This window comes from Nycticebus coucang, chromosome 13 (genome assembly GCF_027406575.1).
Source record: "Nycticebus coucang isolate mNycCou1 chromosome 13, mNycCou1.pri, whole genome shotgun sequence".
NCBI classification, from domain to species: Eukaryota; Metazoa; Chordata; class Mammalia; order Primates; family Lorisidae; genus Nycticebus; species Nycticebus coucang.
In genome coordinates this window covers 10,253,007-10,325,095 of record NC_069792.1, presented here as the reverse complement: position 1 = coordinate 10,325,095, position 72,089 = coordinate 10,253,007, and positions in this window count along the sequence as shown.

Below are 72,089 nucleotides of genomic sequence, written 5' to 3'. Positions count from 1 at the left end.
CACCTTAATCTTGGATTCTGAACTCCAGAACCATGAGAAAATAAATTTCCATTGTTGAAGCCAACTAGTTTGTTGTATTTTTTTATGGCAGCCCTAGAAAACTACTGTACTATCCATTGTAAAAATAACATACAGTAGAACCTCCATTGTTGACCACCTCCTTACATTGACCATCTATTTATGTCGACCTAATTTTTAGAGACTGGACATGCATCACATATACATGTCAATACAGTAGGCCTAGTTCTTTATGTTGACCACTTCCATATGCTGACTAGTTTTTTATAGTCCCTGGGTGGTCAATTTATAGAGGTTTTACTATATATGTATGTACGTAAGTATTTGCTTCTATTAATACAGAAAATCTCTTGTAAGAGAGATACACTAGTTGCAATGCTTTCTCTGGAAAAAACTACATTATTGATGAAATGGAGAAAGAGAGATACTTCTGGGAAGAGAAATATCCCAGGAATCAGAAGAAGGGTTTTGGTAGTAGCTCCTGACCATTTATGAACATGTTACATGAAAGGAAGTCCTGCAGTCATACACTTCCCTCAGCTAGAGACCTATGGGAGAGTAGGACCACTGAATGACTTCCCAGTGTCTATAAACAAATATCAATTGATGTTACATTGTTGGAGAACTTTATTTCTGCTCAGGAAAAAATATGACAACCAAGGAATTATAAATATGTAAAAATTTATTATCTAACCAAAGGATTTTGTCATGAAGACTAAAGTTCAGAAGAAGCCAAGGACAAGAAGAATGTTTTTAGTTCTGCCCTGAGAAGAAAAACAGCTGAGAAGTAATCCTCCTGATTATGGGCAGATGGCATGAAGTTAGCAAACAAGAAAAAGAGAAAATAGGAATCTCCTGTTTTATTTCTGTCCTCCCTGTCAAAGAGAATGATCTTCAGATCAGAAAGAGTGGAAAATATATTGGGTATGGGAAATTGAAACTGAAAGATAAGTGAAGAGATTGTAAGAAAGCACCTAGCTACTCAAAATGAATCCAATTTTCTGGACCCAGATGAATTGTTGTAAGGTACCGAAAGAACTTGTAGCTGAGAGCCCTTGGCTGCCTTCAGTAATCATTAAGGAAATGTTCAAGAAGAATAAATGTTAACCTGGTTTCAAAAAGTTTCAGAAGGTGCCTTTCAAAAACCAGAGATGTGTGATCTTATTCCTTTTATTCTTTCATTTCTCAGAGTTTTTTCATTGTTAGAGAATCAAGGCAATGCTCTAGACTCAGAGCAAATGGTTAATCCCCTGAGATGTGAGCTTATAGAAAGGAAACTAGTAATCACTGGGAACCATGCTGGGTTCACAGGGAATAGATCATGGTGGACCAACTACAGAATTGGCGTGTGGCTTTTCTTTGTTCTTGAGGATCCTTTCCCACCTTTTCTCTATTATGGCCCTTGTGGTGCTATGAGGGGGGTATTTGCTTACATACATTTTTCCCTAAATGGACTGTGAACTCCTTGGGACTTGGAGGATGTTCTATTTTAGGTTCTGAGCTTTTAACTCTCTATTTGTTTTTAAAGCACTGGGAGACTGCAGCTTTTGGATTAATCTCTGCCACAGGCGGAGTACAAAGTACAGGTGTAACATTTGACAACATTTCCAATAACAGGCATGCGGGCACAATGGAGAAAACCTCCACAGTTAGGATTTGTAGCTTGTTAAAATGCATTCCCCGAGGAGCATAGGTTAATGAATGTCAACTAGAGGGGTAAATCTATTCACCCTATATAAAGTTTTATGTTCAGCCCAGCCTTGTTTGAAATTGTGAAGGTCCCAGATACACAAGAAAGTTTATGAATCACATAATATTGATTGAGCACTATGGCAGGCTTGTGTTAGGGATAAAACAGTGAAAAAGAAAGGACTCAGTCCTTGTTATTGGAGTATTTTTAGCCTGACAGATAAGTACATTTAAATAAATCAGAGGAAACAATCAGTGACCACTCTAAAATTTCCCTGTGGGATGAATTTAGTGTCAGTATCTTGGTTGAAGCTGTGCCTGTGAGTTATTTCTTGAAGCATCCTTTACACATCAACACAATTGATTTTTACATAACTACATGTTTATTTGGGGACCTTTGGTGCAAGGGATATTCTGGAAGATTATGGGAACACGGGTTGATGTGAAGCTTCTTAATAGTAAGTGCTGTGTCAAGGAAAGTTCTGAGAGCACTGGGTTTACCTCATGGAGGTATCAGCCATCAGGCATATGACCCAATTTAGTGGAATTGATGTACTACTTAAGCCATGATGATACGTAAGATGAATATGTGAAGAAAAAACAAGTGCTGCATGTGGAAGAAAAAGTAACTTCCAAGTTCTAGAGACGAGATCATGGCCCCTTAGAAAGTATAGAAATGGAGTCTGACTAGAACATAGATTGAGAATGAGGGAGTGTAACATGATCAGCCTACAGAGCACAACCATTAAAAGTCTTGTCATGGCAAAGGTGTGGTTTCTAGTTTATTTCTGGAATAACAGAAGCAAGTGCATGTTTTTCATGCTAGCATGTAATATATGTTTCTGGTTTTAGTAAAAATTCTTAGAACAAAGAACAGATTGGAGGGGCTACATCTGGAAGCAGGGCACCCTCTTAGAAAACTGTTGCAGTGCCAAGAGATGTTGAGTAGGACTAGAGTAATGGAGGGATCTGTGAAATATTTGCACAGTCACATTGAGAGAAAACTGGGATCGATTGCATGGGAAGAATGAAAAAGGGGATTCACGTGGAATTTCTAGGCTTCCAGCACAGACCCCTGTGGGGCATCATGGACAATGATGCCACTCACTGAGCTGGAACACGGGAAAGAAAGCAGATGTGGATTTTGAATGGAGGTGAGCAATTCACTGTGGTAGATCAGTGGTCTCCAACATTTTTGGCACCAGGGACAAGGTTCATGTCAGAAAATTTTTCCACAGACCCAGGATGTAGGGATGGTTTCAGGGTGATTCAAACACATTACATTTATTATGCACTTTATTTCTATTATTATCACATTGTGATAATATAATGAAATAATTATTCAATTCACCATAAGGCAGAGTCAGGGGGAAACCTGAGCTTGTTTTCCTGCAACTAGATGGTCCCAGCACCAGCGTCATCATCTCAGCTCTACTTCAGATCATCAGACATTAGATTCTCATAAGGCGGGTACAACCTAAATGCCACATGCAGTTTTCAGTAGGGTACAAACTCCCATGTGAGGTGGAACTCAGGTTTTGATGCAAGCAACAATGAGAAGTGGCTATAAATACAGATGAAGCTTTGCTCACTCTGTTGCTCACCTTCTGCTGTGTGGCCCAGTTCCTAACAGGCCACAGACAGTTACTTGTCTGCAGCTCAGGGGTTGGAGATAGCAGTGGTTAACAGAGAGGCTGAAATGAAGCAGGGTACATAGGAATTGACAATATAGTTTAAACATTTTTTCTTTTTTCTCATGCTTGCCTTTAAGGACCTAATGGGTGTTATGGCACAAAATGAGCACATACACATCAATAGTTGTGAACCCTCTGGCACTCCTCCTTAGATTCCAGATTAACAAGCCCTGTAGGCAAATTAATAGAATAAGCTAGAGAGTATGTATAGAGAATTGAAAAAAGCTCAGAATGAGACCATGAGGATTAATAGTAATGGACAGAAAATAATGACCCTACAAGATGACTAAGAAAGAGAAATCAGAGAGTTCAAGGGAAAGAAAAGGAGGATGTGTCATGAAGACCAAGTGAAAAAGTGTTTTAAGCATGTGGAACATGTTAACAGTGTGAGATATGATAGGAATAGCTAATCCACTGAACAAGTCAGTACATAAGAATATTTCAAGCAGCTAGAGGAAAATAACAAAAACATTAAGAAGAAATTGAATATTATTAACTACAAAATCTTATGCTTGGTTACAAATAGGTAATTGGAAAATGATAGAACAGGAACTTTTATTTTTTATTTTTTCATTTCAGGTTAATATGCAGGTACAGAGGGTGGGAGGAGCAAGACGACATATGAGAAGGATCATAAGGCTGAGCTCTGCTAGTATGACTGGGGACAGAAAGAGAATCCAGCCATGCCTGGTGCAGGGACCTTACCCCAAGTTGTAGCTTATGGTGTGTAGGGAGGTGATGATAGGAGTTAGCATCTGACCTGGAACAGTGGAGATCTGATATACTAGGCAAGTGATTGGGAGCTGCCAGGAATGGTACTACCTCCCCCACACACACAGAGATTTGGGGACAGGAGGAAGACTTTCTACAGTTTTAGAAATTTGGGGGAAGCTGCACATTGAGTGGAAAGCTTGGAAGAGTAGACAGACAGGAACAATATACAGCTCAAGATCTGAGTGCCAGTGGGAGTGGATTTGCCCTTGGTTTGGTGGCAGGCAAGACAGCCATACTGGGAAGGTCCCAGCTGCCAATGGCCTGCCACTGTGGAAAGGTCATGAGAAGGCCCTTACCAGGGGCCTAAAGCATGACCATCTTTGTTCTGCTTTCTGGGATCAGAATTCCATTCTTGGCACAGACTCAGTGGCTCCTGCACTCCATGGGAACTGTTGTCAGGAAGGCACTGTGAGACCTGCCTCTGGAAGGATTCTGGAGAGCTTCATGATTCCAATCCAGCCAGGTCTGAAAACCAGGAAACATTCAGATTATCATCAAGGGCAACTAATTTGGGAACCAGGACCGTGCCTGGGAACTAGAGAGAGGTTGCCGTCTTATTTTCTCTGTCCCCTAAAAAACCACAGTGCCACTTAGTGTCCGTGAAACATATTGCAACATATATATTCCTATTAAAGTTGGTCCCTTCTAATATTTCTTTTTTCTTCTTCTCTTTCTTGCTGACGTTGCTGCTGGTTTTGGCAATTAGTGCATTTTTTGTTTTGTTTTTTGCTAATTTGTGTGGTTGGTTCTATTCTTAACTTCCATTATTACATTCATCAAGAGTAAGGGCTTCTGCATATTTTGCTTAGGTATTTTAGCCTCATTCATTCTATTTCACTCCTCTTTATTCTTTATTTTGATAGAAACTCTTTTCTACTCTTCCCCACATAAATCACTGATGCAATGGCTAAGATAGCCCCTCTTTTTTCTTTGTTAATTTTCCTTCTTTCTTTCCTTTTTCATCTTTCCTCCCTCTCCTTTATTTGATACAACTGTATTTTTAATTTCCCTTATCTATTCTATTTATTCATTTTTTTCTTTTGTTGCTGAGAGCTGGGGTGGCACAACCATTTTATGGCAAGGCAGTAGTCTGGCTCAAGAAGGCCAAGAGATCATAGTCTAGGGAGCCCTTCTACCTTTGACCCTGGGAAGAATGTATTGGCAAGTCCACATTGCAGAATTTTTATATTTCTTTTTATTCTTATTTTTCCTTCCTGTTTTTTGTTTTTGCTCTTTTCTTTTTCTTCTTATTATTGGCACAGGAACAGTCTGAATTTTCTCAGACTGGTAAGGAGTTCCTGTGTTTTGAGGAACCGGCTCAGCCCAATCCCTCAAAATCCTTGAGTTAGAGGAATGGCCTTAGCAACATGCCAATCAATACCATTTCTTCTATCAATCTCATTCCCTTTTTCTGTCTTCCTTCTCTCTAATTCTTCAATTTCTTTCTTTCATCCCCCTTCCTTTTTCTTTTTCTCTTTTCTTCTTTTTTCTTCTTTCTTTTTCTTTTGTTTCTCCCTCCTCACTCTTTACACTTTCCTTTCCATTTGGCCTTATACCAAGGGGCCACTTCAACACCTAAGTTCTGAGACAAGGTAGTTTGAAACAAAGGAGGAAGTGAGAAGGAAAAAGGAGGACAAGGAGATGAACAATAAGAAAGCACACATGAAGAGCAAGCAATGGGAAAAGTCAGGCACCAAACAGAGCAACACCTCCAAGTGACCATGAGGCAGATAGTACAGAAGACTCCACCCATAGAGAATTAATGGATTTGATATAAAGGGAATTTAAAATATGGACGACAAAGACAATAAAGGAAATGGACGAGAAAATGGAAAGACAGAACCAAAAGTTTGATGAGAGATATGTAGAATACAGAAAGGATATGGCAAAGCTTAAGCAAATGAAGAAGATAATCAGGAAAGATAAAGATGCAGTAGAAAGTATCAAAAATGGATTAGACCATGTAGAAGAAAGAACCTCAGAGTTAGAAGATTATGTTTTTTACTTAAGTCAGGCAGTTAAAGAGGCAGAAAAGAAGACAGAAAGCAGAACAGTCAATTAGATAAAAACAACACTTCATGAAGCATTCAAACATACAAATAATAGGGATCTCTGAAGATTATCCCAAAGAAATGGAAGCCCTACTGGAGACTATAATAAATGAAAACTTCCCAAGTTTTATTAAAGATCTCAACACACTCCTTTTAAGTAGATATCAAACGCTGGGTAATCTCAACTCAAACAGAGCTTCTCCAAGACATTCTTTAATGTAATTAACTTGTCAAAGTCAAGATGAAAAAGAATATTCTGCAAGCAGCCAAGAATAAGCACCAACTGACCTACAGGGGTAGAGCCATTGGGATGACAGCAGACTTTTCAATTGAAACTTTCAAAGCCAAAAGAGAATGATCATCCACCTTCAACATTTTTAAACAAACAATTTTCTGCCCAGAATTCTGTGTCCTGCTAAACTAAGCTTCAAATGTGGAGAAATAAAATCTTTGGCAGACATACAAACACTGAGGAAATTTGCCACAACAAGACCAGCTCTACAAGAAATACTTAGACCTATTCTCAACACTGACCATCACAATGGACTGCCACATGTCAACACCCAAAAACTAAAGGTCAAAAATTAGCCTCCACAATGACACAAAGGATAAAACTACGCAACTGATTTTTCACAAAATAAGATGAATAAAATTCCACCACACTTATCAATTCTCTTAATAAATGTTATTAGTTTGAATTCTCCACTGAAGAGGCAAGAGCTGGCTGATTAGATAAAAAAGCTCAAACCATCCTTATCCTATTTCTTTGGATAAAAAGCACAAACCATCCATATGATGTCTCTAAGAAACACACCTATCTTTGAAAGACAAATCAAGACTCAGGGTTAAGGAATGGAAAACAATATTTCAAGCAAATGGAAATCAGAAGGGAGGAAGGGTTGCAAATATATTTTCAGATACAAGTGGATTTAAAGCAACTAAAGATAAGAAAGACAAAGATGTACACTTCATACTGGTCAAAGGAGCAATCAGCAAGAAGACATTTCAATTTTAAATGTGTATGCTCCCATCTTAAATGCTCCCAAATTTATGAAACAGACCTTGATGGATCTGAGCAAGGAAATTTAACACCCCTCTGAAGATCTGGAAATATCCTCTAAACAGAAACTAAACAAAGATAAAAAGGAATTAAATGTGACCCTAGAATAAACGGGATTAATAGACATACATAGAACACATCATCCCAAAGCTAGGGAATATACATTTTTCTCATCAGCCCATGGAACATACTCCAAAACAGATCACATCCCAGAATATAAAATTCAAACAATAGAAATTATACCTTGTCTATTCTCAGACCACAAGGCAATAAAGGTGGAACTCAACTCCAACAAAAATGTTCATCCCCACACAAAGGCATAGAAATTAAACAACCTTATGCTGAATGATAATTGGGTTCAGGAAAAGATAAAAGAGTAAATTATCAAATTTCTCAAATATAACAACAATGAAGATACAAATTACCAAAACCCGTGGGATACAGCAAAAGCAGTCTTATGAGGGAAATTTATCACATTAGATGCCTACATTCGAAAAACAGAAAAAGAGTGCATCAAGAAACTCATGAATTATCTTAAGGTATTGGAAAATGAGAAAAATCTAGTCCCAAACTCAGCAGAAGAAAAAAAATAACCAAAATTAAATCAGAGGTTAATGAAATTGAAAACAAAAGAATCATTCAGAAAATTAACAAAACAAAAAGTTGGTTTTTGGAAAATGTAAATAAAATTGATAAACCTTTGCCCAGATTAACCAGAAACAGAAAAGTATGATCTCTAATAACCTCAATCAGAAATAATAAATGGTAAATAGCAACAGATGCCACAGAGAAACAAGAGATCATCTCTGAATACTGTAAAAAACTCTATGCCCAGAAATTTGACAATGTGGAGGAAATGAATCAATATATGGAATCATACCCTCTCTCTAGACTTGACCAAGAGGAAATAGATCTCCTGAACAGACCAATGGCAAGCACTGAGATAGAAGAAATAATAAAAAGTCTCTGATGTGGAACACATTATTCTTAGTAAAGCATCACAAGAATGGAGAAGCAAGAATCCTATGTACTCAATTCCAAAAGGAGAAAAATTAATGATCTAGTACATGGTGAGGGGTAGCGGAAGGGGAGAACACAAAGAGGGAAGCGGGGGTTGGGTTCATGGTGTGTGACACACCTTTTGGGAGCAGGACACAGTTGTGAGAGGGAATCAGTGTAACCACCTGGTTCTTTGTATCCTTGATGAATCTGCAACAATTTTAAAAAATAAATAAATAAACCCCTCCAAACAAACAAAATTTGTCCAGATGGCTTCACACCAGAATTCTATAAAACCTTCAAAGAATAGCCGGGCGTTGTGGCGGGCGCCTGTAGTCCCAGCTACTCGGGAGGCTGAGGCAAGAGAATCACGTAAGCCCAAGAGTTAGAGGTTGCTGTGAGCTGTGTGAGGCCACGGCACTCTACCCGAGGGCAGTACAGTGAGACTCTGTCTCTACAAAAAAAAAAAAAAAAAAAAAAAAAAACCTTCAAAGAAGAGCTAATACCTATACTTCAGAAATTATCCAAAAAAATTGAGAAGGAAACAATCTTCCCCAACACATTCTATGAAGCAAACATCACCCTGATACCAAAACCAGAAAAAAAAACAACTAAAAAGGAGAACTTCAGACAAAGTTCACTAATGAGTACAAATGCAAAAATTCTCAGTAAAATCCTAGCCAATAGATTAAAAAACAATTTAAAATAGATTAAAAAACAGCTTCACATTAAATAATTCATAGATCATGATCAAGTAGGTTTCATTCCAGGAATGCAAGGCTGGTTTAACATATGCAAGACCATAAACATAATTCATCATATCAACAGAAGTAAAAACAAAGACTGTATGATCCTCTCAATAGACACAGAAAAAGTATTCAATAAAGTTCAGTACACTTTTCTAATTAGAATACTTAAGCATGTAGGCATAGGTGGCACATTTCTGAATGTAATCAAAGCCATCTACAACAAATCCACAGCTAATATTATGCTGAATGAAGTAAAACTGAAAGCTTTTCCACTTAGAACTGGAACCAGAATCCCTATTCAATAAATGGTGCTGGGAGAACTGATAACCACATGAAACTGGACCCACACCTTTCACCTCTTACAAGGTTGTCCTATCACCACTACTATTCAACATAGTGCTGGAAGTTCTGGCCAATAATCAGGCAAGAGAATGAAATAAAAGGCATCCAAATGGGGGCAGAGGAGGTTAAACTCTCATTCTTTGCCAATTATATGATCTTATTAGTGCATTCCAAAGACTCAATCACAAGACTCCTGGAAGTGATCAAAAAATACAATAATTTCTCAGGATATAAAATCAACATCTACAAATTAGTAGCCTTTGTATATGCCAATAAACAGGCAAATTGAGAAGCTAATCAAGGACACAATTCCCTTCACAGTAGCTTCAAAAGAAAGAAGGAAGGAAGGAAGGAAGGGAGGGAGGGGGAGGGAGGGAAGAAGAAAGGGAAGGAAGGAGAAAGCAAAGACAGAGGAATATATCTAACAAAAGAGGTTAAGGATCTCTATAAAGAAAATAACAAAACCTTAAGGAAATAAATAGCAGAAGATATTAACACATGGAAGAACATACCATGCTCATGGCTGAGAAAAATCAACATTGTTAAAATGTCTATAATTCACAAAGCAATCTACAGATTCAGTGCAATCCTCATTAAAATACCATCATGATACTTCCAAATATGGAAAAAATAATTCTTCATTTTGTATGGAACCAGAAAAAAATTCCATATAGTGAAGGCAATTCTTAGTAATAAAAGCAAAGCTGGGGGCATCACCCTATCAGACTTTAGGCAATACTATAAGACCATAGTCATCAAAACAACATGGTATTGATGCAAAAGTAGAGACATTGACATTTGGAACTGAATAGAAAACCATGAGATGAAACTAACAATTTACAACCACCTAATCTTGTATAAACCAAACAAGAACATACAATGGGGAAAGGAATCCCTGTTCAATAAATGGTGCTGGGAGAACTGGATAACCACATGAAACTGGTCCTGCACCTTTGTCCACTTACAAAAATTGATTCAAGATGGATGACAGATTTAAATCTAAGTCATGAAACAATAAAAATTCTCAAAGAAAGTGTGGGGAAAAACACTTAAGGATATAGACCTAGAGAAAGATTTTATGAAGACTTTTGTGGCAATTGCAACAATAACAAAAATAAACAAACGGGACTTAATGAAACTGAAAAGCTTCTGTACAGCTAAGGAGACAAGAACCAGGGCAAATAGACAACCTCAGAATAGGAAAAGATATTTGCATATTATGAATCGGACAAGAGCTTGCTAACTAGGATCTACAGAGAACTCAAATTAATCAACAAAAGAGCCAACAATACCATGTATTCCTGGGCAAGAGACATGAACACAACCTTCTCTAAACAAGACAGACAAATGGTTTAAACGTATTTGAAAAACTACTCATTGTCCCTAAGCACCAGAAAAATGCAAATCAAAACTACCCTGAGATATCACCTTACCCCAGTAAGAATGGCCAACGTCACAAAGTCTCAAAGCTGCAGATGCTGGCACGGATATGGATAGAAGGGAATACTTTTACATTGCTGGTTGGACAGCAAAATTATACAACCATTTTGGAAGTAAGTAAGGAGAACCCTCAAAGAATTCAAATTAGACCTCTCATTTGATCCTGCGATCCCATTACTGGTCCCCTACCCAGAGGGAAAAAAAAAATCAGTTTATCATAAGGACATTTGCACTAGACTGTTTATCACAGTTCAATTTACAATCACCAAAATGTGGAAACAAACTAAATGTCCACCAACCCAGGACTGGATTAACAAACTGTGGTATATTTATATCATGGGATACTATTCAGCAGTTAAAAGAGATGGAGACTTTATACCTTTTGTATTAACCTGGTTTGAATGCATTCTTCTTAGTAAAGCTTCACAAGCAAGGAGAAGCAAGAATCCAATGTACCGGGCAGCGCCTGTGGCTCAGGGAGTAGGGCACCGGTCCCATATGCCGGAGGTGGCGGGTTCAAACCTAGCCCCGGCCAAAAACCAAAAAAAAAAAAAAAAAAAAAAAAGAATCCAATGTACTCAATTCTAACGTGAAGGCAGTAGATGATCTAATACGTGGTGGGAGACAACGTAATGAGGGAGCCGGGTGAAGGCAGGAGGGAGGGCCTGGGGGGGGTCACAGTATGGTGCAACCTTGAGGGCAGAACATAGTTGTAACAGGGACTTTACCTAACAAATGCAATCGGTGTAACCTAATTCTTTTTACCGTCAATGAATCCCAAACAATAAAAAATATATATATATATATGTATTTACAAATGTTTAGGTTACATTGTTTTCATTTCTGAGGTGAATGTCAGCTAGGGGCATGCTGCACACCCTCACACTGCGCACACTGGGTGGGATCCTGCCAATCACCCTCCCTCCTTCCTCCCCCTTTGTTCTCGCCACTCCTCCCTGCTAAACTATACTTGTGTTTTTCTTTCATGCGGATTTGTACCTGTTTACGTATTGGTTTCATTTTTATTTATCTAAAATACAAGACAGACCTTAGGGTCAATATGGGTCAACAGAGCAAATTTTTGGTATGACAATCGACATAAAATGGGAAGAAAACCTAATAATTCTATTCCTAGGCCTGGGTAGCGTTCAATAGTTTAAGATCTGCCCTTGTAAACAGGCAGTTTAGAAAATATTGGTGTCTTTGAAAAAGAGGTGAACCAATTTTGATTAAATAATAATAACAGTAATAATAAGTTGATTCAGTAATTGAGAGAATTCCTAGATGACCTGTGTCTAGGAATGACTGCTTCTGAAAATGGCATATTCCCCAGGGATGCAGACGTTCAAGCAATAGTCAGATCAGGGGCATCTGAAATATTGAAACACTAATTATGCTGTGATTTTAGATTGGAGCTTGGTGATCTTTACGTTTTATACAAAGTTTACGATTCTATGATAGGAACATTTCTACAAAAGTTCAACATACAAGCGTTAGTAAATCTAGAGAAAAGTATAGGTGTTCTCTCAGTCACTTTATGGTTCTCTAGATTATATAATCTAGTTTTAGTCTTTATATACTGTAAAGACTATATATATATACACACACACACGTGTGTATATGCATACATGAATAGCATATATGTATATATGTGTGTATGTATATATATGAAGAATATATATATATATATATACTCTATATATATTGCATTCTTCTTAATAAAGCTTCACAAGCATGGAGAAGAGATTTGAAGTTAGAGATTTTAACTACTTGGATACTATAAAATAAAATGAAACATAATTGCTAAAGCAACTGGTAAGGACACAAAAAGTAAATAATGAAAATGCAAACTTGTTACCAAAATATATGGCATCAGAATGTGATTATCAGAGTAATACTTAAAAATAAAAACCTTCCTAGTTCCAGAACTATATCATGCACGCGACTTTCATCGAATTTTCAATACTTTAACTTGATCACTGTCTTGAAAATCTTAAGGCAAATAGAGACTCAACTGTTTTCATGAATAAGGAGAAAAGAAAGTTTATATAAAAGCCTAGGCAAACAATTAATTGTAAGTAACAATAAAACCAAGAACTTTTTCCTGTGTTTCACTTTGTAACATCATTGAGAAAGAAGACCTTAAAAATGGAAAGAGACAAACATTTAATCAAAAGACAAAATTTACAAAAAGCGATCTTTATTATGTTATGTGTGGTGCAGAAAAAAAATATTCCAGTCTTCTCTCTTTTCCCTGGCTGCTGGAGAAAGGAATGTTCTACCTATATTAGGACTTGCCTTTGAATATATTCCCACAGCATTTGATTCCAGCCAGACTCTTAGTACCTTATGACTTAGCCAAGAGACAGGCAAAAAAAGATGCTAATATCACTGATTCAATGTGGCAAAGAGAAAGAAAGGCTGTATATTTCTATGGCCCTGTGTAATTGAGGTCCAAAATGACTCATTCCTCTTAAGCAAGGATACACTTAAAATTATTGTCCATTTTCCTCTACTTCAGTTTTCAGTGTCCACATCAGCCAAACCAAGCACAAAGCTCACATTGAAAGGAACCCTACAGCAGGAAGCAAAGCCTGGCCACAAAAGACTTATTTGTGAAGAGATTATCACCAAGGCAGTTTGCAGTTAGAGATCTTATGATCTGGAACAAAATGGATCCACAGGGGGTGATGGGTCTTTAAAAGACATTTTTTAACTTTGGTCATATGACAATTGGTATTCAATCTCATACTGCCCCCCCAAAAAATGTCTATAGAACATGTTACTCATGTAAGAGTAACATGTAAGAAGATGGTTAAATATAAATATCACTAACCATCATTAACATCATTATTGCCAAAAACATTGATGATGTATTGTATATACAAAAGCATTGGCTATATGCAGAACACAGAACATCGTCCCCAATACCATGCCCACTAAGAGAACAATGGGTCCACAGAACAATGGGAGCTTCCTGGGCTTGGACATAGAACACCTTTTGGTATCAGAAAGTAAAGAGATGCTTAAAAAATGATAAGGACATGTCACAAAGTCATAGAGCCAGGTTGAAGGGGCCCCCACTGGCCAAACCCAGGAAAATGTGAGTGCCTAAATGATTAAGAGGAGAATGTGAATTTTAAACCATTGGGAGAAATGCATTCTATTAGTCTATACCAATTATAAACAGGTAGATTATTGATAGATGATAAATACATAGGTGATACATAATATAGAGATAAGTGAAATATAAACAAGTAGATATATACATATGTACATACATAAGATTGAGGGTCAAATGTTGAACACAAAGGTTATGGTGGAGTTGAAGAATTGTGATTTTTGTGAGCATCATAGTAAAAATTGGATCAAACAAGAATCACTGATGGATCATCAATCAAGGAGGAAATTTACATAAGGAGCCAGGTATTTATATGATCATCAAGATTATTGCCACTGACTGCTGATTGGTAACAAAACAGGCTGATATTGGATAAGACATTGACTGGGCAATCAAATCGGCATCACTAGGGAAGGGCAGATGGACGACATGTGTGTCCAGGTGTGTCCCATGGAGAAGAGCACATCCCTTATATCTTAGCCATGTCATCGGGAAACATCAGACCAAAAACATGAGAATTACTCTATTTCAAAGGAAAGAGATTTATTCTTCAAAAATGCTAATGTCAAAAAAGATAATGGAAATGTTTATAATTAAAGGGAAATAAAGAGACATAATAACTAAATACAATCATTGATCCTGAAGTGGATTCTGCAAGGAGGGGAAAATAATGCCATTAATACTTTATTGCATGAATAGGCAAAATTGGAATACAAACAGTAGATTATATTAAAAAACTTCTATCAAATGGATTAACCACAGTGGTCAGTAACAGAATATCTCTAGTCTTAAGAAATACTCATACCATCTTACCTTCAAATGATTCAGAAAATAAAACTCAGGTGAGCATGTACATAACCACAATAAAGCAAATGGGGCAAATTGTTTAAAATATTTTAAGTAAAAGTTTAACTTGAGTAAAAGGCATGTGGGCATTCTTTGTACTGTTGATATTTTTTCATCTTCGTACTACTCTTTCTAAAAATGTTTTGTAAGTATAAAACTATTTCTAAATGAAAAGTGTTTTCTAAATCCCTATGCTAGATCTTTGAGCTTAAAGATAGATGGTATGTAGTTGTGTCATCCGGGAGTACAAATTCTAATTGGAATTGGGGGAACCAACACAGGTATATAAAAAAATAATGTTGGGATCATGGGATGACAAAATAATGCCAATAAAATACTTAGTTTTTTTTTTTTTTTTCTATTTTGAGTGCAGATTGCTTTTGGTGCTGTAAGCCTTCAAAATAAAATAGAGATAACTTACCATGGCAGCTTAAATTAATGTCTTCCCAGTAAATGGATTTACAGTTAATTTGATTGATCCTGATGTTAAAAGTGCTTTAAAAAATAGAAATCAAAGAAATGTCTCCTTTCTCAATTATGATCTCAAGTGTTCCTAATGTGTGTTTATTTTTAACGATTTACCTAAGAGCATAAATGTGGAGAATTCTGAAACCATTTTCTCACTGGAACCAACCAGATGTGAAGGGCAGAGGATGTAGAGAGCAGAAATTAACCCATGTATTCAGTTGCAAGATGAACTTTAGCAATCACTCCACAGCCATGTTTTATCGCTGAAAAATTTCATGTTGCTACAGAACATAAAATGACAGGAGCCCTCAGGTCCACGACAGGAATAAGGAATCCTTGGACCAGAAGAAGAGTGTGATGAAAACACTGACACAAAATTGTACCTCTTCAGCTGAAGCAAAAAAGGAGCCACTTGAAAGTAGCACACAGTCCTACAGACTAATATCTCAGGCACGAAATATTCGTGATGATCAAAGAACTGATATACCCTGAGAGCTGCAGGTGGTCACCTGGCTGATAGCTGGGAAGAGGCCTATGCCGGCATTGGCGTGTGGTGCTAAGCAAGACAGAAAAATGCTGAAGGCGATGATTTGTCCCTCGAGGGTCCCACCCACTCTTGTCATGTCCTGAAGCATGTGGGTCTCCTCTCTCTCAGGTGGGGTGTTTCCAGGCATCCTGGAGCTTAGGAGCCTATGTCCATTGGCCTAGTTAGGCCCATGAAGCAGACGTTTGTTTGGCCTTCCCTTTCTCCCTCCCTCACGTCAACTCAGTTTCCTTTCGAATGATTACTTCTCCATCACATTGTGTCATCTGGGTGGAATGGTAAAGCTATTCCAGTGGAAAGCTCAAGGTGCAACCATAACATTTTTCTGGAAGATTCTTTCCTCGTACTATCCCATATAATTAGCTGCAGGTTTTGCCCCAATGTGGGCCAACCACATGCTCTTCCTGAAGACTTTGAACCTTAAGTAAACTATATAAGACTGCAAGAAATGAGGAGATAAAAATAGGGCAGGTTGGGTTCAAACGTCTGGCTGGCATTGGCTATACCAGGCAGAGTTATACACCCAAGCGTCTCACCACCAAAGTCTTTCAACAGCAGCTGACTCATAGCTCTAGTTACCCAGACTTGGTTTTGTTGTTCAAATACAATTAAAGAAAACTATACCACAAATGTGGCCACAAACCTTCCTGAATGTACCTTTTAAGAAAAAAAAAAAAGCTCTAAAATGTGTGGGAAAGGATATACACACAGACAGAGATTTTATACAAGTGCATATGTGTGTATATATATATGTATACATATATGATTGATATGTGTATATATATGGTATACACGTACAGTAGGTGTATATACACACACTTTCATGTATATATATTCATTCTTACTGCTCTAGAGCTTTACCTTGATCAATATATAATGTACTTATAAACATTTATTAAGTATATATTAATATGAAATTCTAGAATAATAAAACTCCATGAAAAGTATTCTGCTATTGTCCCTGTTTGTACAGACTCTGGGGGCAGTTAGAGGAAGTCAATTCCCGACATGTCACAGGTGAAAACACTGGTGTGGGGATGGAGGCAAGCCCCCTGGCCACCTGGTTCCAGAGCTGGGCTCTTGATTTCTGATATGCCTGGCCACTCAAACCTGGAATCTGGCTTTTAAACAATTGCTAAGTTCTTTTTTTTTTTTTTGGTTTGTTTGCAGTTTTTCCAGTTTTTGGCCAGGGCTGGGTTTGAACCCACCACCTCCTGTATATGAGGCCAGTGCCCTACTCCTTGAGCCACAGGCACTGCCCCAATTGCTAAGTTCTTTTTTTTTTTTTATTTTAAATTGTTAAATCATAGCTGTGTACATTTGTGCAATCAAGGAGTACAACGTGCTGGTTTCATATACAATCTGAAATAGTCTCATCAAACTATTCAACGTAGCCTTCATGGCATTTTTTTAGTTATTGTATGTAGACATTTGTATTCTGCATTTACTAGGTTTTGCATGTACCCATTCTAAGATGCACCTTAGGTATGGCCTCACCCATTACCCTCCCTACACCCTAAACTCCCCCCTCCCTTCCCCTCCTTTGGCCCTCTCCCCATATTCTTGAGCTACAGTTGGGTTATAGCCTTCATATGAAAGCTATAAATTAGCTTCATAGTAGGGCTGAGTACAATGGATACTTTTTCTTCCATTCTTGAGATACTTTGCTAAGAAGAATATGTTCCAGCTCCATCCATGTAAACATGAAAGAGGTAAAATCTCCATCTTTCTTTAAGGCTGCATAATATTCCATGGTATACATGTACCACAATTTGCTAGTCCACTCGTGGGTCGATGAGCACTTGGGCTTCTTCCATGACTTAGCAATTATGAATTGGGCTGCAATAAACATTCTGGTACAGATGTCTTTGTTACATTGTGATTTTTTGGTCTTCTGGATATATATCTAGTAAAGGAATTATAGGATTGAATGGCAGGTCTATTTTTAGATCTCTAAGTATTCTCCAAACATACTTCCAAAAGGAACGTATTAGTGTGCATTCCCACCAGCAGTGTAGAAGTGTGCCCTTTTCTCCACATCCACGCCAACATCTCTGGTTTTGGGATTTTGTTATGTGGACTATTCTTACTGGGGTTAGGTGATATCTCAAAGTAGTTTTGATTTGCATTTCTCTGATGATTAATGATGATGAGCTTTTTTTCATGTGTCTGTAGACCATGCATCTGTCTTCTTTAGAGAAGTTTCTCTTCAAGTCCCTTGCCCACCCGGAGATGGGATCACTTATTCTTTTCTTGCTAATATGTTTGAATTCTCTGTGGATTCTGGTTATTAAACCTTTATCAGAAGTATAACCTGCAAATATTTTCTCCCATTCTGAGGGCTGTCTGCTTGCTTTACTTATTGTGCTCTTGGCTGTGCAGAAGCTTTTTAGTTTGATCAGGTCCCAGTAGTGTATTTCTGATACTGCTTCAATTGCCTGGGGAGTCCTCCTCATAAAATATTCACCCAGGCCGATTCCTTCAAGAGTTTTTCCTGCACTTTCTTCAAGTATTTTTATAGTTTCATGTCTTAAGTTTAAATCTCTTATCCAGTGAGAGTCTATCTTAGTTAATGGTGAAAGGTGTGGGTCCAGTTTTAGTCTTTTACAGATCGCCAGCCAGTTCACACAGCACCATTTGTTAAATAGGGAATCTTTTCCCCACTGAATGTTTTTAATTGGCTTGTCAAAGATCAAATAATGGTAAGTAGCTGGATTCATCTCTTGGTTCTCTATTCTGTTCCAGACATTTACTTCTCTGTTTTTGTGCCAGTACCATGCTGTTTTGATCACTATCAATTTATAGTATAGTCTCAGGTCTGGTAGCATGATTCCTCCTGCTTTGTTTATATTTCTGAGTAATGTTTTGGCTATTTGAGGTTTTTTCTGATTCCATATAAAATGAAGGATTATTTTTTTAAGACCTTTAAATATGATAATGGAGCTTTAATAGGAATTGCATTAAAATTATACATTGCTTTAGGTAGTATAGACATTTTAACAATGTTGATTCTTCCCAGCCATGAGCATGGTATGTTTTTCCATTTGTTAACATCTTCGGCTATTTCTTTTCTTCAAGTTTCATAGTTCTCCATGTAGAGATCTTTCATGTCCTTTGTTAGATAAATTCCCAAATATTTCATCTTCTTTGGCACTACTGTGAAAGGAATAGAGTCCTTGACTGTTTTTTCGGCTTGACTATTGTTGGCATATATAAAGGCTACAGATTTATATGTGTTGATTTTGTAGCCTGAGATGTTGGTGTATTAATTGATAACTTCTAAAAGTTCTGTAGTAGAATCCCTAGTGTTTTCCAGATATACGATCATATCATCTGTGAAGAGTGAAAGTTTGATCTCTTCTGACCCTATGTGGATACACTTGATCACCTTTTCTTCCCTAATTGCAATGGCTAAAACTTCCATTACAATGTTGAAGAGCAATGGAGACAATGGGCAACCTTGCCTGGTTCCTGATCTCAGTGGAAATGATTTCAATTTAACTCCATTCAATACGATATTGGCTGTGGGTTTGCTGTAGATGGCCTCTATCAGTTTAAGAAATGTTCCTTCGATACCAATTTTCATAAGTGTTCTGATCATGAAAGGATGCTGGATATTGTCAAAAGCTTTTTCTGCATCAATTGAGAGAATCATACGGTCTTTATTTTTTAGCTATTTTATGTGCTGAATTACATTTACAGATTTAAGTATATTGAACCAGCCTTGAGACCCTGGGATAAATCCCACTTGGTCCTGGTGTATAATTTGTTTGATGTGTTGTTGAATTCTGTTTGTTAGGATCTTATTGAGTATTTTTGCATCAATATTCATTAGAGATATTGGTCTATACTTTTCTTTTCTTGTTGGATCTTTCCCTGGTTTAGGGATCAAGGTGGTGTTTGCTTCATAGAATGTGTTTGGTAGTATTCTTTCTTTTTCTAGATTTTGGAAGAGGTTTAGTAATATAGGTACTAGTTCTTCTTTAAAGGTTTGGAATTCCAACGTAAAGCCATCTGGTCCTGGGCTTTTCTTTTTAGGGAGATTTTGTATAGTTGATGCTATTTCAGAACTTGATATAGGCCTGTTCAACATTTCCACTTCGTTCTGGCTAAATCTCGGTAGGTGGCATACTTCCAAGTATTGGTCGATTTCTTTCAGATTTTCATATTTCTGAGAGTAAAGTTTCTTGTGACATTCGTTAAAATTTTTTTTGAATTTCTGAGGGGTCTGCTGCTATTTCATCTTTACCATTTCAGATTGATGAAATTAGAGATTTACTCTTTTTTTCCTGTTTAGGTTGGCCAAAGGTTTATCTATTTTATTGATTTTTTTCAAAAAACCAACTTTTGGATTTATTGATCTGTTGTATAATTCTTTTGTTTTCAATTTCATTTAATTCTGCTCTGATTTTAGTTATTTCTTTTCTTCTTCTGGGTTGGGGTTGGAATGTTCTTCCTTCTCCAGTTGCTTGAAATGTCTCATTAAGTTACTTACTTCCTCTCTTTCTGTTTTCTCGAGGATAGCTTGCAGTGCTATAAATTTCCTTCTTACGACTGCCTTTGCAGTATCCCAGAGGTTCTGATAATTCGTGTCTTCATTGTTGTTTTGTTCCAAAAATTTGGTGATTTCCTTCTTAATCTCGTCTATATCCCATCTATCCTTCAGCATAAGGTTATTTAGCTTCCATGTTTTTATATGGGTATACAGATTCCTATTGTTATTGAGTTCAACTTCTATTCCATGATGGTCCGAGAAGATGCAAGGAATAATTTCTATTTTTTTAACTTAGCTGAGGTTAGATTTGTGGCCTAGGATGTGGTCGATTTTGGAGTATGTTCCGTGGGCTGATGAGAAGAATGTGTATTCAGTTTTAATGGGATGAAATGTTCTGTTGATGTCTGTTAAGTCCAGATGTTGAATGGGTAAGTTTAAATCTAAAATGTATTTGCTTAGCTTCTTTTTGGAGGATCTATCCAGCACTGCCAAAGGGGTGTTAAAATCTCCAACTACGATGGAACTGGAGGAAATCAAGTTGCTCATGTCTGTTAGAGTTTCTCTTATAAATTGAGGTGCATTCTGGTTGGCTGCATAAATATTAATAATTGAAATCTCATCATATTGAGTATTACCTTTAACAAATATGAAGTGTCCATCCTTATCCTTCCTTATTTCAGTTGGTTTAAAGCCTATTGCATCTGCGAATAGAATTGCAATGCCTGCTTTTTTCTGCATTCCATTTGCCTGGAGTATAGATGACTATCCCTTCACCTTGAGTCTATATTTGTCTTTTAATGTAAGATGCAATTTTTATATGCAGCAGATATCTGGCTTGAGTTTTTGTATCCAGTCAGCCAACCTGTGCCTCTTTAGAGGACAATTTAAACCATTCACATTAATTGAGAATATTGATAAGCCTTTTGAGAGTCTGGAGGACATTTTTAATCCTTTTGCGACTGTGGAAGTTGGAATTCGATCAAAATTTTCTGGGTGGGTTTATTTTTGTGGTGGAGGATTACGCTGGTCTTTATGGAGGATATGGCTGAGAATATCCTGGAGAGCTGGTTTAGTTATGGCAAATCTTTTCAACATGTGAATGTCATTAAAGTATTTAATTTCTCCATCATAAATGAAACTCAGTTTAGCTGGGCACAGGATCCTGGGTTGAAAGTTATTTTGTTTTAGAAGATTAAAATTCAATGATCGTCCTCTTCTAGTTTGAAAGGTTTTAGCAGAGAGATCTGCAGTTATTTTAATATTCTTCCCCTGTAGGTAATGGTTTTCTTTCGTCTGGCTGCTTTCAGAATTTTCTCCTTCAGATTAACTTTAGTGAAATTGATTATGATGTGTCTGGGATATGTCTTATTCGGATTGAGTCATGCTGGAGTTCTGAAACTGTCTGCTATCTGAATTTCAGAGTCTCTTGGCATGTCTAGAAAGTTCTCCTTCATAATCTCATGGAGAAGAGACTCTGTGCCTTGTGAAGCCACTTCATCACTTTCGGGAATCCCTATAAGACAAATATTGATTTTCTTCAAATTATACCAGAGCTCTCTGAGAGAGTGATCTATTGTGCCCTCCATTTATCTTCCTTTTTGAGAGTTTGGGAGTGTTTGAAAGCTTTGTCTTCAATGTCAGAAACCCTTTATTCTTCTTATCCATTCTGTTGCTGAGGGATTCTACTGTGTTTCTCAGATCTTTGAGGGCTGCAACTTTTTGTCTCAATGTATCAAAATCTTTGGTCATTTGGTCTTTGAATTTGTTGAATTCTTGAGACATCTTTTGGGTTACTGCTTGGAATTCTAATTCGATCTTATTTGCTATCCAGATTCTGAATTCAATTTCTGACATCTTAGCTATTTGTTTGTGCATGGGATCTTGTGCTGTGTCTACGCCATTGTTCCTTGGGGGAGTTGATCTACTCTGATTATTCACATTGCCAGAGCTTTTCCCTTGATTTTGCCTCATAATTGTTTTTCACCATTGCCTCTGGCCGTCCTCAGAGTTGGGAAGGTGTCTCTCCAAGATTAGACCCCAGCAGGATCCCCCTATTATTGCTGGATCTTTGTAGGGAGTGACCCTGTGCAGCTCCTCTGGGGCTTCCCCAGCCAGGAAGTTCTGGTTGTGGAAGCAGCTCCAGAGTGTGACACACCCAGATCCAGCAACAGGGTGGGGGGGGGTGCTACACACGGTTCTGTGAGTGCCTGGCGCCCAGTGACTTTGGCACAGAGGGCCCAAGACTCCAGCAGTCTCTGGCCAGGAGAAGGGATCCCCACAGAGGCAGGGAGGGCTCAGGAGGGCACGCAGCTACCAGAGTCCCTGGCCAGATGAGCGGGAGGGTGTGGAGGCAGGGAGGGTACGAGAGGGAAGATGCAGGGTTGCTCGGAGTTCCTGGTCAGGGAGTGGGGAGGCCCTGCGGGCGGGGTAGCGAGTCCCGGTGCAGCTCTTATCAGGTCACACAGCCGCAGCTCTTACCGAGTTCCAGGAGGGTGCCAATTGCGGGTTGAGGTGCAGCTCTTCCAGAGGTCCGGGAGGGTGCCTATCGCGGGTCATGGGGCAGCTCTTCCCAATTGCTAAGTTCTTGTCTGGCATTTAAAACTCAAAATGCTAGACTACAGCAATGATCAAATGAATGTATAATCCTGGTGAACTATATAATTTTGAGGGGAAATGCAACATATCTTTAAAATCTCAAAGAGAAAAAAGGAAAGAAACAGAAATAAAGCCAACTTTGTTACACTGAATCTTTTACCACTTCTATCCAGGTTTTCTCTCCACTATTACCAGAGTCAGATTCCAGATGACTTCTACCTCCCAGACAGGCACCTAATATTCCAGCCTTGGCTTTCTTTGCCCTATTCATGGGTTATGATGACACTTCTCCACCCCACTGCAGTGGTCCACATCATCAGTCTTACAGTCCTACTAATTCCACCACTTTCACATTGTAATTCATGCATCTCACTCTGTGACCCCATGTTTCCAGCTCACTGTTCCACCTCTATATTCTTTGCTGCATCAGGACTTACTTTCCACAGCCATCTCCAAGCATTCTTTATTTCCTTCCTTCCTCAGCTAGACTTCCACAGTCCAGCTCTTGAAATCACCAAATTCCCTTCAACTCCCATTGCTCCACTTTTCTTCCAGAACATTGCTAAAAAAAACATATACAACTCTGCTACCTGGTTTTATTTTCACTTTATTAAGCACACAGTGAATTGGCCCTTCTCACTTCTCTGTAGCGAGCTGCTGCTCTCTCGTCTGCTGACTCTCCCATTTGCCAAATGTCTCTTTCTTAGTATGTCTTCTCGCTTCTCACTCCAGCATGCCTCCTTCTCCACTTACCATTTTCTTTTTACAGAGAAATATATGTAACTAGAAGAAATCTAAGTAGCAGCAGATTTGCTGATGCTTCTCCATTGCCTTCCTTCTGACATCAGTGGGTGAACTGGCCTTGACTTTGCCAGGGTTCACCCCAACTTATGCACAGGACCCCTTCTGGTTTGTTCTGTCCTTATACTTTCTTATATCCTCTCTACTACTACCTAATCATCTCCCTTCTACATTTGCGGTCCATCCCAATTCACCCTGGCATATTCATTCTCAACTGCACAAACATGATCTGTCCAACTTTACAAAGACAAAAGCCAAAACAAAACATAACTCAAACTCCCCCTCCGGCTATGGGTCCCTCGTCTCTGCTTTCGTTCTGAGAAAAACTACTTGAAAGATTTGTCTATATTTGCTGTAATCACATCTTGTTGGGGTTACCAAATCCAATGGTTATCTCTTATGTCTCTTTTAATTTATAAACAGGCCAAGTGTGATAGCTCACTCCTGTAATCCTAGCACTCTGGGAGGTTGACGCAGCCTCTAGAGCTCAGGAGTTCAAAAACAGCCTGAGCAAGAGCGAGACCCTGTCTCTACCAAAAACAGAAAAAGTAGCCAGGCATTATGGAAGGCACCTGTAGCCCCAGCTACTCAGGAAGCTGAAGCAGGAGGATCACTTGAACCCAGGAGTTTGAGGTTGCTGTGAGCTCTGGCGTCATGGCACTTTACCCAGGGTGACAGAGTGAGACTGTCTCAAAATAGTAATACTAATAATTTATAAACAGCATTTGCACAACTGATTGCTCCCCTTTTTCTGGCAATGCTTTCTTTGCTTAGCTTCTAGAATACTATTCTCCTGGTACTTCAGTGACCTTCCATATCTACTTTTCTAGCTTCTCTTTCTCTGTATCACTTGTAAATATCAGAGTGCCCAGAGCTCAGTTGTCAACATTTCTCTTCATTCAAGTTCTGCATGCTGATGACTTTGGAATTATGCCTTCCGACAAGACTTTTCTCCAAATTCCATAGTCACATTTGACACCAACCTTTCTTTGTATTTCTCACAGACATTTCATGCTATCAAAAAATAGTAACTTTTATCTCAACCCTCCAAAAATTGCTTTCCCTCCATTATTTTCTTTCTCAGTAAATGGTCCCATCTGTCACCCAATGTCAGAGGGTAAATACCTCGACTTTCTCTTTCTCTGGCCCCAATCCATCCAAGTTAGCCACTCTTTCCTATTCTTTCAATAACCACCACAGTCCAAGTTCCCTTAGCCTCTTAGTTTGTTGTCTGCATGACCCCTAACTGACCTTCCACTTCTACTCATGTCCCCCACCTGCCACCAATTCTCAGGACAACAGCTGGATTGATCCTTCTAAAAGAAAACCATATTGAAACATTCTACATTTGAACAGTATTCCGTGAAATGCAGAATGAAATCCAAAATCCTTGGGAAGACCAAAGTCATTATCCTCCAGTACCTTTCTCCTCTCTGACTATATTTCCTTATATTCCTGCCACCCATTCTAGGTCTTTCATTCTACTGAACTTTCCTTTCTGTGTTCTCTGTAAGAGTCTTCCAGGTTTTACCAACCTCAACCCTCACTTCATTTGACACTTCATGTGAGACTACACTAAAATGCTGACTCCTCGGAGAGAACTTCCTTGTCTTTTTGACATAAAATATACACTTTTCTCTTCATTTTCTAACCCCTACCCTAATTTCTTTTTCTTTTTTTTTTTAATTTATTTTGGTTACATTGCTTGCATTTGTAAGATGAAGTCCAAGTTGTAGTATGACCTTCATCCAGAAAGTGCGCTGTTTACCCATACATTGTACCCATTAAGTAGGCACTTATCCCAAAATTATCACACAGTGACATTATGCCTCATGCCTGTGTTTGTTGCACATCTCCCACACTAAGTGGTATAATTCGCGACGGCAGGGAACGTGACATTCTGTCCATCCTGTATTCTCAGCACCCAGAACAATTCTGGTGAATAAGTGAACGAAGTTTGCCTGGACAATGGAATTTTGTCAAGAGAAAAATTTCATGCCTTCAAGTGAAGACGAGGATAAGTGGATATAACTATTTGGATTATGTCTTCATCACCAAAAGCATTTTAATACCTATTAAAAGCAATAAGTTAGCTTTTTAAATAACAGAAATATATTAAGGTAGGAAATACTCTTTCACTTTGTAATAAGTAGTGAGGCTTGTAAACGTTACAAATACTGTTCTTTACCATAGGGCCCTCACAGTCATCACAATGCTAATACCTACTCGTAACTTCTGTTGGTCCCCATACAGGACTGACATTGCACTTGGGGATTAATGTAAATTATCACATTTATTTCTTAAAAACTGCTTTAGGGCAAGGATTTCCAGTTTAAAACCAAAGAGTGGAAGATCATATAACAATAATAGTAACTAACTTATTGAAAGACCCTACATCTGATTAGGAATGGCACCAGCCAAGCCCAGACACTTCACCATGTCACAGAACTTCTTCCGTCTCATGCCTCCACTTTTCCCCCTAACACATTCCATGGTGGTAGAAGAAAGACTATAACATGAGAAAAGTTTGCATGAATGGAGTAGCCTGAAAGAAAGGTGAGCATCTAACTCTGGTAAGTGACAGGACTTTGTGAAGGAAATGTTGGAGTTCAGCTTGTAAAGAAATGTAGTTTAAGGAAGACTCTGAACCAAAAGTAGGAACACACATGTGTATTTGTGGTACAGTGGGTCGACCAGCTGCCCACTGCTCTTGCAGTAGCCAGATTGAGATCAGGAAAGGAGATGAGAAGTTTATACCTTGTTAAGTGAGCAATATATAAACCAGTTTTTCTGAAACACAAACCTCTAAATCTCAATGGCTTGTGAAAGCAAACGCTGTTTCGCGTGCTCCGAAGGCTGCTGGGAGACTGTGTTTTTACCGACCTTGTCTCAGTTTGTCTGGGCCAGGCTGGACTCTGGTTTTCTCTGTGGGCTGCAGGTGCGTCCCCAAGACGGCATTCTGAGGCTGAGCCTGAACATGCAGTGATTGCCAGGGACATGCTGTTTTGTGATGGATTACGGGGACACAAGACCATAAGGGTAAACGTGCCACCCCTTAGGGCCTCAGCTCAGAACTGGCTAGCATACCTCCCTTTTGCCACATGCTGGAGCTAAAACAAGTCACACAGACAAGTCCATGGTGGGAGGCACTGAAGAGTTAGTTACACAGCAAATTGGAAAGAAACAATGATCTAGTGTCACAGGCACTGCACGACATTTTAAGGTTTTTGCAATCATTAGAACAAGTAATTACCAAATGAGAAGAGGTAGGGCTGGTGGAGGAGACTAGATTCCAAGAGATCAGAGAGAAAATTTTGGCAACAATAATGACAGAAGTGAAATCCTTGGCCAATGCAGCTTTAGTGGTAAAAAGAAAAAAAAATCAGAAGAGAAAAATGCAATATGAAGGAAGAGCTAGTAGGACCAGGTGACAGCATGGTGGCAAGAAAAGATGGTGAACTCAAGATGGTCCCCAGGACTTGTTGGCAAAAAAATTATGAGTGGAAATGATTATGGAAGAAAGATGATTGGTTGGTCTCTTGTTCTGTAAAGAGTTCTGACTCCATTTGAGAATTAAACACCAAATTCTACTTCAGAGCAAAAACCCCAGGCTACCATGACAAGCTTTGCATTTGATACACCGTAACAATGTATTACCATGTTCATATCACTGGTACCTCCAGAGAGGCTGGACACGGAATGAATGGGAAATGGCCAACATTCTGATGTGCGCCTATAGCCCGGTGTATGCACACTTCCTTACCGTTCACTCTTATCACTGTTTTCTAGGGTCCCGTTTACCAGTTCGCCTCTCACCCACACTATTTCTTTTACTCACTTTGTATCCCTAGTGCCTTCAGAAAACTGGGATTTGGGAACTTAATTGTTTAACTTCTACCATAGAAGCAAGCAAGGGGGAAAGCTGGTTGTAATGAGGGGGAGAGAACCAAAGACAGTGCTTGCCACGTTTAAGAGTAACCAACATAATGTACTGCTAAGAACATAAAGCTCTCAGTTTATTTTAATTTATTTGTTTAATCTTTGGACTGACCAATTTAGGAAAATGGCTGGGCTTGCCAAAAACATTCCAAAACTTGAAAATCAAATATTTAAAATGGAAAAAAAAAGTGAGCTCTAGAGACAGCGCTGTCAATAATGAAAGCAATTTTCAAAGACAGTGAAAGAAACCTGCCTGGCTGGCTACCAATCACCGTGAGAAAGGGAGAGAGACGTAGAGAGGATGGGAAAGCAACAAGAAAGCCAGGTTTATTTTTAGTGTGTCTTTGCAGCAGAAGGAAATGAGGACATTTTTTATAACAAAGGCCATTTTATAAGAGATTGGATTGTGCCCTTCCTCAAGCTATACAATCGCTAGGGAAAATAAAGTGTTGGAAGTCACCAGGAAAGTATAATACTCAGTAAAGGTTTCTGAAATAAAAAGTGAAAAAAGTAAAGATACATATATTAAAGTTTCTCGAAGAATTCTCTGAGAAAAAACAATTTCAGTTATCATCACAGATAGTATTAGTGCTTGTATATGCTGAGCCTAGAATATCGTGTTAAAGCTCCTTCTTAAAAGTTGAGCTCAAGAGCGTGTCTGCATATACATTGTCAAAATATAAATAGAATATATTAGAAAACTGTTTAAATATTTGCATAAATTATCTGAACTTTCTTTTCTTAGTTTACAAGCTCACGGTAGTCAAACGTATAACTATTTACTGTAATTAAACATTTATTTATCTTATATTACAGTAGTAATTTATGTCTTAATAAATTCCAAGGTATTTTCGCTAATGTACATTTTACAGGGTTTTTCCCCTTACTCTATCTTGTATTTTTAACTAATAGAAGGGATGAAGCTATTTGGCATGTACATCAAAAACAGAAGAGAAAAAAGCCTCCTTCCTTATCTCTAGGATTTTCTTCATCATCCCAAAGGCTGTGCTGTAAGTTATCACGCTTGGAAATGCATACGTTCAGACGAACCTATTAAATTACTGTTAAAGCGATACAGTTACACCATGTTAACTGAATAGGCGAATAAAGAACATGGCTAATATTACAATGAACGTGAGATTAATTAGATTGAATTTTCTGCTAAGGTTAAGGTTCATGGAACACGCTAAAAGACTTTGAGACGGTAATGTCTCTAAAACATGGAGACCTGAACACATCTCATTTTTACAGAGATCTTGATCATGCTTTACAGGACTTGAATGTCTGCCATATGAGCACAGTGATGTCTCTATCACTCTTTGAAGCTTTGGCAGCTCGCTACGTAACTTAATGATGTCCCCAGGTTTTTGTTTTTCCAATTTGCTATTTGTGACAAGGTGCTTTTTACCAAATTGTAGCAATTGCATTATGTTCAAGGATACCAAAAGCGTGGTTAAAAGTCCTGAGCAATTCCTGCGGTGCATCTTACAAGGGTACATGTGAAACTTAGTAAATGTAGAATGTAAATGTCTTAACACAATAACTAAGAAAATGCCAGGAAGGCTATGTTAACCAGTGTGATGAAAATGTGTCAAATGGTCTATAAAACCAGTGTATGGTGCCCCATGATCACATTAATGTACACAGCTATGATTTAATAAAAAAAAAAAGAAAAGAAAAAAAATTCTGAGCAATTCTGATCCCACAGCTATATCCGTGTGACATGGGATATTTCTCCAGCAATTAATATAATGTTTATAACTCTTTCATATTATGTATTTCATTTATTTAATCATCAATAGCTCACACAACATTGGATACAAAGCAAATATATAAAACAGTAAGTGTACAATATCGTGCTTCTTATTTGATTTGTAATATGTACTTTGGCCTGGTTGGTTTAAACCAATCTATCACAGTTTTCTAGGACAAAGTCTCAGCATTTGTATCATCGTATTAATGCTTATTTCTATGACTTCCATCTTACAAAGAGGGGACTAACACATACAGAATATTTTGTAAATACTTTTTAAAAATTGTAATGAATATTATGTAAATAAAGGTATATATGGCCAAAATTTCCCATTTTCCCTATGTATGGTGACTTTTGAGGTGACTTCTGGGACACACTGTGTAACTGTATTCTCTGCTGTTTTTAGCCCTTCATGGAAAAATATCACTCTAAATAACCAGGGTACATCTTTGCCTCTGTCATGGTATTACTTTTTCAAAGGATTCTAGTAAAAAATCCTCAGTCTAATAGTGAATAAATAATTACCAAACTTGCTGATTAATTGGATCATGTTTATTTTTATGTCTGTAAAGTCTAAAAATAAATTGCTACAATTTATATAAAAACATACATAATTTAAATATTGGTTTCATATTAGTATTGAGTACGTTGGATTTTTTTTTTTCAATTCTTGAGATATTTTACTAAGAAGGTACTTCAACTCCATCCAGTAAACATAAAAGATGCAAAGTCTCCATCTTTTCTTATGGCTGAATAGTATTCCATGGTATACATACACCACAGTTTGTTAATCCATTCCTGGGTTGATACCAGGGTGGTTTTTATTTGTATTTCTCTGGTGATTAAAGACCATGAGCATTTTTTTTTAATGTCTTCGTTGGCCATTTGTCTGTCATCTTCGAAGAAGTTTCTGTTCAAGTCTCTTGCCCACTTAGAAATTGGATTGTATATAACAAGTACATGCCCCTATGAATGATCAAATACAAATATAGTCCAGAAAGGGAAGAAGAGAGGAGGGAGAGGGGAAGGGTGTAGATGATTGGCAATTGGTAGGATCACACCTGTGTGCAATGGGAGGGTGTTCAGCATGCCCTTGGGTGAAGCACTCTTCTTCAGCTTGAACTTCGCCTTGGAAGTGAGAACAATGTAACCTAAGAATTTAAACCCTCATATTAATTTGAAATAAAAACATACATAGTTTAAATTATTCACTATTTTAACTATAAAAATACTTTATTCCTCAATCTAGTGCAAAACAGGGGTTCAAATAGACGATCTTTTCTCAAATATTCCTAGCTGATAACAATAGATAAACATTTGTGAATTGGGGAAAATTTCTAAAATCCTATGCTTCTATTTTCTCCTGTGTAAATGAAGAAAAAAATAGTGCCCATTTCATAATGTTGCACGAGGATTAAATGAACATAAAGTACTGGCAAATTCTAAGCTGACTTTTTGTTATTGTCATCATCATCATCATCATCACCAGCATTGCTGTATGATTTGAGTCATGATCCACGTTCTTCCTCATTTACGAAAAGTTATCTTCACCCTCTGAACATTTTGTCATCTTTAAAATTGGAGGAATAACTAAATTCCAGGAATCTAAAGCACTTAGCACAGTACCTGGCATGTAGTGAGCAGTAAAAATGTTAGGTATGTTACTGTAGGCATTCCAGACGCATGGATTTATATCTACATTTAAATTTTTCAGATAATACATTATACAAAACAGTTCTATGTTGGCTTGGACTTACTTCTCTTGCAAGAAAACTTCTTTATGTTCTGTCAAACTCTTCCTCATCAGTTCTCCCTCTAAATGGACTTCCCTTTATTATTTTCTAACTAATTTGGAGGGATTTCCATTACCCTATATTTCAGAACTTTCTTTCCTATCTCCTTCCCTCCTCCAATGGTCAAGTTTTTGAAGCCATAGCTACGTGATCCTTAATACTCTCCCATGCCCTGCTCAACACCAACTGCCTAAACCCGGCCACAGCACTGCTGTCTGACACATTTCTTGAAGTTTTTTTTTTCACTCTAAGGGATGTGCATTTCTCTTTTCATTAAATCTATTCCTTTCTCTTCTTGAATGGAATTTTGTAATTTGTGTCCTCCAAGGAATCTATCCATTTCATCTAAATTATTGAATTTATTGTTAAAGTTTGGTGTAAGGTTTTTCATATTATTTTCATCTTATCCTTTTAATAACTATAAAAACTGTAGGGATGTCACCTCTTTCCTTCCTGATGTTTATAATTTGTGTTTCCACTCTCTCTCTCTCTTTTTTTTTTTTTTTTTGTTGTTGTTGTTAGTCTGCCTACAAGTTTACTAGTTTTATAGATACAGTATTCTTAAGCAGCCAGCTTTTGGTGTTGTGTTTTTCCTGCTGTTGTTTTTCTATTTTCTACTCCTTGTACATTTGGTCTTTATTATTTCTGTCTTCTACTTCTGGGCTTTACTATTTGCTTTACTATTTCTAGTTGCTTAAAGAGGAAGCATGATCATTTTTTCTCAAATGATCATTTAGCATGATAAATTGCCCCCAAAAATTACTGTTGTAAATTTATCCTGTATTTTTATTTGCATTCATTTGAAAAAAATTCTAATGCATCTTTTTCTCTTTTGACGTGTGTATTTTGTTACTCTGTGTTGTCTTCTTTTCGTGTATTTGGGTAATGTCCAGAGATATTTCTACTATACTTTGGGGGAATTTATTTACCTATTTCCGCTTACATTTCTAACAGTATTGTTTCATATATTTTTAATCTCCTTTATTCAATTTATACAAATTTTTCCTTTATACAAATTATAGTCTATTATTCTTTTGGTTAGTTTTAACGTGGATTATCTTTTTTAAGCTTTTACTTTTGACCTATTTATGTCTTCATTATTAAAGTGTGTTCCTTGTTCAGGGAGCATATTGTTGAGTCTGACCTTTTTGTGTGTTTTTAACCCAATCTGACAACTGTATCTTTTAATGGTAGTATTTAGACCATTTGTATTTAGTGTGATTATTGGTATGGTTTGATTTAAATCTGATTTTGCTCCTTTCTTCCCTATTTTTCTCATCCAGTTTTTTTTTTTTTTTTTTTTTTTTTTGCTGGGGCTGGATTTGAACCTGCCACCTCTGGTATATGGGGCTGGCGCCCTACTCCTTTGAGCCACAGGTACTGCACTTTCTCATCCATTTTTTAATTTCCCATTTTCTTTTTTGCTTTTTTTAGATTAATTTAATGTGTTTTATAATTTTGTATAGGATCTTCCAGAGAAATAGAACCAATAGTGTATGTATACACACATGTATACACACACACAAGGAAAGAGAGACGGACGTATTTTAAGCAATGGGTTTACCCAATTTTGAAGGCTGGCAAGTCCAAAACTGCACATAGGCCTGCAAGCTGGTGATACAGAGGTGAGGTGATGCTGCAGTTGGAATCCGAAGGTAGTCTGCTGGCAGAATTGCCTCTCCTTCAGGGAAGCCATCTTTGTTCTCTGAAGACCTCCAACTGATTAGATCAGGTCCAGCCACATTATGAAGGACCTCAGAGTCTATTGATTTAAATATTAATGTTATCTTAAAGAAAAAAAAAAAAAGAACCTTCACAGAAACATCTAGAATGTTTGACCCATTATCTCAGTACCCTGGTCTACCCAAATGACACAAGAAATCAGCCATTACAAGTTTTAAGTTCTTTGTTGACTTTTAATAATAACTATTTATTTTGTAATTTCACTGCTTAATTTAGGATTCACAGTAAGCATCTTTAATTTTTATTTTTATTTTTATTTTTTTGAGACAGAGTTTCACTATCTTACCCTCAGCAGAGTGATATGGCGTCACAGCTCACAGCAACCTCAAACTCTTGGGCTTAAGTGATTCACTTGCCTCAGCCTCCCAAGTAGCTGGTACTACAGGCACCCGCCACACTGTCCAGCTATTTTTTGTTGCAGTTATCATTGTTGGTTAGCTGGCCCTGGGTGGGATTCAAACCTGCCAACTTTGGTATATGTGGCTGGCACCGTGCTACGGATGCCAGGCAGCATTTTTAATTTTTTTATAAAAATAAAATAGTTTTATATTCAAGTTTTATATTTTATTTTATTTAAAATAAAAATAGTTTATATTCAAGTGACATTATATCATCTCACATATACTATTAGACCTTTCTGACATTATACTCCCATTGCTCCCTAACTTTTGTGTTATAGCCTCTTTGTAGGACTGTGTATAACATGGCAGCTTGTTTCTGCCATGGGGGAAGGAATAGGGAAGAATATACCTATGTGGGCTTTATAATATGGTCTTTCAAAAAAGTAAACTGAACCTAATTTAATGTGGTGCTATTATGTTTAATTTTAAATATGGCTTCCTGCTTGACAATGACAGTTATTACTTTGTTTAGAAAGTAAGAATTTTCTTAGGTAGATCATTTGTGCCTCAGGATCTAGTGCTTAGGATAAACACTCCTGTGGGAGAAGATTCTAGAAGCAACTTGACTTTCTACCTCATTAACACTCTATTACTAATACAAAGCTATAAATACAAGGAGCTATATTTTCTAGATGAAAGGTATTCAGGTTTCCATGAAACTTTTTACGGTCACTGAAAGTGACTCAGATTTAGTTCATGCTCAGGCAGAGAACACACAAGGACATAAACACCAGGCAAGGACCACTGGGATCCATTTGAGAAGCTGCCTACCTTAGCTGTTGGGTTGATATTTCTAGACAACAAACTAGGCTCTTTCAATACGTAGTTTCAAGTAATCTTTTCCTTTAGGAGATTTTACAAACTATTTTTTTTTTTAATGTTTAGAATTGCTCTATACAATTTGTTTGTTTTTTATGTTGGAAATACAGGAGACCAAATATATTTCCTACACTGAAAACTTCTCATACGACAAAACTAGAAAATTCATTAACATACAGTGGTGAATAAGTAAAATCAGGGCAGCGCCTGTGGCTTAAAGGAGTAGAGTGCCAGCCCTATATACCAGAGGTGGTGGGTTCAAACTCAGCCCCGGCCAAAAACTGCAAAAAAAAAAAAAGTAAGATCCATGCTCACATTTGTTCTCTTTTTAACTTCAAGAGAAATTTTTAAGATATAGCACAGCCAAGGTAAGATTGGCTTTATTTACCGTTCTATGCAAAATATATGGGAATAGTTGCTTTAAATGGGGGCAGCAAGTCTGTATAAAAAGTTTATTCTTTTACTTTGATAGGAAATTCTCAGATATTTGAACAAGACTTTTGCAAAAAATACCCTAAATTTAAATTGGCAATGAAATAACCTAAGCTAAATGCAGCTGTAACATATACTTCAGTAAAATATTGATATTAGATTAAAAAGTATGTGATATTTGTGCCAAAGTAATGGCAAAAGAAAATAAAATGTCTTTCCCTCATGATTTTTAAAGATTGTAGCCTATGAGTAGAGTGAATGTTCAATTCTTCAAGCTAAGAAAAATTTAGCATGAAACATTTTGACATTTAAATAAAATAGATTGAATTGATATGAAGATTCTTTTCCTATTTATTTCATCATCAAGCTACTTTCGTGCTAGAAAGGCAAAAATTTATTTTCTGTCTTTTCTCTATGGCAATGTAGATTCACATCTAAAGGCCACTGTATGACACTAAAAAACAACTGTAGTCAAGTTTTCTATAAACCTGATTACCTTTCATCCAGAAAATATAGCTGCTTGTACTTCCAGCTTTGTGTTAGTAATAGCAATTAATGAGGTAGAAAGTCACGTTGCTTCTAGAATTTTCTCCCTCAGGAGTGTTTATCCAAAGCACTAGATCCCAAAGCACAAATAATCTAGCTAGGAATATTCTAATTTTCTAAATAAAGTTATAACTGCCTTGGTCAAGCAGGAAGCCATATTTAAGATCAACTCGACAGCACCATATTAAATTATGTCCACCTTAGTTTTTTTAAAAGACAGTATTATAAAGCCTACTGAGGTGTATTTTTCCTGTTGTTATCTTGATTAATTACATATTATGATCTGAGTTTAAGGGGAAGAAATGGATAAGAAGTATACGTATTTTCCCTTCAATTCAGTCATTTTAGAGGGTAATAAATTCAAGTGTGCACTGTAAAGAATATATGTTTATTTCTGAGGTTGCATGTGGCTGCAGCTAATCCCCACCCACCATTAGAAAAGTTCATGTGGTAGGCTAAACCAAAAGTCACAGGAATGTGAACGTGTGAATTCTGAGCCTTACATTTTCCCCTACCCTCATCAGTTTTCAGATTCCTCTTTGACACAAATTTAGGCCTCAGTCAATTTACTTGGTTGAAAAACAGCAAGTGTTTGATTCATACTAGTTTGGGGGCAATGTTGAATAATTAGTGTTTTTCATTGTTAGAGTTCTAGTAAATATAGTAATTGTTCCTGATACTTTTGGTGGACATTTTATAAACATTCCTTGCAGTTAAACTATTTTAAACAAGTTATTTGTTTTGTTTGGTATTTGGTAACTAGTATATTCTTAGACAGTTGCAAACCCACATTATTTTTTGGTATAGAACTTTATTTCTCTCTGTCAGTAAATAGTAAATCATGGCTTGTTTTGTTCTTGTTATTGTTGTTCAATATTCATGGCTTTATAAATGGTTTCTAATTTTTTAACTGGAGTTTGTTTACAGATAATAAAATATTATTCTGGAAATTCAAAAATTTCTTACTGAAGCTATTGTTAAGCTGTAAAAGAAATTAAATTCTTAATTTCATTTTTTTATCTTTTGTTTATAAATACCAATGTTGATTTCTTGGATTATTGGATAAAGAGGACATCATAATCCCTGCAAAAAATAAATACAGACTTCTGTATTCTTCATCTACCAGAAGATACTCTGTAATGGATATATATATACATATATACACATATATTATATGAGAGAGATATATAAAGAATATATATATATATGTTCCTTCATAAGATCATAAAACTAAATCTGTACTTAGGATGTTATCCTTTCTTGGTGATGTTTTTAAGCAATAGTTAAGGATGACATTTGGTTTTTGGTAACCAACTGGAATAAAAAGCTGGCAAGCTTTTCTAGTCTTTGCTACTATTTTGCTATAGTACATGTGTAGCATAATAATGCAGGAGTTTATGTATACTTCGTGTAAAAGGATGCTTTATGTTCTAAATCTGGTGACCTATGACCAATTTACCTTTAATATTTATATCAAACTCTGTGCTCCATGATTGACTAGTTACCTTTTTCCCTCCAGTGCATTATGAACTATGGAGATTATTGAAGTTACATCAAAATAACTCTTGTTGCAGGTTAAATACTAAAGAAAAGCTGATACGGGTAATAACCAACACAAATTTTAACTTAAATGTATCAAAAATCTCTCATTTCACAAATACCTCTTTTACATTTTTTTGCAAATTATGAAACATTCTACATTCAGCCTTTAAAATCTAAAGAGTAAAGGAAGAAGAAAATACCCAGGATGATGTCACGGACCTGAGGCGAGCTGTCAGAGCCATGCTGGGAGGAAGCTAGGCAGACCCTTTGTGCAAAACAACCAAAATCTTGCATCTTTTATTCCAAGTAATCAATCTCAACATTTCTTCAATAATTTCTTAAAACCAAAACAAAAAACCTTACTGGGAAGCTGAGTTACAACTAAAAATAGAATTGATGGTTTAAAGAAGTTGATAGTGTGGAATTTGATTTAAAAAAATTATAATCTTCATGAAGAGATAAAACAGCACAGGAAACAAGTTGTTCCCAGATCTGGGAGGCTGGCTGGGCGCCAAGGCTTGCCCTGCTGCTTCCTCTCAGGTTGGGTTTATGACTGTCAGGCTCCTGCTGCCCCTCCGGTGGACCCTCTCCAACTCCTTCTTGTCCTCCATTCCTTCTAAGAACAAGAGTGAAGGACAATGCATCACCATTTCCCTGGTGGCCTATGCCCGTTGCAAAGTGCTAGGCTAAAGCAAAGTCTAGATTCTATATTTGACCCTGCTAACTATTGGCTATGCGATGAAGGATAAATTCTGGAATGTCCTTGAACCTTTGTTTGTTTATTCCTAACATAGGGATAGTACTGCTTGCTTTCTGAAATGATCCCACAGGTTGTGACATACAGTAGGTGACCAATAAAGACTATTTGTTCCTATTAGTGCCTATCATTGAGCAGACTTCCCTTCCTTGCCCTGACATGCCCTCTTGCATCTTTTATTCTAAGTGCCTGAGTACTCAAACCTTATTGATCCACCTGGCTTTTGCTCATCTTTTACTCAAGAGCCCTGAAAGCTTGGAAGAAAACCTGATGGAGGTTTCCAGCCCATTATCTGTGACTTGTCATTTTTCTTTACTGGATACCCACTTCTCAGCCACTGGGCTCTTTCTCATGCCCCCTAATATCCCATTCATCAGATGGATTCCTAGGCCAATCTGGTGCACTTTAAATCTCTTCTGCTTTTTGGAAGCTATATGCCAGCCTGCTCTTCTGGATTGTGACTTCCCTGGACTGTATCTGTCCACCATCATTTTGACTTTGCCTCCAACTGTGGGCCTTCCCCTGCTTGAGCTTCCACTGGGCCCAGAATTCCTGGTGCAAGCTACATTCAGGGATACACTCAGGAGGTCCCCTCATCCTTCCCGCTTGCTGCTTGTCTTGTGATAAACTCCATCTCTGTGCCAGGAGTGATGCTGATAATGACGGAATGCACACAAAAGCTAGGCTGGCATCCCCAAAGATAGGCTGTTTGGCTAGCGCATTAAGGAAAACAAACCATCCAGTGCAGCAGGATGCCGTCTTTTCAACTGAGGGAAGGAAACATGTCTTCTACTATAAAGTAGTTGCATGCAGTAATTTTTTATCATGGTGATAGTATGAATTTTAAGACAGTCTTTGGTGAGCACACAATTTTTTTTTTCATATTTCAGAATATCACAGAGTACAAGTCTTTGGTTACATGAATTGGCTTTGTACAGTTTGAGTTGAAGTCATAAGGTGCCCCTCACATAGACAAGCTAGTTATATATTTTTTATAAGATAGTTATATTCCATGAAGTAACCATATGCAAGATTTGCAACTAAGAAGAGTTTCTGAGAAATTCAAATCCAAGTCCAGAGTTGAGAAACACTAACGCATGAAATGGAAGGGATGTACTTAGAAACACAGTTAACATCATGTTTATCACTAGTAAGTTTCCAGCTGATTACAAAGAATAATTCACTAAAAATCGGAAAATGTTATTCTTCTAAATAATTGTCTTGCCTTATAAGACCCATCCTTCATGATATACTTTCAAAGAAAAATTAACTTTTAGGAAGTTAAGATGTTCCATTTAAAATAAGACTTAAAATGTCCATATTTCATAGCAGGGGATTTTAGGCTTTAAAAACTATCCATTGCCACTGTGCTCCTCCCTGGGCAAAAATAAAATAAAATAAAAATAAAAAGTATAAATCATGCCATTGAAACCTAGTAAGTTGCATGCCAGTATGAATCACATTTCATCAAAATTACTTTCCCTAGATAATAGTCTCCACCCAGAAATGGCTATTTTCCTTTTACTTCCACGTTGTCTGATTCTCATCTTTTTTTGTCTACTTGGAATTCAGTGTTTTTCATTTAGATCATTTCTCATGATGTTCTAGAATTTTCAGTTGTGGAATTCTTGAGCACCTGATCATCTTCAGACTTTCTTGCCAATTGTAACTTATTGGTAAATGAACAAAATAAATCGGTATTGATTTAAATAAGCAAAACAAAACAAAAATTTCATAAACTGAGGTGTAGAAAAGTACAGCTTATATCCTTAAAAGGGATGCATAAGAGAATTAAAAACTCAGGAAATTGCCCTGTGCCTCAGGTAAAAAACAAAACTGAACCTGCAGAAAGTTATTTGCGTCTGAATGCAAGGATATTGACAATGTAAATCGTTCAGTCTTTTAGAACACAGCCAAATTGGAAGCTAATTTATTGCTAGCTGATGTCAGAAGCAATCTAACTTGTCCACTGCAGAAACCACACAAGAACATTATTCATAAGTAAACTACCTTGATAAGGATCTCTCCTCTCAGCATAATTAGGAAATACAATGGCCAGAACTATGCTGGAGTTTTAGTAATAAAGACAGTAATTTCTCTTTATAACTTTCATGACATAAAAGCAAAACATAACAGAGAAAGTCAGATTATTCCAAATTGATGTCACCTCACAGCAGTTAAAAATAGCAATTTTTTTTTAACTGAGAGAAATTACAATATATTTGGGGTGACAAATACAGTTTATAGAGACCCCAATGGAATCCCAGTGCCACCTGATAATCTAATCAGCAATTACTAGACAAGACTTACCAAACAATGGTTTTTCAGATTATCAATAGGAATTTATTGAGTAGGTCTGGCCAGTATCTCCAAATAAAGGTAATAGTCATTATGTTCTAAATTCTACATTTCAGAAAAGTTACGGTGATACTTCCTGGCTTTCAGAAGGTGCTGTGATTCAAGTACTTATTTTTCATCATTGGAATCACCGTCTGTCTTTTATTATGTCTATAGATTAACAAGAGTATTTCTTGTGGTGCCTGAGTCCAGAATGGCTTTCCTAAATGTTTCCATGGATTCAAGCCTCTATTTTACCCTTCTGTGATTCACAGGTCCTCAAGGTTAAGAAACAACATTGTCTTACCCCTCAGATCGTATTCCAGCAACTAGGCTCAAAATTTAATAGACCCCGATTTTTCATTGAATTTCCACATTGATCTTTTTCATTCTCAGCCTAATCCTTATCCTTCATTTTTCCCAGACATTCAGATGTTATTAAATTTTTACCTACTTTTTATGCTACAGTAACATCTGCATGATGACTTTCATCTCTCTGTATCGGCTTTTTATTTTTTTTTAAGAAACGATTTAGAATTTTATTATTTCACTGGATAAATTTGTTTTACAACCCAATTAAAAAGATGACCTAATACAGCTAGGACCTCTGCTGTGGCTGTCAGTGGGTACACTTCTGTGCAGGGAGTAGGGCTGTACTTCCTCACAGCGTGGTGGCTTCAGAGTGTTAAGATCCTTACCTGGCAGCCCAGGGCTCCAAAAGTTCAGAGAACAATGGAAGAACATGTGTCACTCTGACCCAGATTCAAAAGTCATACCATGCCATTTCTACTCAGTTTGTTGTCACATCACAATTGTGTCCAGATTCATGGAAAAAGGATATAGAAATGCCTCTCTCTGAGAAGAGTGTCAAAACCATGTAGACACTATTTAGACGAGTATAGATCCAAAGACAGCCCCAGAGCTAAGACCTTGCCGGGGATGTCAGAGCTGATCTCAACCACCATCAGCTAAAGCAGAGCAGAACAAGCCCTTTGCTGGGAATTATCATATCAAACCACACGCAGATCCTTCATTTATTCAGATCTTTAAAAACATAACCATCTCCTTTATTTTTTTCAGTCCCAAGCATTATTTTTAAAGCTCTGCGTTTGCAATTCTGGACACGATAGAAGAGCAATTTTCCTCTGTTGGGACCGGTATGGAGCTCAGAAATAAAGAGTAGCAGGTGAGTTATAAAGCAGTTAGTGACTAAAAGGACTTTAATGGATATCAGAGCTCCTATATAAGTGTTTCTTAGTCACATGACCCATTAATATTATTCATTTACTTGCCAAAAAAAATGACATTTTTTCGCCATGTTTTCTGCCCATATAATACATCAACTAAGGATCAAAGGCTTTTTATTTAGTGGGTCATCTAAGATGAAATTAAAAAAAAAGTGAGATTATAGCCAGGCGTTGTGGTGGATGCCTGTAGTCCCAGCTACTTGGGAGGCTGAGGCAAGAGAATTGCTTAAGCCCAGGAATTGGAGGTTGCTGTGAGCTGTGTGAGGCCACGGCACTCTACCGAGGGCCATAAAGTGAGACTCTGTCTCTACAAAAAAAAAAAAAGTGAGATTATATTTATCTATATAAGGGTCAATAAATAGATAAACATCTATTATCAATGATAAAAGTTTTTTCCAAACTTCTATTCTAAACAGCAATATAACAATTGATGAAAGAATCTATTTTTATGTAAAATAAATGGAATATGTGTTTGTGGTAGTATTCAGTCTCCTTATGAAAGTACTTTTCCAATTTATGAACTGACTAAAAACAAAAATAAAATACTAAAGACAGAATCTCTACATCTAATTAGCTTCCCTATGAATTTGGCAAGTCAATGTAGCAAAGGTGGTAAATACAATTCTGAAACTTCGCTATCATCAGTTTGACTAATCTACATGAATCTGCTATACTCCCCAGCACCTATTTTCTTTCTAGAAGAACTTTTTAACTAACAGCTTGTTATATGTTATCAATTTGTACCAAACACACCTTCCCAAGTGGGAAATTAAGAAACCTCCTTGTCCACTGGTGGTAGGTTTGAACTCAGCTTACAATTTGGAGTGCCAATAATGAAAGTGATAAAGCTTATATTTGTCCATGGAACCTACCATTTATGTTGGGCTGGGAGAGTAGTCTCATAATTTTTCTAATGTGTATAAACTCTACAAGCATAAAAGTAAATGATTTATCATTAGGAAAAGAAGGAAAGAGAGAGGAAGAGAGAGGAAATAGAAGACAGGGAAATTTAAGCATCAGAATTAAGGAAAGTACAGTATAAATACTGGGGCAATGTATGAAAAAGAGGAGAAAAAATTAGTTTTTATATTAAATCAACAAAGATGGATAGAATACTTACTATATGCCCGACAAAAGTGGGGGACAGAATTAACTAGGTCCTTGTGGAGGGAGCTCACATTTTAATGAGTGAGATATACATGAAGCAAAAATAAACAAGTAAATAAATAAGAGGACTAAGAATTGTGATTTCTGGGAAAGACATAACAATTACATCTTATTAGAAAATAGCCTGCATAAATGGGGAGAAGTCAGTTTCTTTGGGTTGGGTGATGTAAGCCTGTCTCAGGAGATGCTGCTCTGATTAGACCTTCACAATGACATTAAACCAGTCAGTCAAGAGGTGGAAGAGGAGCTGTGCAGTTTTGGGAAACATCAAGTGCTCCCCGATGAGCCTTGGCATTTCAAGGTACTTGAAGACAGCCAATGTTGGCTAACATTGTTACTATTCATGAAACCATTAGGAACTAATATACACCACACACTTAATATGCATTAGCCCACTTATAAATAAAAACACAAGAAACATACCAAACGGTGATGTAGATATTGGTTTCGTTACTTCACCTTTATTTAGCTGCCATGTAAACTAAGTCAAGGAAAAGTGACATGATCAGCCGAAGCCTGCACACAAGTACATCTAACAGCCAGAACACAAACTGGGGTATTCTGACATTTCAGTTTTGTTTTTTCTGAGATGGAAAATCTAACAAAAGAAGAGTTGGGAAAGTATCCGTTTATCAAGAGCTTCAATTTCAAAATAATTGTTTGACACAGCCAGTAACAATCAAGGAAATGTAAAATCACAGTTGGACATATCAGATAAGCTTACATTTCTGCTTGAATATTTATATTTAGGAATTATAATATATAGATAGACAACTTTGGCTTCCAGATAAAAGGGAGTATCAAGGATTAGGGTGAATTCCAACGTGAAACAAAGAACACAAAATAGTCAAGATAAATAAAACAGTGGTTTTTAAGACACTAGATGTTGTAATAAAGGACAGAGATACCTGTGAGACAGAAAATTAAGCAACGTGAGTCCTAAGACTGTACCAGGATACCATCTTGAGGGAGGTTCTAGGTTGCAATGTATACAGAGGGAATTGAGACAAAGCCCAACAACTCTGAGTTGAGGGCTCAGATCCAAAAGCCCAGAGACACCAGCGTAAGTAGACCCACATGGCAAAGTTCTAGAGTGGAGCGGGCTATACAGAGAACTCACACAGGGCTGGAAATACTATCCCAGCCTGCAAGTTTGAAGAAACCTCATTACTCAGAGCATTGGTAGAATACTGACAAAATCGTTGGTTCAGTAGTGAGAGATAATTAGTCCAATACAAAATGCTGTTTGGACCTAATTAACAAATCCGAAAATCAACACTTAAAATTATCAAAGTGTTTTCATGTATTTCTTTTACATCCCAGAACAAGGCTCAACTTCAGGCATCACATATATTTGTAATTGCTACACCTAATAGAGAGGGTAGGAAAAAAATATTTAAAGAAGTAATGGCCCAAATTTTTACAAAAGGTATAAAAAATAAAACTCATTGGTTAATAATCAACTCCAGCATAAAAAATGAGAATAATAATACACCTTGCTACATCATATCAACATACTCAAAAGCAAAATTAAAAATTCTTTTTTTTCGGGCGGCACCTGTGGCTCAGTGAGTAGGGCGCCAGCCCCATATGCCGAGGGTGGAGGGTTCTAAACCCAGCCCCGGCCAAACTGCAACAACAACAAAAAAAATAGCCGGGCGTTGTGGCAGGTGCCTGTAGTCCCAGCTGCTTGGGAGGCTGAGGCAAGAGAATCGCATAAGCCCAAGAGTTAAGAGGTTGCTGTGAGCCCTGTGATGCCACGGCACTCTACCCGAGGGCGGTACAGTAAGACTCTGTCTCTACAATAAAAAAGAAAAAAAAAAAATTCTTTTTTTTCTTTCTTTTTTTTTTTTTTTAGAGACAGAGTCTCACTTTGCCACCCTCGGGAGAGTGCTGTGGTGTCATAGCTCACAGCAACCTCCAGCTCCTGGGCAAAAAGAAAATTCTTAAAAGCAGAAAAAATATATATATTGCATATAAATAATATAGAAGAACAAAAATGAGGATGGTGACAGAGTTCTGATTGGAAGCATACAATAGAACAAAGTCTTTAAAGTATTAAGAAAAAAAACTTCTTAATGTAGAATTCTATAAACATTAAAAATATCTTTCAAAAAGAGAAGGCAAAATAAAGACTTCCTCAAATACACAAAAGCTGAAAGAATGAATATTATGCAGCCTTAAAGAAAGATGGAGACTTCACCTCTTTCATGTTTAGATGGATGGAGCTGGAACATACTCTTCTTAGCAACGTAGCTCAAGAATGGAGGGAAAAGTATCCAATGTACTCAGCCCTACTATGAAACTAATTTATAGCTTTCATATAAAAGCTATAACCCAGTTATAACCTAAGAATATGGGGAAGGGGGAAAGGGAGGGGAGGGCAGTGGAGAGGATGGAAAGAGGGAGGGTAATTGGTGGGACCACACCTACGGTGCATCTTACAAGCGTACATGCAAAATTTACTAAATGTAGAATATAAATGTCTTAACACAATAACTAAGAAAATGCCAGGAAGGCTATGTGATGAAAATATTTCAAATTGTATGTAAAACCAGTGCACGGTGCGCCATGATTGCATTAACGTACACAGCTATGATTTCATAATAATAAAAAAAAAGCTGAAAGAATTTATTGCCAGCAGAACTGCATTACAAAAAAAGAAGGAGGAAGTAAGAGAAGAAGGAAGAGGAAGTAAGAAGACAAAAAGAAAAAAAAGTTGAAGAGTCTTTTTAGGCAGAAGAAAAATGACAAAAAACTAATCTTCACAACGGAATAAACAGCATCACAGATGACAACATTGTTGCATATGTAATATGTGTTTCTTACTACTTATTATTTCTAAAGGATAATAAAGAATTTAAACAAAATAATAACTTTTTAAAAGTTTTATGGGGTTTATAACATACCTATAAGTAGAATAAGTAAAACAACATTTTCCTTCCTGGGAGGGGGGAAATAAAAGTATATTATAAAAATGTTCCATGTATGAAATGATATGACAGGTAGAGTGTGTTGAGTTAAAGTCATGCAGTCTGAAATTTACAGCAACTACTAAAATATTAAACCTAATAAGTGGATAGAATAGATGAAATATGTAGAATAATAAAAATATTAAATTTATCTAAAACAAGTGGGAAAAAAAGATGCAGAGATTTTAAAAAATTAGAAAATGAAGGTCAAAATAATATAATTAAACTTAAAAGTGTTAATAATCACATTAAAAGTAAATGGTCTAAACACATCAATTAAAAAGTAGAGGTTGCTCAGTTGATTAAAAAGAAAGATACAAATATATGCTGTCTATAAGAAATACAATTAAAATATACAGCACAGTCGGTTAAAAATAAAAGAATAAAAATTATATCATGCAAAATCAGCTACAATAAAGACGGAATTGGAATGAAAACTCAGATCTCTAATTAGAGATAATAAAAAGCATTTTATAATAGCAGTATCAATTATTAAACATACACAATAATCTTAACAATTTAAGTAGTTTATAAGAGAGATTCAAAATACAAGAAACAAAACTGGCAGAACTTCAAGGTGAAACAGGCAATACCACAATTAAACATGGAGATTTCAGTACCCCTTCTTAATTATATGGACCAAGTACACATAATTAGCATGAAGATAGAAGAGTTGACTGCTATCAGCCAATCTAACTTAATTAACATTTATAGAACATTTGACTCAAAAATAGCAAAATACGCAAACTTTTCAAGCACACATGGAATATTTACCATAATCTGGGCCATAACACAAGCCTCTGTAAATTTAGAAACTTTGAATTATGCTGACACAATAGAATTGAATTAAAAATCAATAATAGGGGCTCGATGCCTGTAGCTCAGTGAGTAGGAGTTCAGCCATATATATCAAGGCTGGCGGGTTCGAGCCAGGCCCAGGTCTACTAAACAACAGTGCCAACTGCAACCAAAAAATAGGAAGGCATTGTGGTCCCAGCTGTAGTCCCAGTTACTTGGGAGGCTGAGGCAAGAGAATCGCTGAAGCCCAAGCATTTGAGGTTGCTGTGAGCTGTGACTGCACAGCACTCTACCAAGGTGACATAATGAAACTGTCTCAAAAAAAAAAAAAAATCAATAATAGGAAGATTATGATAAATTCTCAGAATATTTAAACTAATACACTTCCATATAACTCATGTAACAAAGGAAAAGTTAAAATAGAAATGAGAAAATATTCTGGCCTCAAATCAATTATCACAATTTGCAAAATATTCCAAAACTACTAGTTAGGGAAATTTAAAGGACTGAAAGCCTATGTTTAAGATGAAAAAGCACTTCACATAAATAAACTTAATTCCACTTTACCAAATGTAAATTTGAAGAATGAATTAAACCAAAAGTAGGCAAAATTTAAATAACTTAATTGTAAATTAATGAAATAGAAAACAGAAAAATAATGAGAAAACAAATGAAAGCAAAACCTAGAACCAAGATGGGGAATCTTTTCATGTGGAAAGACCACATTAATTTAGCTGTGATAACACAAGGCCACATTCAAGATACTTTAATTAGATATACTTAAAATGTACATTATTTTATAAAAATCTAATTAATATTACTAAAAATCTAACTACTAATACTCAGTAATTACTAAATGTTACTAAATACTTAGTAATTTCAAAAAAGTAAAACTATTTGTTAAATTTAAATTAACCTTTTAATGACTTTGTTTTGTCTGCTTTTTGTTGGAAAGGCTTTGAATATTTAGTTGCAGCATGAAAATCTGCATTTTCAGTTAATCCAGTAGACGGGTATCAGTCATTTTGACCTTTAGGCCAGCTTGATTTGGTTTAGATGGGGGAATGTAGATTCACAGCGGTAAGTGAAATAAAGGCAAGAAAATATTTGGGGGGCATTTTGCCAAAGGAATGTACATTCTATGGCATTTTTCTGTATTTCAGTTGGATTTTTGTAAGCAGCAAACAATGACTATAAAATGTCATCTACTGGGAGCTCAATCAATTTCATCTATAGTTCTTTAGGTGTCTTAATAGTATCAAGTAGGTGAGGTTGAAATGCTAAGTTAAGCATGCTACCATGGTTCTCAAAAGTCAGTGAGTCTTTCATTGTATTTTTTAATTAAATAGGTTTATAGTAGCTGCATATTCCTCAGATGATTCACATATACCATCCTGTTCATCAAAGAACTTTGCTAACTGGGGAAAATGTTAATCCAAAATTTTCTTGGAAGAAGAAGTATTTTGGATAAAGATAACTGCAGGTTTTTGTTTCTTTTCTTTTTCTTTTTTCTTTTTTTATTTTTGGAAAGGCTTGGATTTTTGGCCACATGTCATATATAGAATTAGTTTTACCTTACAAAGAAATATTCAAATATATATTTGTGTATATATATGTCAAACTTATCAAAACATACACTTTAAAGATATGACTTTTAATGTATGTCAACAGATAACTACATCTGGATGGCAATTTAAAATGGAGTAAGAGTGTGAAGACAAAATATGGTGATAAAACAGAAAGTGTAAGACTAAACCTTAAGAAACCTGATATTTAAATATCAGGGAAGGAGGATGAGCTTGTAAGGATGACACAGAAGCAGCCATGGGAGGGTTAGGAAGAAAAGAAACCAAGGAAAGCATTCTCAAAGAGGGAGAAGTCAGCAAGGTCAAATTCTGCTGAGAAGTCAAGTGCAACGAGAATTTGCTGTACCTATTGATTTGAATTAATGAAGAATTTGGTGGCTTTGGTAAGGCCTGTTTTGATCGAATCATGTGGGTGGAAGTCAGATTGGAGTGGAACGAGGGATGAGCTGTAAGTGAGGAACCTGGTGTTGAAGAAACCAGCTGTTCAGGAGGATTGATGTGAGGAAAATACGAGAAGAGATGGGGAGGACACAGGAGTCGCAGTGAAGACTGCATGTGCGTGCATGCGTGTGCACACGTGTGAGTGTGAAGATGGGAGTGCTTTGAGCATTTTAGTAACTAGAAGCCTGTTAAAAAGTAGAATGAAGATTCCACTAAAAAGACACAGAGAGAAAAAGAAAACAGGAAACTGATCACTCCAGGGCCAATGCCTAAGAAAGTGGGAGGAAGCACAGTTCCACGGACGGTCCAAACTGTGGGATTCCTCATTGCCAGATAGTAGCGCTCTTAAAAAGGTTGCTGGCACGTTGTCAGAGCTCAATAAATATTTGTGGATAAATGGGTGAAAATGCAGAGAAATATTTTTATATCACTCATACTCCAATTACTCAGCCACTGAAAGGTTATATAAAATTCTTACTCCAGCTAACCTCTCATATTACACTTCGGTCTTCATTCTAGTGTGAATTATACCGCAAATACTTTTTCAATCTACTATATCTTACGTTAATAAAATGCTCTTCAAAAAGATTAAAGAGGAGGATGCCAAATTTGTCTTTTGAAATATATCGATCATCTTTACTTGGTAAAAGGGTAGAACATGCCTTTGGATCCCAAATAGCATATTTTTAGAGGCCAGTAGATTTATATTTGTGGTATGGAGTTTCCCGTGTCCCTTTCCATTAATTTAGGTTCTTAACTCTGTTCCATGGTTGATGAAGAAAATGAAATAGGTAAGAGAAATTAGCAGACTGGGTATGGCATCCCGTTTTGTTTTGTTTTGTTTTGTTTGTTTTGGGTCTTCATCAAAACTATAAACTTATTTAAAATTCAAAGAGAGCCTTACCTCTTCTAACAATTATTGAAATCATTTCAACAACCTGCACCTTTTGCTCAAAGCTTTAGGGAAATGTCTAAACCAAGGTTGATGTCAAAACCTTTACAAAAAGGTATTACGGCACAAAGACATTAAATGATTCGTTAAGCGCTTTCACCCAAATCACAAAGCATGATAAAAAAGGGAAAACCCAGGCAGGCTCGGTTACATGGCAAAGGTTGCAATTTAAGTTGTAAAGGACTCGCACTTTGGTCCTCATTTGTCCAGCACTTTGGATTAGAATTTTCGGTCTGTATTGATAAGAGAATAGTCATCTTACTAAAGAGAAAGATTTTGGTTTCATTTCAGCCATGGTGCAGCCTCTGACCCTGGGCAAATCATATGACTTCTCAGATCGTCTGTGACCTCAGTTGACAACGGCAGAATGTCAGCTCCTTTGTTTCTGCATCATGAAGACAGCAGGCAGCGTCACAGGTGCTCAGTGTCCAGCACGTCGTCCGGGCTGAGGAACTCGCCTCTTTGCTGAGCTAGGTATTATTCCTGACGGAAAATGAGTCTCCAGGTGTTCTGCTTGTTGTTCAGAATTTCCGAGAGAGCCACGTTCTTTCCTCTGTTGTTCAAACACAAGGACTTTTAACTTTAAAGGAAAACCCAGTTGGAATATCGGAAAGAGTAGTTCCAATCTGTGAATTCAACGCTTCGGGTAACTTGGATTCACTTTGCACAATGATTTCAATATCTCCTTTTGGGGGGTTGTCAATTGTCTATCAAACTGGCTGCTAATGACTTTTAGACCTAAATTGGAGGTGTATACATTGTGAATACGATATCATCTATTATTGTGTATAAGTTCAATTTTCAAAAACTCTCAGGGATTTTTTTTTTTTCTTCTTCTCCTTGAGTCCTGTTCAGATAGAGCAACTGCTGGAGATTCAGTTGTAATAAAAAGGCCTTTGTGATGACCTGTGCACACCAGCCTGGGCAGATTTGCGAGATACCTCTTTACCACAAAAACTTTGAGAACACTGTCCTGAGCAAACAGGGTATAGTTCTTGGATAGGGCGTCTGTGGCTCAGTGGGTAGGATGCCAGCCCCATAAGCCGAGGGTGGTGGGTTCAAACCTGCCCCGGCCAAACTGCAACAAAAAATAGCCAGGCGTTGAGGCAGGCACCTGTAGTACCAGCTACTTGGGAGACTGAGGCAAGAGAATAACCTAAGCCCAGGAGCTGGAGGTTGCTGTGAGCTGTAATGCCACAGCACTCTACCAAGGGCAATAAAGTGAGACTCTGTTTCTTTAAAAAAAAAAAAATAAGGAAAATGTGAATTTAGGGTAAGCACTCGTAGTTCAGTGATTATGGCACTGGCCACATACACCAGAGCTGGAGGGTTCAAACCCAGCCCAGGCCTGCTAAACAGCAATGACAACTACAATAAAAAAATAGCCAAGCGTTGTGGTGGGCACCTGTAATCCCAGCTACTCAGGAGGCTGAGGCAACAGAATCACTTAAGCCCAAGAGTTGGAGGTTGCCGTGAGCTGTGATGTCACAGCACTCTGCTGAGGACGATAAAATGAGACTCTGTCTCTAAAAAAAAAAAAAAAAAAAAAAATAGGGTATAGTTCTCTTTAAGATATTATTTTGGCCCAGGACCTCTTAACTAGGCTAATGAAGAATTCTTACCTCATAAATCTTGCCTGCCTTGACTTTTCTAAATAAACACAAACTTAGTGTGTGCTGTGAGCAGTTTACCTTGTTTTCTTTTTTTCAAAATTTGCATGAAATTAGCAAATAGGTTCAAAAACTATGAAATAGGTTCATAATTTTTCTTTACTTAAAGATGAATATATTCTATGATTCTTAGGAAAATAAAAAATTTGCACTCGCTTAAAATCTGAAAAATAGAGAGAGAGTATGAACTAAGTCACCAGAGGAAAAAAACACATAAAATGAAAAGCATCTGAATTCATCAGAATGTTGTTATTTATAATAAAAAATACCTTCAGATTTGAAATGATAATTGCTCTCTAAAAGTCATACCAGAAAAAGCTCATGGCATCGTTTGAAGACTTCAGAAACTCTTTGATGAAAGCCTAAACTCAGCCTTGATCTAAGCCAGAGGAAAATACAGTAATTGGATGTGAGACAGGAAATGGCCATTAAGCTGAATATTTTTAAGTGTTAAAATTATTTCTTAGTGGTAGATATTTATTTACAAAAATACAGCCTCTTATAAATAGAAATTATACAAAATTTCAAATGTTTAATAAATTTGAAAGCTACATTGTTGATGTTTTCCATCAAGAGTGACAAGAAAACTATTTTATCTGAAACATTACAACTAATACCTAGTTTCATTGCCCAGGATAATTGCCCAGAGACCTGTTGCTGTGCATATTGTTGTCTTATTAGGGACTGTCAGGGTGGATGGGCAGTTACAGAAAGGACATCAGTATCTTGAGAAAATGCTACCCTCCTCTGTCTCAAAAACAAGTAAGTGAACAAGTTAAAAAAAAAAAAAAAAACAACTTTTATCTTAGAAGCACAAGAATTTCAAAAATATATGCTGATATGTATTTGTGTATAAACATGTGTGTATGTGTGAACATGTATGTATAGACACACAGACATTTGATTCTTCAAATAGCCCCTTACTTCTTTTTCCCTAATTATTGATTTATCAGAAAACTGAGTAGCCAGCCCTTTTTTTTTTCTTTTGAGACAGAGTCTCACTCTGTCACCCTGGGTAAAGGGCTGTGGTCCCAGCTACTCTTGCCTCAAACTGCTGGTGCTCACTTCAGGTGCCCACTATAACACCCAGCTAGCTTTTCTACTTTTAGTAGAGACAGGCTCTGCTTTGGCTCAGGCTGGTCTCTGAACTCCTGAGCTCAGGTGACCCACCTGACTGGGCCTCCCATAGTGCTAGGACCATAGGCGTGAGCTACCTACCAGGCCTCTTTTTGTTCTTAACTACACTTAACTACAGATACGGAAAACAAATACTTCTTCCTCTCACTGTTTGACTGCCTTTTCCACACCTTAACCTCATCCTCTCAATTTTCCTATATTCTCAAAGAGACTACCAAGTGTCTGAAACAACTGAACAGAAAATGAGGCAAGGGTACAGGTCACAGTCTATTCCTTCATAAATAATCCCTACAGGTAAACATCGCAAAAAATAAAAAAAAAAAAAGCTTGGCATTAATATTTGTTGGGTATTGCAGCTTTTTCCAAATAATAAGAAATGTTGACCTCTTCTAGCTTTAATGCCCTGGGTGAACTCCTACCCCAAACTGGGAACCAGGCCCTGAACTGTGTATGTGAACTTGCCATCTAGCTGTACAGCTGCCATCACGTAAGTAAAGAGACGGTAGATCAATTACAAATCTTCACACTTTTCAAATTTTGCCCTATTTGAGGATGAGCAGAAAAGAAAAGGCAATGTGATATTTATAAACAAATTTTGTAATACAAGAGACAGAAAATATCCTTCAGAAGTCTTAGTAAAGGCATACCTCTGAAAATGATTGAATCAAAGTCCAGGAAGGACCATGGTGTTATGTTTCAAATAGCATCTCAATAAACGTACAAAAAGTTATTCTAGTCACCATAAATTTATCCTAGTCAACATTTCTGAGAAATATATTCTAAACTAAAAATTGGTATCAAAGTTTTAAGTATAATATAAATCGAACCATATGGAAAGTACTCCATTCATGTAGAAGAAAAACAAAATACATTTATGGAAGATAAAAGTTTTATCTTTTGATGAAAAAGATCAAACCTTAGAAGCTAATTGCAATAAAAGTACATATCAAATTTAGGGAATTCAGCCAAGATTTTATTTAGAGGAAAACTCATAGCCTTATATGAATTTCATTACAAAACAACTTAAGATGTTAGTCAAATAAAAATTAACATGAGGAAAATTAGAAGAAAAAAATCTGAAAAACATTCTATTGAAATGTTTAATATTTTCTGTATTCTAGAATTTGTCTAATGTTTTCCAAAGGTATACCTGCTAATGTCAGAAATCACAATTTCCCAGAAACTAATCTTCTTTTTTTTTTTTAGTTTTTATTTATTTATTTATTTATTTAATCATAGCTGTGTACATTAATGCAGTCATGGGGTACAATGTGCTGGTTTTATACACAATTTGAAATATTTGCATCAAACTGCTTAACATAGCCTTCATGGCATTTTCTTAGTTGCTGTGTTAAGACATTTATATTCTACATTTAGTAAATTTCACATGTACCCTTGTAAGATGCACTATAGGTGTGGTCCCACCAATTACCCTCCTAGGGTAAAGGGAAGGGAGGGGAGGGGAAAGGATGGGTGAAGGGAGAAACTAATCTTCTAATTGTCCAAAAATTTCTTGTGTTCCAGATGAGAATTCCTTACCTTCCTGTGGCCTATTTGGGACTGGGATCTGTCACTTACAAGAGGTGTTATGTATCATATTACCTTTGTTACTATATGTGATGGTCACAGTTTCTAATTTACATCTCCCTGGCACAAATTTTCTAAAAAATCTACAAGCTGCTATCTGCTAGCAGGATTATGTTTCTTAGCTAAAATAATTTCTTTTCCCCAGCTAAACATCTGCTACTTTTCTTAAGTTGCATATCAGGAATAAATCTTAAAAGATGTTTCCTTATCTAGCAAGTGATTATCTCTTTCAGAAAAAAAAAAAAAAGGAGCTCTTCCTTTTTAAAGAGCTAGAACAGGAAATATTTTACTTTACTCTAGGACAGGAAAAATCTTAAGGCATTATACAAAACTTTCTTTTTCAGAGCTTCAGTTTTCCTGACAGAACTGATGTTAAATGTCATTTCCCCGTGCCTCAATTCAGCCAAGATAGTTTTTTAAACTGTTCTCTAAGAAAAGGAAAGAAAGAAAAAAGGAAATGGCAAATTATGGATGAATTTTCATCCACCAAGTGACAACATACACTTTCTTTAAGAAGTTACGCTATTCAGGTTTTCAAGTGATCTATCATTTCTTTCCATGAAGTTCTGGAATATATTATGCAAATTAAAAGTAATCCCCAAATTGGCTTAATTAGTTATGCATCTTTAGGCTTAATATATATTAGAAATAAATGTCTAAGTTGATGAGAAATGTGTGCATTTTAGCAGATAAAGGCAATGCTGGTATGTCTTAATTTACCTGGATATTATCAATATGCTTTGTAAGAGTGTTCTACACAACACCAAAATTAAACTGATTTAAAACGATATAAGATCCTAAAGTAGGTTTCCATTTTTCTCTCTGGTACTCAAGAGAGGTAATAATAATTAATCATATAGAAACTCTTCTTTTAATAATGGAAAGTAAGGCATTTATATCACATTCCCTTTTATTCATCATGCCAATCAGAAAATGGAAAAAAAATACGAAACTGAAAACAATATAGCTAAGGGGGAAGATCAGATAACTTGAAAGTTGCGCTGTTACCATTTTAATAATTGTAACATTAATTACTTTTTACCGGCCAAGAGAATTTCTTATGTCTTTGCAAATATCTTTTTATGAAAATCTTGATCAACTTGACTGAAAATAAAATTTAAATCTAAATTGCATTTATCTGAAGTAATATAGCAAAAAAGTGCTAGGAATGTTAGTCCAAGCTGAAAAGGAAAAGTGAAATATTGTTATAATATATCAATAAAAAAGTGTGGTAGACATTTATATGATCATCTGTCCAACATCCTCACTATTATTTTCATGATTTATCTTCCTCTTTCCATGATACCGCCATGGACACCCAGCCTCATTTCTTTCATATTCTGGCATGAAACTGCCACCCTAAGCACAGTTTTTTCATCAGGAGTTGACACATCACGAAAGATGGGATAATCTGGGCAGCACCTATGGCTCAAAGGAGTAGGGCGCCGGCCCCATATGCCAGAGGTGGTGGGTTCAAACCCAGCCCTGGCTAAAAAAAACTGAAAAGGAAAAAAAAAAGAAAAAGATGAGATAATCTTAGTATCCCAACCCCTAGTATCACAATCAATTGGTCCACACACAGGCACAAGACTTCAAATTGGACTATATCCTTTATTAGGAGTTTTGTTTTTTGAAACATAGAAATCATCAAGGCATTGTCAATCTCTCTCTACGCTGAAGTCCTAAGATCTAATATTTGAGTCCTTAAAATTCTTTTTCCGAGATATACATAGAGAGATCAGTACAAATAGAAACAAAGACATTCTCCTGGGTTTTGACAATATTTGTGTTCCAGTGCTGAGCTCCACCCTTTCCCCTGGGGGTGGCGAAATGCCTCACTGTCTCCAGTTCCTACTTGGACTCTAGAAGCCATGTACTCTCTCCATTTTGAATAAGCCAGCTGGAACTGGATGTCTACCTCTTACATCAAACTTACATTCAATGAAAACAAATAGATTAAGACTGGACAGCAAAACCACTGAACAGCTGGATAATTTTGGTCAAATAACCGATAATCTCAGTAAAAAAAAATTTTTTTTTAATAACCAAAAATTTTATTTTATTTTTGTTTTGTATTTTGTGGAGACAGAGTCTCACTCTATTGCCCTTAGTAGAATGCCATGGCATCACATAGCTCACAACCAACCTCCAGCTCCTGGGTTTGGACAATTCTCTTGCCTCAACCTCCTGAGTAGCTGGGACTACAGGCGCCTGCCACAATGCCCGGCTATTTTTTTGTTGTTGTTGCAGTTTGGCCAGGCCAGGTTTGAACCCACCACCCTTAGTATATGGGGCCAGCACCCTACCCATTGAGCCACTGGCGTAACCCCCAAAAAATTTTAGACAAAATGTTTACTAGCATTTTCAGACATAATTCGGGTGAGAAATACAGAAATAGCATAAAATAATTATAGGAGAAATGAAAATACGTGAATTACCCAGCATGGTGGACTCGTGCATTATTGTGCCTCTAATAAAAACCTGCCAGGAGGCCAGTTCTAGAGTGACCTGGTTTTCCGGAGCCTAGTGAGCACACTGTCTGGCATCAGAGAAAAATCTTTCCGTCTGCTTTGAAGAATCCAGCACTGAATGTGAAATAAATACAGTTCACAAATAAATACAGTTCACGTATAAAACTGAAAGTAAAGCACTGATTCTGTACCAACTAACGTAACACCCCTAATTTCTTCATTAGTGAGAATATGAAAATAGCAGTTGTGGGTCTTTTTCTGATTCACCCCCAGGGTCAGAGTAAGAACTTAAGTGATGAGAGTAAAAGGGCTGGAGAAAATAGAACTAGCTAAGAAGCAAATAAAAACCACCAATCCCACTTTCCCTCATTCCTTTCTGCTTCTGTGTTCTTTCCTTGCTCTCTTTACCCCTAAACTGAAATCAGAGCCTAATTTGCCTCCAACAGGCAAAGTGGATTTACCAAGAAGCCAGCAGTTTAAGCTTCAAGGCCCCCATTTGCACCAGCCGGTCTGGCTGTTGCTGGCTCTGATAAAAACCTACCAGAGGGCCAGTTCCTTCTGCGGAAGAGGAGAGGGCAGGTGGGACTCAGGCAATATGTGTAAATAAGCTTTCCTAGTAAACAGACTGAAGAGATTTCAGAAGAAAGGCATTAAAATTTTAAGCCCCCAGTGATTTGTTGTGATGTATTTTCTCATTTGAAATAAGGACTCGTGTACATTCCTACTTTCGTGCTCATGAATTTGTATTTGTCACAACCTGAGATGTCCATACACCCTCCCCTAAAATTTACCTGTTTGAGACCTAACCCCTAAGGTGACTCTTGAAGACTAATCCTTTAGCAAAGTGATCACAAGGCAATGAGATCATACGTGGCCCCCTGATTGAGACACCAAAGACCTTCCTCTCTTTCTCTCTGCAAATGCACAGAGGAAAGGCCATGGGGACACAAAGAGAAGGTGGCTGTGAGCAAGCCAGGAAGACAGGTCTCACTGGTCACTCACCCAACCAACACTATGATCTTGGACTTGCAGCTTCTAAAACTGTGAGAAGATAAATTTCTGTCCGTTAAGCCGCCCAGTCGTAGCACTCTGTGTCACAGCCTTAACAGACTAAGAGATCTTTACAGAAGAATCTCAAAATTGCACTAACTTAACGTCCTACAAAATCTGGATCTGACCTTGATAACAAAATTACAAGGAGTAGACGGGGGGAGGATATGGCAGGGACAAGGAGAATTCTCATTTGCTACCGCGACCACTGTGTCTGACAAAAACTCACTATTTCTCCTCAGTAAATCACCAAAGTAGGCCTTAATTCCAGGAGTTTCACTATTAGAGAATGAGGAGATGAGAGCATTAGCTAAACTTGTTCTATTTCTGTATAATATCACACTTTAATCTTCATTAGAATGTCCAGAGCTCAAGAAATAATAATTACTATCATAATCGAAATTATTATATGGTAGCATTGCGTGAGCTCACTGTGTGTGACTGTAGTTCTTTCTGTAGTTTCATTATAAACAGGACTTGGAGAGACAGGAATTGATATGATTAAGCATCCTACTCGCAAGCATGAATGTATTAGGAAGTGTTAATGTGTTATATTAGTAACTTATGTCATGTGTCACACATTTGCTATTGGAATATGGAGGACTTTCTCAATTTTTTTTCTTACCTTTAAAACAATTGATTTTGATGTGTTTGAGGGATAAGAAGTTTTAGAGAAAACTGTTTCACACCACAGAGGACCCAAAATAAAAGGCAGTCATTCCAGAGATGCACTTGTATTGTTGGACGACTAAATGTGATGATATTTCATTTTATTTGTAAAAGCCTCAGTTACCAAAGGTGAGGCCATGAGTAGTTGTCCCATTCTGCCTGAGGGAAGCAGGCCATGGGTAATAAAAAACTCCTGTTCTTTCATACCTGAAAACAAAAAAATTCCATTTTTTACCATGTTATAAATCATTGCAAAGAGCTACAACCTCAGTTGATTTCCCAGCCCATTGTGTGATTTGTGGTCAAATATGGAGCCTTCAATGAATCTAGCAACCCTGGCTAAGTCCTGTCAATATGGCACATGCCACAGAACAGAGCCCTCAAAAAACAATGTCCAGTGACGTCCCGTATTCTCTAGGTCCTCCTCGTAGAGTAGGGGCCGCAAAGACAAAAACAAATGTCAACCATGAAATGCGGACAGGGGTGTCCAGTCTTTTGTATTTTCTCTGCCAGACCCTGGAAGCATAAGAATTCTCTTGGACCACACCATCACAGTAAAAACACAAACACTAACAAAAGCTGATGAGCCAAAAAATGGTTCATGCATACTTTTCATGATATCTGACACCACAGATAAGCAAAAAAAAGTTCTACTAAAATCAGCCTGTGGGGCCTGTGGGGCTGCAGGTTGGATGCCCCTGTGAGGGAGTCACAGTAGAGAATGAATTTATGGAAGTGTTTGTGTATGAGCAGCTGGAATGTTGCCCTATGGAAACTGGAAAATCAGGCAAGTGGCTCCCAAAGTGATGAATCACATACACAAAGATGGAATCATGAGAAGCTCAACATTTTCAATCGCCGAGTAAAGATGTCATAGGAATCTATTATTAAATAGAGTTAATAAGAACGTGTTACAGATCAGGCGTTAATGGAGCCACGCGAACACAAAGAGGAATATGGTACCGCTCTTGGTTGTGTTTGGATGCTCAAGCAATCAACATGTGCCTTTCAACCTATTCTGTGACACTCTGATGGCTGCATTTCATCACATCAGAGTATTTCAAATCTTTTGTTAAAATGCACAAAGCTGGGCTAGTGTAAACTTTTCTGAGTAGAACTTACACTACAAGAGAATATTAACATGTAGCGCAATTTTCCCTTACCTGTTTTGAAATCATCTTTATCTACCAAAACAATCTTATTCCACATCAGAATGACCGATATCTGATTTTTGTTTAAAGTTGATAGATCAGGCCAGGCTCCTGGGGCTCAGATTTCTGAGCTAATGTAATTTTGTTTCCAATAACAATGTAGTTATTTCTCTTGGAAGAGCAAAGTTTTCATGCTAAAGCGGTGATGTACAGATGAAGGCAATATTGCACATGTCACAGCAGACCCCAACAAGAATATATTTTGGAAGGGAAAAAAGTAGAGGTGACAGTCAAGTAGGTATTTCAAACTGCCAGTGGCTCTCAAACCACAGCAAAAAAAATCTCTGGTGCTTTCTTTCCCTGATTTCACATTTTTTACCTGGGGTAGACTGTGAATATTGCCAGCAGTCAGAGAGTTGTCTCAATAACCATTTTATAAGGCACCATGTCAGCCAGGGTGATATTTGCACCTTGGGATTTCCCAGACAGCTGTGCAGAAAGCCTCACACTCTTGCCAAAACAGGTAAAAATGTATGATTTGATCCCTTCAGTTTTTTTTAGATATGTAAAAGTGATAGTGCACGGTCCAGGGTATCCTATAAGTGTTAATAGTTGCATTTAGTTTAAAAAAGAAAAAGGAAGCAAAACAGCATTGGTTTATTTAGTTTATTACTGCTTGTCTGCAAAACAGTTTGCCTTCCTCTTCCACTACAGTGCATTCAGATGATTTGTACGTTGCAGAGTCTCCGAGTTACTGTAATCAATATTTCTACAGTCAGGAACAGTGTAGGGCACAAATGTGACTCTGTTTAATTTTCCCTGAAAAAAAAAAAAAAAGACTTCAAAAACAGCTCAAAACTTGCACTAGTAAGACAGGAAGCCAGCTGCCCCCGCAGGGTGCGCTCCGCCTTTTCCTTACATCTTCCACTTAGAGGGTCATTCCACTAGCAGGAGCTGTGCTGCCCATGTGCTTTGTTTTGTTTCATGTTTTTGTTTTGAATATTTATTTCAAAATATTAAAGGGGCACAAATGTTATAGGTTACATAGAGCTGCTTTTGTTATGTTTGAGTCCCAGTTATAGGTATGCCCATCAGCCAAATAGTGTTCATTGTACACATTAGGGTAGGTTTGTTTTTTGAGACAGCGTTTTGCTCTGTTGCCCTCGCTAGAGATCAGTGGCATCATCATAGTTCACAGTAACCTCAAAGTTTTGGATTCAAGTAATCCTCCTGCCTCAGCCTCCCAAGGACCTGGGACCACAGGCGTGCACTACCACACCCACCGAATTTTTCTACTTCTTGTAGAGATAGGATCTCGCTCTTGTGCAGGCTGTTCTTGATCTCCTGGCCTCATGGCATCCTCCTGCCTCGGCCTCCCAAGTGCTAGTGTTACAGATGTGAGCCACCATACCCAACCTGCCCATGTGCTTCGAATGGAGGTACTGTCAGCATCCCCATGGTAAATGAAAAGTTCTAGTATTTTAACAAGTTATATGGAAGGCCAGAAAATTCAGGCTTTGAAAGGCAGAAGGAATTGACATCTGTTGAGCCCAAATACTGGTTATTCTCAAGAACTTAGACCTGTAATGAGTAAGTATGTTGTAGGAAGCTTAGTGATGGCTCAGGAATCTTGCCTGCAACTTCCATGCCCGTAGGGAGAGAGAACAGGCAGCTACCATGAATAAATTTTGACTACAACAATTCAGTATACCAGGAAAATTTCAATCACTCTCTATGTAAATTGAGCCAAGTCACGGGTTTTGCAGTTTCCAATTATGCATGAGTAAAATGGCTCATACTACTCAGTTGGAAAGCATTTTGGAGTAATCAGAATACAGATATTGTGCAAATATAGTAAAGACTTAACATATTTAAGTTGATAATTGTGTTTAACATTTTACCAAGTGTTTGTAGCTATGTTCTTAATTTCATTCATGAGTTCACTAAGAATTAATATATACATATATAAACCAATCAACATTATCTATAATTCCATACAATCTTATAAGTGATGGTGAGCTTCTGGGAGATGCAGTTGTTCAGCCTATTAGTTTAATTCTGTCGATGCAAGCACAAATACTTTTAAAGTATTATATTCTTGGGCAGTTTTACTTATTTTATGCAGTTTCCATCTTCCTGTTTTTCTTTTCCAATTTGTTCTCAAGATTATATGTATATTACTCAAGCCCTGTCTAAACTTTACTACCTATAGGGGATTGACTTTTACAACTAATGAGTCATGTAGGTCAACCTTCATCCTTTTTAGAATCTCCTCTTGTTTCTGAATATACAATAAAAGAAATCTTCCCTTATTATTCCAAACATCTCTTTGGGAGCCAAATAATAAGTCTTTTCTTTTCTATATGTTACCATGCTTAAAGCAACTTTTTGATTTCTCCCCAGATAACTTTATGTTGTAGAACTTTATGTTCTAGAAACACGAAGGATGATTAATTTGATAAAAAATTTATAGTCAGACAAGTCTAGAATAGATCTCTTACGGGAGGTGGAGAAAAAAGCTTTAGACTCGGCTGTGTATTCTGTAACCGCCAACTTGCTATCATCCCACTTCTCCCCCATTTAGCATTCTAAACATTTCTTTTCTTTAATATTCATAATGTTCTCATCCCTACACCACAAAAGGAGAAACATTCCTGCCATCTTAGGTTTCAAATTCGTTCTTAAGAATATGTGACCCTAAGTCTTACAATTTATGGTAATGGCCATCTTCTGTGAAATAGCTTGGTGTCTTTGCAGTGGTGCACTTCGCTTGCCACTTAAAATTCTTATAACTCGATTCAAGTAAATTGCAGGGAGTTGACATGTATAACTTTACCTCATTACACGTTTTCAGATGAGAAAGTGAAAATAATTACACAAAGACTGTACTGTTCATTGATTCCATAGGCGCTTTAATCCTTTTTCATAATGGCCGCCTCCCTCAAGTTTCAAAGCATGTTTTGTATGCAGCAGGAGTGACGAGAAGATTACATTTAGAATTCCACGAACTTCAGACAATAAAAAAGTTGCAGTATGTGTTCCCAGTTGTTTCTCGGTTTCTTTCAATTTATCATGAAAAAGAATTTCAATCTCTTCAGTCTTATGAAACAGTGTTTGCCAGATATGTTTGTTTGATGTATAACTAGCAATCTGGAAAAAGTTTAGAATATATAGGAGTTTGCAAAGAACAAACTTAAAAAACTGAAATTCGGTATGATTTATTTTAAAAAGTATTAACCCCAAACAGCAGCTTTGCCCATAAATAAGTATTAGTAGTTCCTTTTATATTTTTCACACTCATGATTCCCATGTGTCTCTCTTGCCACCCGACAGTCTGGCCGGCTTCTGTCTACAGCATCTTGTGATTTTGCTTTTCTTTAAGATGCGTGGTAATGTTAAGTAGCTCCGCTCAGATTGGGCTTGCTCACAGAGACACACAGAGACCCTCAACCAAGTGCTTGGAATGCTAGATGCACAAAGTTTAAAGACAAATTAGACTGTCTATTTTAATAGCCTGAGTATTACCATCTGGGGGGGTCTTACTTTCTGTAATTTAGGGGAGCAACAGAGAAGAGTATATTTGTCAGAGTCAGTCTTCCTACGTCAAATTGATGTTCCGCCCTATGGTTAATGCTGTAAAATTGGGCCAGTTCTGAAACTGCATGACTCAGTCTTGTAATCTGTAAAATGGATTTTTTACTGTAATCAGTAAAAGCACCTACCTTACAGGACTATTGTGAGATGGAAACATTTATACACATCGTGGCCTCTGTCAGTGCCCGCCTTGTAGCAAGTACTCAAATGTTAGGTGTTGTTATCCAACAAGCAATCATGATATGATTATACCACTTATTCCAGATTATATGTGATTTTAATTTTCATGAGATCCTTGAGGGTCAAACTTCATATACTAGACGCAGAACTAATTGCCATCAGCTCAACTCACACTCTACTTTTCTTGGGATAGCAGTTACCCAGCATGCTATTCCATACTCAATGATTTCCAATCAATCATTCATAATCACACATTACTTTGCCTCAATCAGAAAGGACAATTCTCAATCTGATAGGAGGACCCCCAGGGCAACTGAAGCAATACTGAAAATACATTACTGAGATCTGATCAAACTAAAAAGCTCTGCACTGCCAAGAACACAGTAAGTAAAGCAAGTAGACTGCCCTCAGAATGGGAAAGGATATTTGCAGGTTACGTTTCTGACAAAGATCTGATAACAAGAATCCACAGAGAACTCAAACATACTAATAAGAAAATAACAAGTGATCCCACTTCACTATGGGCAAGAGACCTGAACAGAAGCTTCTCTGAAGAAGACAGGTGCATGCTCTACAGACACATGAAAAAATGCCCATCATCTTTAATCATCTGAGAAATGCAAATAAAAACCACTTTGAGATATCACCTAACCCCAGTAAGAGTAGCCCACATAACAAAATCCCAAAACTACAGATGTTGGTGTGGACGTGGACAAAAGGAAACATTCTCCACTCAATGCAAACTAATAAGTTTCTTTTAGAAAGAAGTATGGAGAACACGCAGGTATCTAAAAATTGACCTGCCATTGGATCCTGCAATTCCTCTACTAGGAGTATATCCAAAAGACCAAAAATCACTTTGCAAAAAAGACATTTGCTCCAGATTATTCATTGCAGCTCAATTCGTAATAGCCGAGTCATGGAAAAAGCCCAAGTGCCCATTGACCCATGAATGGATTAATAAATTGTGGTATATGTGTACTGTGGAATACTATGCAGCCTTAAAAAAGACAGAAACTTTATCTCTTTTATGTTTACATGGAGGGACCTGGAACATAGTCTCCTGAGTAAAGTATCTCAAGAATGGAGGAAAAAGTATCCGATGTACTCAGTATTTCTATGAAAACAACTTATTATTTACTTTCTTATGAAAGATAGAACACAACTATAGCCCCTCGATGAAGGAGAGAAATTGAGTTGGAAGGGAAGTGAGGAGAGAGGTTTCATAGAGGAAGGGTCAATGGTGGGACCACACCTATGGAGCATATTGCAAGGGTACAAGTCAAATCTGTTAAGTGTAGAACATAAATATCTTCACACAATAATCAAGTAAACGAGGCAAAAGCTATGTTGATTGGTTTGATGTAAGCACGTCAAATTGTATAAAAAAATCAGCTCATTGTACCCCACATATGCATAAATGTATTCATGATCTATGTGCATATGACTTAATAAAAAAAAAATGAAGCTCCAGGTGAAGTCAATTGCAGTTATTTGCTTTTTTTTTTTTTTTTTGAGTCTCATTTTATGGCCCTCGGTAGAGTGCTGTGGCCTCACACAGCTCACAGCAACCTCCAACTCCTGGGCTTAAGTGATTCTCTTGCCTCAGCCTCCCGAGTAGCTGGGACTACAGGCGCCCTCCACAACACCCGGCTATTTTTTTGGTTGCAGTTTGGCCGGGGCCGCGTTTGAACCCGCCACCCTCCACAGGCGCCGCTCAGTTGTTTGATATTTTTTGATTGCAAATTCTTTACAAATATTTTATTTATCTAAGTGATATTATCACAGTTGTATACAGCACATGTGAAACTACAAGTAATTAGAGTTAAAGTTGTCAGAGCCTAGGATACATGATACATAATCAACACATAACAACACTAAAAATATATGGCTTTATGCATACAAATTTGCAACTTAAAAATAAGTCAAAATGCACTAGGCAAATACAAATAAAAGAGAACACACAGGTAAACTACTTGAAATAATAATCACAGCATCAAGAAAAACTAATAAAATAAAAGCATTTGTTTTCTATTTTTGTTGTTTTTTAATAGACTATTTTCTTAAAGTAGTTTTACGTGGACGGGAAAACTGAGCAGTACCAAGAACTCCCATGCTCTCCTGTTTCCACTATTGGTAACCTCTTCCATTACTATGACACATTTGTTACAAATGAGGAATCAATATTGATATGTTATAATTAACTAAAGTCCATGGCTTACAGGAAAATTCACTCTTTTGCACCATTCTGTGGGTTTTCACAATGAAGGTCTTGTACCTCCCTCATAGAATTGTTTAGAAACATACCCTGAGCTCCACCCATTTATATCTCTCCTCCTTCCACTGAAACCCTGGCAACCACTTTTTATTGTGTCTATGGTTTTCTTTTTCCACAATATCATTTTGTCAAAATCATACAGTAGGTAGACTTTTCACGTGGTAATGTACATTTAAGTTTCCTCTACGCCTTTTCGGGGATTAGTATCTCATTTCTTTTTAGCATGGAATAATACCCATAGTTTGTTTATCTGAACACCTATTGAAGGACATTTTGATTGCTTTCACATTCTGGCAATTATAAATGAAGCTCCTATAAATATGTGTGTGCAGGCCTTTGTGTGGATGTAAATTTTCAGCACATTTAGGTAAACACCTAGGAATTCAATTGCTGCATCGCGTGCTATCACCATGTTTAGCTTTGAGAGAGACTGCCAAACTGCCTTCCAACATGGCTGCACCATTTCACATCCCCACCAGCAATGAATGAGCATTCTTGTTGCTCCACATCCTTGCCTGCATTTGAAATCACGACAGTTTTGAATTTGCACCATCCTAATAGGTGTGCTGTGGTACCTTGTTCTTTTAATTTGCAATTTGCTAATAAAAAAATTACATTGAGCACACTTTCATATGTTTATTTACTATGTATATAACTTCTTCAGTAAGATGTCTGTTCGGCTCTTTTCCCCATATTTTAAATTGGATTTTTTGTTTTCTTACTAAGTTTTAGGAGTATTTTGTATGTTTTGGATATACAAGTCTTTTACTGGGTATGTGTTTTACAAATCTTTTTTCTTAGTCTGTGGCTAGTCTCTTTATTCTCTTAACTGTGTCTTTTATAAAACTGAAGTTTTTGATTTTAATTCTTCATATTGAATAAATAGCTGAAATAATAATCACAACCTCAAGAAAAATTGATGCCTCAATTATTTTTAATAACAAATTGACCCTTAATCTTTTCTGAGTTTCTATGAGCATCACAGAATAAATATCAGGCTACCATTGACAATGGTCCAGGAAAATTATATGAAAATATGAAGAATAATTTTAGAAATACGTTCAGGAGTACTAAAAACAAATGTAGGAAGTTTAAGAAAATTTAAATCATTCTTTGAAAAATAGGTATCAATTTTTTAAAAAGTCAAAATAAGATATACATACACACACATCCATCCTATTAGGTCATACGTGAAGGTATGACAATTAAGTTCACAAACCGATCTTAGAAAAAGTGCTACATACCTCATTGCTGAATATCACTATGGTCACCTTTGAAGTACTCTCATTGGGAAGCTATGCACCAACACCAGTGCCTAGTCCACCCTTCAAAGCCATTTTGGAATTCTTTTTTCTGGAATGGCCATCAGAGATGTCATATTACCGTTAATGTCCTGAAGTCATCAAAATGTCTTCCTTTCAGTATTTCCTTTATTTTCAAATAAAGAAAAAAGTCATCGAGGACCAGATCAAGTAAGTAAGTATGTAGGATGCTCCAATACACTCAATTTGGTAACTGGGTAAAAACTCCTTCATAGCCAGGTGCAGTGGTTCATGCCTGTAATCCTAGTTCTTCGGGAGGCTGAGACCAGTGGATTGCCTAAGCTCAGGAGTTACAGACCAGCCTCAGTATGAGTGAGACCCTGTCTCTAAAAAATGGCAGAGCATTATGGTGGGCCCTTGTAGTCCCAGCTACTTGGAAAGCTGAGGCAAGGGAATCGCTTGTGCCAAGAGTTTCAGGTTGCTGTGAGCTTTGATGCCATGGCACTCTACCAAGGATGACAAAGTGAGACTCTATCTCAAAAAAAAAAAGAAAAAAAAGAAACTCCCTTAGAGATGGTATTCATAAGGGTGAGCTCCTTCAGGACCATTTTTGCACACATTTTTCTCATGCCAAGATCTTCAGTTAAGATTTTCGTATTTCTCCATAAATGGTTACTTGGTCATCTATGCTTCTCGCAGTCAGCCGATGATTTTCACTCACAATTTTAGGAAGTTTTGCAATATTTTCATCACTTCTGCTCATTACTGGCTTCACTGACCTCTCTTCATCAGTGACATTCGCTTTCCCTCTCAGAAAAATGTTTAATCCATTTATTCACTGCTATTTTCTTCATGGCATCATCCCCATAAACTTGGAATAATATGTCCCTGATTTCACTTCCACTCTTGCCAAGTTTACCAAATTTAACATTTGTTCACTGCTCTAATTCAAGCTCTGATATTCTCACCACTGCATACAAAACATGAAACAATAATGAATGCCACTCAGCAAGACACTGCTGCACTTCGACATGAGACATTGATATACCAAGGTTATAAAACCCTACAGAGTTGTTTGCACAGTGATGCCAATGTAAGAACATTGGTATATTCATGAACTCAATTGTCAATGGTAGTCAATGGTAGTAAGTTCATTAACTTAATTGTCAGAACTTCACACATCAAGTACAGAGAGACATTTATATATCAATGTCTGCCCAGGGTTTCACAAGGAATTAAATATTATACATTAATTAGGATCACAGTCTACCCTATAGGGCCAAATGACAATTTGGTTGCATCATACAAGCTATCTATGATAAATTGGAGGCAGATATGGAAAGCAATATTGAGAAGGCTTTCTAGGTGGGAAAGGAAACTATAACCGATCATTGCTATGGAATGCTTACAGCATTCAATCTCAGTTTTCAACCATATCCCATAAAGGAACAGTTCCTAGATAAGTCAAATGTTTCCATACAAAACATACTAAGAAATTTCACAGGAGAAGAAAGGCATTGTACCATGTGCTCAAGGGTGAGTTCTTTCTTCTTCACTCTATGCTTCGCATTATGACCACCATGAAAAAAAAAAAAACAGAATTAATGGTCATTCTTGCTCTGGTTGGGAAGGAGAACAGATCTCAGCAGGAATCTGCATGGGGTTCAGGGTTGGTAAACAGAATGTTTTCTTTGTACAGTAAAACATGCAATAATAATGAATGCCACTAAGCAAGACACTGCTACACTTCAACACGAACACAGCTGTGAGACATTGATATACCATTGATAAACCTTGTATGTTTCACAACAAGATGTTGAAGTCATCAACATGATGACTTCTGAGATGCTCCTCTAGGACCCGTAAGAGTCTTCAGAACATGGAAGATGAAAATACGGGAAGAAAAATGATAGCTTTGCAGGGTGGCAGTGTGGCTGAGAAAGAACATTCCGAGTACAATCAGAATGAAGAAACTTGTCAGGTATCCAATAGTGACAAGGGTAGGCAATCCTGTGGCAAATAACCTATGCAAAGAAGAAAAATAATTACCTTCTAGAATGTAAGCCCTTCAACTCGAAGCCAGAGTCTCAGTCAAATTGATTAAGAAGGACTGGTTACAGTTTTTCCAGAAAATACAAGTAACGATTGGTAATAGTTTAGACTTGACAATTGTCTTCTCTCAATGTTTAATGATAAAATCTGAAACTTTGCCAACTGTGTAAAGGTACAGTTTTCTAAAGTGATTATAACATAATGCAAATTTTGATCTGAAACCAGTACAGCACTCTTGCCACTTATAGGAATACTGACAGCTTCCCCGCCAGATCAATAAGAAAGTGGCAAAACTGGCTAATTGTTCTTCTCCCCTCATTCAATTGTGAGCAAGTATCCAAATTTAGCAAATAAGTAGAATACAGGAATCTCCAAGTGTGTCAAAATATGATGGCAATTAAATTGACATCTCTTCTGCACCTCATTTTTAAAGGAATATATTTTTCAAGGCCTTGACAGTCAAAAACTATTTAGATTATTTATGACATTTCCAATGAGTTAGTAACGTTTTTATTGCATTACATTTTGCATAATATAATTCATCACTATTTCTTTATTAAGCTTGTTTTATATTCATAGTTGTCCCACAACACTATATTTTCCTCTTTGTCAGCCCAGAACTTCATTATGAAGGATGAAGTTTTATCGTTTCCCAGTGATGCAAATGTCTACAGTGAGTAAGTGTCATTATGCAGGAACAGGAATTTAGTTTTCCTCCATTAACCAGGCAGGCTAATGACTCAACAAGTTTATAGCTTGCCACAAAATTTGATGGCTTGATGTGAGTTAGAACAAATGACAGTGACATGGATGTAAAGATTGAAGCGATGTTTTTGTTTTTCTTTTTTTTTTTCATTTGGTGAATTTTCTAACTTTCTTAAACCTAGATCCAGGTTCCCTTTGGACTAGGGACCCCTCCTGACCTTCTCTTGGTAGAAAGAATGACTTTGGTTATCTAGTGCCAACAGTTCAATAGATCGTATATTCATCTCCCCTGATCCTGCTCAGTCTGAGGGCATAGTCAAATGTTGAGCTCTCACTCTTTCCTCCAAATCAAAACCTTTTCCACTCATTTACTTCTGGGGAGTGTAAATGAAGGTCCCCAGAGTGAACTATCCAAGTCTTATTTCTCACTCCAGGGAATCTATGAGATTAGACAGGGCAAGTGTTCAGACACCACCTCATGAATGTATGGTGTAGGGCAACCTTTCAGGTTTTGCTAAGACCTGAAATCTTAAATCTCACACCACTATCAGAATGTACTTATGGCTTTAGATGAAAAAGAAGGATTAAGAAGAAGGAAGTCAGGAACCATATGTTCTATCCTTTCTTGTGTCTTAACAATAGTATGAACTGGTTATTCTAAAACTTTACTGACATGAAGCAGAGGTATTATGTATTAGACCAAAAAAGAAATGAGACCATTCCAAATTCTAAGGTGAGGGGAAAAGTCACTGCATGGATTTATGACCTCCATGGACTGCCTAAAAAGAGCAAGAGGAAGGGAACCCAATTCTGGGCAATGAAACTTTGTTCTGAAAGTCGCAAACCAAGAGGACACACTCACAAAAGTCAACACTTAAGGGGTGCCTGTGTAGGTTGTGGCAGTCTTCACCCATTGTGCAGCTGTACCATGAGCAGAAAAGACCAAAACAAATTCACTGTCAGTAGACTTTTCCCATATCAAAAAGATTTAAAAGTCCACTCATTTTAAAATGGTAAGTTTTATCTTATGTGATTTCATCCCAATTACTAAATAGAAATAAGTGTTAAGAGCAGGGTGTGGGGGAGAGTCCACTATAATTGACCAAAAAGTAGGCATATTTGATGAAAAAATACAATAATTTTTTTAAAAGAAAATACAAATACCTGCAGTTTAGACTGAGTTACTCGATTAATTAGCAATATGACTTTGAACATAACTCTTACCTTGTGGATTTTAAGATTCTAGAAAGAGAAAACTTTGGACTAATTAATGACCAATATTTCTTCTAGCTCAAAAACCAAATGAAGCTGAGATTTCTTAATGTAAACCCTAATGTTTTATTCACATATCTGCAAAAGCATTTCAACTGTTTTAGAAAGCAAAAAAAAAATGTATATTCACTTATTTGTGTACGTATGGAAATGAAAAATAAGGGGAGAAATAGAAACTGACTCTATTCTAACATAAAACAAATAGTAATCATCAGTTGCCTTTAATAAAAATCTTTCCAAATCTTGAAAGTATGATGATGGTATTTTTTTTTTAGACAGAGTCTCACTTTGTTGCACTCAGTAGAATGCTGTGGCGTCATAGCTCACAGCAACCTCAAACTCTTGGGCTCAAGTTATTCTCTCGCCTCACCCTCCTGAGTAGCTGGGACTACAGGCACCCACCACAACACCTGGCTACTTTTAAAGACGAGGTCTCTCTCTTGCTTATGCTGGTCTTTAACCCATGAGCTCAGGCAATCCCCTAACCTCCCAGAGTGCTAGGATTACCGACGTGGGCCCTCACAACTGGCCTGATGATGGTATTTTAAAGGGGATTGCATTGAATGTGTATATTGCTTTGAGTAGTATAGACATTTTCACATTGTTGATTCTTCCCAGTAATGAGCATGGTATTTTCTTCATTTGTTACTATCTCCTGCATTTCTTTTCTTAGGGTTTCATAATTTTCTTTGTAGAGGTCCTTCACCTCTTTTGTTAGGTATATTCCTAGATATTTCTTTTTTTGAAACTACTGTGAAGGGAATTGTGTCCTTGATTAGCTTCTCATCTTGGGCTGTTATTGGCATAAACAAAGACTACAGACTTGTGGACACTAATTTTATATCTTGAGACATCGTATTTTTTTTTTATCACTTCCTCTGGAAGTCTTGGGGTTGAGTCTTTGGGGTTCTTTAAGCATAAGATCATATTGTCAGCAAAGAGCGAGAGTTTGACCTCTTCTTCCCCCATTTGAATGCCCTTTATTTCCTTCTCTTGCCTGATTGTATTGACTAGACCTTCCAGCACTATGTTGAATAGTAGTGGTCTTAGAGGAAAACCTTGTCCCCAGTTCTAAATAGAAATGCTTTCAGTTTTACTCTATTCACTATAATATTACCTGTGGGTTTGTTGTACATGTTTTGATCAAATTAAGAAATGTTCCACCTATGTTTATATTCTTAAAGTGTTCTAATTAGAAACTGTATTTTATTGAATGCTTTTTCTGCATCTTTTGAGAGGATTGTGTGGTCTTTGTTTTTGCTTCTGTTGATAATGGTGAATTACATTTATGGAGTTGGGTATGTTAAACCAGCCTTGCATCCCTTGGATGTAACCTACTTGACAGTGATGAGTGTTTTTTTTTTTAATGTATAGTTGAAATCTATTGGCTAGGATTGTATTGAAAATTTTTGCATCTATATTCATTAGTAAAATCATTATACTTTCAAGATTTGGAAAAAAATAATTCTTCATTTTGTATGAAACCAGAAGAAACCTATATAGCCAAGGCAATTCTTAGTAATAAAAACAAAGTTCGGGGCACCATCTTATCAGACTTTCAGCTATACTGCAAGGCCATAGGGATAAAAACAGCATGGTATTAGTACAAAAATAGAGACATTGATATTTGGAACCAAATAGAAAACCATGAGATGAAACTAACCTCTTATAGACACCTGATCTTTGATAAAGCAAACAAGAACATACACTGGGGAAAAGAATCCCTATTAAATAAATGTTTCTGGGAGAACTGGATAACCACATGTAAAAGACTGAGACTGGACACACACCTATCACCACTTACAAAAATTGATTCAAGATGGATAAAAGATTTAAATCTAAGACATTAAACAATAAAAATCCTCAAAGAAAGTGTGGAGAAAACACTTGAAGATATAGGCTTGGGAAAAGATTTTACGAAGACTTCTGTTGCAATGGCAACAACAAAAATAAGCAAATGGGATTTAATTAAACTGAAAACCTTCTGTATAGCTAAGTAAACAACAACCAAAGCAAATAGACAACCTTTAGAATGGGAAAAAATATTTGCATATTCAGACAAAAGCTTGATAACTAAGGTCTATAGAGAATTCAAATTAA